This window comes from Hyperolius riggenbachi, chromosome 1 (genome assembly GCF_040937935.1).
Source record: "Hyperolius riggenbachi isolate aHypRig1 chromosome 1, aHypRig1.pri, whole genome shotgun sequence".
Classification (NCBI taxonomy): Eukaryota; Metazoa; Chordata; class Amphibia; order Anura; family Hyperoliidae; genus Hyperolius; species Hyperolius riggenbachi.
In genome coordinates, this window is record NC_090646.1 from 371,887,469 (window position 1) to 371,959,557 (window position 72,089).

At 45.3% G+C, this 72,089-nt stretch overlaps 1 protein-coding gene across 2 annotated transcripts; it reads right to left on the minus strand.

The window, feature by feature from the left end:
• Positions 1–7,986: 7,986 nt before the first annotated feature.
• Positions 7,987–59,318, minus strand: HEMGN (hemogen). Of its 2 annotated transcripts, none has more exons than XM_068271341.1 (4): positions 59,092–59,318; positions 16,765–16,843; positions 13,981–14,333; positions 7,987–8,348 (listed from the first exon to the last, which is right to left on the minus strand). In XM_068271341.1, the coding sequence occupies exons 1-4, from the start codon at positions 59,186–59,188 to the stop codon at positions 8,233–8,235; spliced, it is 645 nt and encodes a 214-aa protein (XP_068127442.1). In that variant the 5' UTR covers positions 59,189–59,318; the 3' UTR covers positions 7,987–8,232. The 2 variants fall into 2 exon arrangements, with proteins under 2 accessions (XP_068127442.1, XP_068127441.1); XM_068271340.1 differs by having other exon boundaries at positions 16,753–16,843.
• Between the last annotated feature and the right edge of the window lie 12,771 nt (positions 59,319–72,089).

Sequence of the window (72,089 nt, forward strand, 5' to 3'; positions counted from 1 at the left end):
GATAGGTACAGGTTCTGAGATAGGTTCTGTGTCAGAGTAGGGTTAGGTACATTTAGGGTTAGCCACCACCATGGGGGGGTTAGGGTTAGGCACCACCAGGGGGGTGGTTAGGGTTAGGCACCACCCAGGGAGGGTTCTGTGTGAGAGTAGGGTTGGGTTAAGCTGTGTTGTTGAATTACATTACGATATTTAACGTTATTATATTTTCGTTTTCATCTCACATCTGTTTTATACCTGTAATAATAATAATCAGAATTATCGATTTTACATTACAAATACCGTTAAATTATCAATATTTCTAAATTACGATATTTTTCTTTTCCCGAAAAATCGCGCCTAAATTTGACCGCGACTTTTTTAAATGTACGCTTCTACCAGCCCCCTGCAGCCCTTGCAGTCACTCGCAGATCCTCCAGTCCCTCTCCGCCAGCTAATTTAGTTTTCTGCGAAAGGCCTGGCCATGTGCCTGCGCAGACGCTATTGTGGACTGGAACGCAAAGAAGCAGACGCGTGGCCGGGCCTGTCGCCAAAACGAAACTAGCTGGCAGCGGGTAAAACTGATTTTTTTTCTTTCAGGCTTAAGCGTCACTTTAAGGCGTCAGAATTCAGCTATCATATAGCCGACATCCTGCTATCACTGGATGTGAGCAAGTGTCAGAGCATGTAGTTCGGCTACTATGTAGCCGAATTCCGGATAGTGTAGTAGATAGCTATGCAAACTCCAAATAGCAGCGAAGGTCTGTAAGCAGCACCAGTGGTTTGGGTACAGAGGGCGTCCGTAAACAGCATGCAAAGTTAGGCTACCATGTAGTCAAACTTCAGATACTGGCAAAGGCAGTAGCAGCAGAGCTGGATCATCCACAAGGTAAACATAGGCAGTTGCCTAGGGCCTGAAGAGAGTCTAGGGCAGACATGGGCAAACTTGGCCCTCCAGCTGTTGAGGAACTACAAGTCCCATAATGCATTGCAGGACTCTGACAGCCACAGGCATGACTCATAAAGGCAAATGCATTGTGGGATTTGTAGTTCCTTAACAGCTGGAGGGCCAAGTTTGATCATGCCTGGTCTAGGGGCTTGGTGGAAACAGGTTCCACAGGGAGCTAACAAAATATATTCTTGTGCATCATGCACTACCAGCAAAAGCTGTTTGCATACTGACAATGGTCACACACAGTTGAAATAAGTTATAAGGGAGGTTCTAAAGGGGGTGTTGCCAACAAAATAAGTCAGTTAACCCTTTGCACACTTACATGCAAATGCTTATATAGAGTGTTGTTCGGGCTAGGTTCACAGTGTGACGTTATAGCCGCGCATTATACACATTTATAACACAGAATAGTGCACTGCAATGAAAAATCTATGTGCCGTTCACAGTGCACATGTTGCGTTGAGGTGTAACTTGCTCCATCAGGCTATTACAGTGCCAGAGGTGCAAGAATGGGGAGCACTTTGTTAATGATTACCACTATTCAAAGTATCTATAGAAGTGATTAGTATGAGCACAGGACCAGTAGAGCGCTAATACTGAAGTTTAGGGAGGGTCCCTCTGGCCCAGGGGCCCTGATGCGGTCACAACCTCTGCACTCCCTATTGCTATGCCCCTGGAAGGCACACTCCTTACATGGAAGCGAGCTCTGCTATGTAAGGCGTGCATAGCGCGCACTACAGAACATTAGCTTGATGAATCATGCCCTTCATCTGCACAGCTCATGCGCTGGTATGGTCGCAACATCTGGTGGTTTAAATGAAATGAAAATTATAAATAAAAATCTGCTGTAGCTAATTATGACCTAAGCATATGCTCCATAACACAATGCAGTTTAACTTGTGTCAGTGTGTGACTTTGTGGTGCATTGTAGTTTTGCGTTGTGCCGTTGAGGTTGCACCACAGCGCAACTTCCCACTGTGAATCTAGCCTAAAAGAAGAGGTTACGCAACACAGAGGTAAACATACCTATTCCACTTTTTTTAAAATGTATTGCTGGCATTAAATGCAAAATGGACATATTAGTAATATTTGCTCATCACTGGACTTTATTGTGTTTCCTTAGTAAATTACCTGGTATTTTATGTGTTTTTAATAGTCTACGCCTTGATGTGTGACACTGTTGCATGTGGAACAGTGATGCTTGTGGCCCAGTATTGTATTAGTAATTTGAATGTGGCATGGAGCTTTACGTTCATGTTATGGCCAATATTTAACCACACCCACAATATGTTGTGGTCACACCCACTTTTTGCTCCACCCTGCATATCTCAGCTACCTCTTGTGTGATGTCAAGAGGTGATCCAGATAATCTGGGAACCTAGCAACACCAATCTTTCAGAGGGTAGCGCTTGTACTTAGCGCTTAGTATTTAACCACTTCCCGACCGCCTAATGCACAGAGGCGATCGGAAAGTGGAGCCCGCAAGGACCAGCTCATGCCCAAAGGCGGCGGTCCTTGTAGGGGCATGGGCGGCGCGATCGCGTCATTCGTGACGCGATCGGCCGCCGGGGACTGGCTCCGCCCACCTCGCGCTGTAACCCGCCAGCCGTTCGGAAGCGCCGGCGGGTTACTAGCACCCGGATCGCCGCATACAAAGTGTATAATACACTTTGTAATGTATACAAAGTGTATTATACAGGCTGCCTCCTGCCCTGGTGGTCCCAGTGTCCGAGGGACCACCAGGGCAGGCTGCAGCCACCCTAGTCTGCACCCAAGCACACTGATTTCCCCCCCCCTGCTCCCTGATCGCCTACAGCACCCCTCAGACCCCCCCCCCCCTGCCCACCCCCCTGCCCACTGTTTGCACCCAATCACCCCCCTAATCACCCACCCATCAATCACTCCCTGTCACTATCTGTCAACGCTATTTTTTTTTATTCCCTAAACTGCCCCCTGCTCCCTGCTGATCACCCCCCCCCCACCCCTCAGATTCTCCCCAGACACCCCCCAGACACCCCCCCCCCCTGTGTACTGTATGCATCTATCCCCCTGATCACCTGTCAATCACCTGTCAATTACCTATCAATCACCGCCTGTCACTGCCACCCATCAATCAGCCCCTAACCTGCCCCTTGCGGGCAATCTGATCACCCACCCACACCAATAGATCGCCCGCAGATCCGACGTCAGATCACCTCCCAAGTGTGGTGTTTACATCTGTTCTCTACCCTAAACACCCACTAATTACCCATCAATCACCCCCTATCACCACCTGTCACTGTTACCCATCAGATCAGACCCTAATCTGCCCCTTGCGGGCACCCAATCACCCGCCTACACGCTCAGATTGCCCTCAGACCCCCCCTTATCAATTCGCCAGTGCAATATTTACATCTGTTCTTCCCTGTAATAACCCACTGATCACCTGTCAATCACCCATCAATCACCCCCTGTCACTGCCACCCATCAATCACCGCCTGTCACTGCCACCCATCAATAAGCCCCTAACCTGCCCCTTGCTGGCAATCTGATCACCCACCCACAGCAATAGATCGCCCGCAGATCCGACGTCAGATTACCTCCCAAGTGTGGTGTTTGCATCTGTTCTCTACCCTAAACACCCACTAATTACCCATCAATCACCCCCTATCACCACCTGTCACTGTTACCCATCAGATCAGACCCTAATCTGCCCCTTGCGGGCACCCAATCACCCGCCTACACGCTCAGACTGCCCTCAGACCCCCCCTTATCAATTCGCCAGTGCAATATTTACACCTGTTCTTCCCTGTAATAACCCACTGATCACCTGTCAATCACCCATCAATCACCCCCTGTCACTGCCACCCATCAATCAGCCCCTAACCTGCCCCTTGCGGGCAATCTGATCACCCATCCACACCAATAGATCGCCCACAGATCCGACGTCCGATCACCTCCCAAGTGCAGTGTTTACATCTGTCGTTTACCCCAAACACCCACTAATTACCCATCAATCACCCCCTGTCACTGCTACCTATCAGATTAGACCCCTATCTGCCCCTAGGGCACTCAATCACCCGCCCACACCCTCAGAATGCCCTCAGACCCCAGCCCTGATCACCTCGCCAGTGCATTGCTTGCATCTATTCCCCCCTCTAATCACACCTTGAGACACCCATCAATCACCTCCTGTCACCCCCTAGCACACCTACCCATCAGATCAGGCCCTAATTTGCCTCGTGTGGGCTCCTGATCACTCGGTCAAACCCTCAGATCCCCCTCAGACCCCCCTCAGACCTCCTTCCGATCACCTCAGTGCATTGATTGCATCTATTTTCCCCTCTAACCACCCCCTGAGACACCCATCAATCACCTCTTGTCACCCCCCTAGCACTCCTATCCATCAGATCAGGCCCAATACAACCTGTCATCTAAAAGGCCACCCTGCTTATGACCGGTTCCACAAAATTCGCCCCCTCATAGACCACCTGTTATCAAAATTTGCAGATGCTTATACCCCTGAACAGTCATTTTGAGACATTTGGTTTCCAGACTACTCACGGTTTTGGGCCCCTAAAATTCCAGGGCGGTATAGGAATCCCACAAGTGACCCCATTTTAGAAAAAAAAGACACCCCAAGGTATTCTGTTAGGTGTATGACAAGTTCATAGAAGATTTTATTTTTCGTCAAAAGTTAACGGAAATTGATTTTAATTGTTTTTTTCACAAAGTGTCATTTTCCGCTAATTTGTGACAAAAAGAGGAGTAGTCTTGAAACAAAAATGACCTGTGAAATCCTAAAGGTACTCATTGGACTTTGGGCCCCTTAGCGCAGTTAGGGTGCAAAAAAGTGCCACACGCATAACTAAACTGCCTATATATCCCTCTCACTTCAGTTGTCCTTTAACCACTTGAGGACCGTGGGCTTTACCCCCCTTAAGGACCGGCCACTTTTTTTCCATTCAGACCACTGCAGCTTTCACGGTTTATTGCTCGCTCATACAACCTACCACCTAAATGAATTTTGGCTCCTTTTCTTGTCACTAATAAAGCATTCTTTTGGTGCTATTTGATTGCTGCTGCGATTTTTACTTTTTATTATATTCATCAAAAAAAGACATGAATTTTGGCAAAAAAATGATTTTTTTTAACTTTCTGTGCTGACATTTTTCAAATAAAGTACAATTTCTGTATACATGCAGCACGAAAAATGTGGACAAACATGTTTTTGATTAAAAAAAAACCCATTCAGCCTATATTTATTGGTTTGGGTAAAAGTTATAGCGTTTACAAACTATGGTGCAAAAAGTGAATTTTCCCATTTTCCAGCATCTCTGCCCATTTTCCAGCCTTTTCTGACCACCTGACATGTTTCATGAGGGGCTAGAATTCCAGGATAGTATAAATACCCCCCCCCCCCCCCCCCCAAATGACCCCATTTTGGAAAGAAGACATCCCAAAGTATTCACTGAGAGGTATAGTGAGTTCATAGAAGATATTATTTTTTGTCACAAGTAAGCGGAAAATGAAACTTTGTGACAAAAAAAAAAAAAAAAGTTTCCATTTCTTCTAACTTGCGACAAAAAAAAAAATGAAATCTGCCACAGACTCACTATGCTCCTCTCTGAATACCTTGAAGTGTCTACTTTCCAAAAGGGGGTCATTTGTGGGGTGTGTTTACTGTCCTGACATTTTGGGGGGTGCTAAATTGTAAGCACCCCTGTAAAGCCTAAAGGTGCTCATTGGACTTTGGGCCCCTTAGCGCAGTTAGGCTGCAAAAAAGTGCCACACATGTGGTATTGCGGTACTCAGGAGAAGTAGTATAATGTGTTTTGGGGTGTATTTTTACACATACCCATGCTGGGTGGGAGAAATATCTCTGTAAATGACAATTGTTTGATTTTTTTTTACACACAATTGTCCATTTACAGCGATATTTCTCCCACTCAGCATGGGTATGTGTAAAAATACACCCCAAAACACATTATACTACTTCTCCTGAGTACGGCGATACCACGTGGGTAGCCTTTCTCCAGAAGGCAGTTCCCCAGTCTATCCGCCTCCAGATCATAATCTTCTATATTGGAGCAGTTGCGGCGTAGCCTGGTGAACTGCCCCCTGGGAATTTCATTAAGCCATCTTGGTAGGTGGCAACTTGTATATAGTATATAGCTGTTCACATCCACAGCTTTTTGAAAAGTCCTTGTATTCAAGGATTCCATATCAATATATATCTCTAAATCCAAAAAATGTATCTTCTCTTTACTAATCTCTGTAGTGAATTTAATATTCCATTCATTATTATTAATCATTGCAATATATTTATCCAGCGAGTCTTGATCTCCCCGCCATATCATCAACACATCATCGATGAAACGGCGCCATAGGACCAGGTCCGCACCATACACCTCATTTCCATACACAAATCCCTCCTCCCAATGGGACATAAAGAGATTTGCATACGAAGGTGCGAACCTGGTCCCCATCGCCGTTCCACCGACCTGCAGGTACCAATTACCCTCATACTCAAAATAATTATGTTCAAGAATAAACTTAATAGAACTTAAAATAAACTTCCTTTGTGCATCAATCATTGTGTCATCTTGATCCAGATAGAATTTAACCGCTTCCAGTCCTTTTTGATGTTCAATAATAGTGTATAGAGATGACACGTCCAAAGTACATAGTGTCCATTCCTTCTCCCACCGCAGATCTCCCAAGGTATTCAACACTTCCTTTGTATCCTTAATATATGCTTTTGTGTCTTTTACATATTTTTGCAAAAATGTGTCGACATACCTGGAGAGATTAGCGGTTAGATTTTATAAAGGAGGATAGACTAGGAGGTTGTAGTAAGTGGAGAGGCCTCTCGAGAGTGTGGATGTGGAATACAAGTGTGTGTGGGTAATGATTGAGGATATAACATTTAATTTTAAATAAAGTGTTAAAATTTGACTAAGCGCGTGTTAGTGATTTATATAATCTTCTAGTATCATTTTGAGGGTTGGGGAATCCCTCCACGCAACACGCAGCTTGTAGAATAGTAACCATTTCCAGCGCCGGAGAGTGTTCTATATAGTTTAGTTATGCATGCTAGGCTGCCACTAGCGCGCATAGTGTGCATGGAAGGAAAATTAGGTTGAGCTGATTTAATAGCGCGAGAAACAGGAGGTTGCTTGTGCTATTTCGCTTAGTGAACCAACCCCTTGGTCTTTGTTCATGTTATCCAGGTTTTGTTAAGCCTTTATCAGCCAGCATTAGACAATTGTACAATTCATGCTTCAGATGCAGCATGCTATGTTTACTTCGATGGCATCAAACATAACTCCAATGTGTCAATGGCACATTGACATTAATAGGGATTTCACACAATAGTGTCTGAAGGGCATTTAAACGTCTTATGCAGGAATACACAATGAGTTTTTTCCGACAGGTCCGGTCTGATTTCAAATGTTTTTCTGAACAATTTTCAGATCACTTCTATACTAATTGTTCAGAAAAAAGATCAAAAATCAGATTGGACCAGTCGGAAATTATTGAGCCATCTATCTGCCGAAAGAACTCATTGTGTATTCCCAGCATTAATAACATCCATGTAAACTACCTGTAGGTCTGACCATATGAAACCCTTCATTCTCATACAATAGAACTTGTGTAAAATAACCCTAACAACAAACCATTAGATGCCAGTTTCCAGTGTATTGGAGACAGAACAGTTGTCAGGTTCCAGCTGTGGAATAGTCTGTTTACAGATTGCAGTTTGCTTTATTGAATAAAAGCCCATAAAAGTCCATTCATCTATATTTATGACTAACATGATTGTGGCTTGTTTAGAAATCACTTTCATAAATTTGCATTATTTTTTCCAGTACCTGTTCTGCGGCAATATCATTTAATAATTATTCCAATCCACAGCAGTAAATGATTTCTTCATTAAAATACGTCATCATTATGCTATTGGTATTTTTTTTTTACTCATTCTCAGCCTTGCGGATGTACTTTTTTGTGTGTGTTGCCTAGTACAGATCTAATTTATAAAATCGTATTATAAAAATAATTCTGCATCAGAGTTTAACTCCATGAAAACTATTTATTGAATATTCCATACATAATCAAAAATGCACATGAAAGAAACTGTCAGCCACTGACAAAAATGTAACTGAAAAAAAACAAAGTCCATTCTACAATATCATGGACTACATTGACCATGACCTTGTCAAGAATAGAAAATGCAGTATTCCATCTCTATCTAAAGTCACAAAAAGAAAGTAGTTTCCATCTTTGTCTAAAGAAAAGTTTGCATAATTGTTAGACGTTAATAGTTAAAGTAGTGGTGTGTAATAGTGATGTTCTTCTTGCTCTTGGTGCATAGAGAAGCTCAGAATTTCAGGCTCTTCAGAAACTGGTTCGGGGTGCACCTCTTCCACCTCTTCTTTTTCTAATTGAAAACCAAATGATAAGGTTAATATTAGCAAATAAACTTTGATATGCCTATGTGTGCGTATTTAAGAAGATCCACGGGCACAGTTGTTTTATTATTGACTAATTATGCACATTAACATATTTGCATAACATCTCCATAAAGTAAGGTTTGCAGAAGTACAGAGTAATTCATGAAAGCATTTTAGCCATAACTCAAGCATTACTTAGAGGCTGAGACCTGCGTTTAGAAGGTGTTTACTGATAACGCACAGTGGAACTGTGCTTTTATTATGTACAGAAAGCTCCCTGCACATGGAAACGGTTTAAATGGGAAAAACAACCCAAATAAACAATAGCGTAGGATCCCCTTTCTTGAGCTATACCAGCTGTGGCTCCTCCACAAGTGGGGACAAGGCCCTTACCACTGATGGCCATGGGAACACTTCAGGCAAGCTTCCTCACCAATTAGAGTTTTCAGGAATAGGAGCATTCCAATCATCACAAAATCAGAACGTTCAGAGAAGAACTATTCCAGCAGATTTGTATACGGGTCTACTAGGACCCTCTACATATCTGCCCAGTGTGTAAAAGTCATTCAGTAAAAGCACAGGTTGTTTTTACTGACATTGTACTATTTGCAGCATGGCAGAAGTCCTGCTTCTTCTCCAAGACACCCATCTTCACCACTATGGCTCTATTCCTATTGATTGCAGCCTTTTCCATGTGTTGAGTACAGTGTGGCTTATAACCTATTGATTGGCATCCTGCCAGCTTGCTTGAATAGTCTCCAGGAGGATGAACATCCTCTTTTGAAACTTCCACTTAATGAACAGACTGCCATTGGTTCCACCTCAGTTTATAGACTCTGTCAGGGCCTTTGGTGTGCTGATACAATTGAGTCTGTAGGGGAGAAACCGCAGTCCCAGGAGCTCAACTGTGTTAATATGTTGAAGTAAGCCAGGGAGTCAACCAGTCCACACCCAGATCCCTCAAGGTGCAGCGATCCACAGCAGCAAACAAAGAAAAGACTGGGTCTCCACCTGGATGAATGCAGTTATAGCATTAATTTATTGCACCATAGTGACAAAACAACATGACGTTTCGGCCAGCAGGCCTTTATCAAGTGTTCTTGTGGAAACCCAGTCTTTTCTTTGTTTGCTACAATTGAGTCTGTAAACAGAGGCGTTGCTGGTGGCAGGATGCCTCTTCCCAGAAACTTCAAGCAATCGCACAAGATGGCAATCTGCAGGAAAGGCACTGCACTGCAAATAACATGCAGAGAATCAATCAAGAATAAGTGAGATATAGCGCAATAAAAACTACTGATCAGGATGGAGAACCTCAAAGACTTCTTCAAATGACCGATAATTACAGTAAGTTTTACAAAATCCAGTGTTTCTATTGACTTACTTTCATACAGTAGGCACACTTTTATGTACTTCTACCTTGTACAGGAGCTCCCATCTTCTATGTGTTGTGCCCATTTGGGACCTCCCTTTTCCATGTACCATATTTTCTGATGTATAAGATGCTCCAGAATATAAGACACACCTAGGTTTAGAGGGCAAAAACCAGGGAAAAAATATACTAAACCTGGTGCGTCCATCTTCCAGGAGAGTCTTGTAGATGTTGTCCCCCTCCATGTGTCCCCATGTCTCCCCGATGTGTCCACCTGTATCCCCATGTGTCCTGCTGTGTCCCCCATGTGACCTTCTGTATCCCCCATTTGTACTCCGGTGTCCCAGCGTGTGTCCCCTTCTGTCTGCAGTGTGCCCACACCATCCGCGTGCCTCCGCTTCCTCCCCCCATCTCCTGCTGTGTAGTGGCAGCTAACTTGCCTAATACATGGCATCCGTGGAGATTGCAGACCTCCTCCTTCGTGCTCGCTCTAGTGATCGGCTTGTGCAGATCACGTTATCAGCGCAAGCCAACACTAGAGGAAGAAGTGCAGAGGAGAAGGAGGTCTGCAATCCCCGCGGGTGCAATGTATTAAATAAGCCACCTGCTGCTACACACATGGGGGGAGCAGGAGACATGGGGGAGGAAGCGGGGCAAAAGGGGGTTGCGGACACACATGCAGGGAATCCCCAATGGGTCGGCAGGTGTTCCTAAGTCGAAGATTCCCTGCATTGCCCATAAAAGACGCAGGGACTTTTTCTCCCCATTTTTTGAAGGAGAAAAAGTGTGTCTTATACGGTATATCTTCCTCCTCCATATGAAGCCACCCCTCTTCAATCTTCAGCCGCCCCTCTTTCATGCTCACTCAGCCACCCCCTTGGGCAGCAGCTACCCAAGGCCCCAGAAATTTTGTGGCCTTTCCAGAAATCCAGCTCAGGAGACACCTATACACTTTAGCTTGAGTGGGTTGCTTGGCTTATTGCTCCAAATTCAGGGTGATCTGATAGCACCATAAGCCCATCAGATAGCACCATAAGCCCTTGCTCTTGTTGAGCACTCCACTAGGCCAAAGGGTTTTCCCAAAGAGCTTTGTGTCGACAACTAGTAAAGTCAGCACCCTGGAAGCGCACATGGAAACTGTGTTGCCCCTTTTTGTGTTGTGGTAATGTAGCTAAGGGCAAATGGTTTTTTTTTCGCTTTGCACAATGAAAGATATATTCAACACTGAGAAGCTTTTTAAATTACAGTGGTTTAACACGTTAGTTCAGCAAGCCATAGCACATAGTGAGCTGTATTTAGTCATTATGCAGCATCTCTCACCTGAGATAATCCTCACACCGCTTTCTGTTTTTTCAGTGTACAGTAAGCAGGTAATAAGCTGTTAAAAAGTGTGTGGGGTAGTAGAGATTACTAAGAGTTTGCATTATCTACCACTTTGTGCTCGCGCTGTAATATAATGACCTTGTGATAAAGTATGCTTGTCAGGGTCCGCAGTCACCATACCCTTTAGTCACCTAATTTTTGTCTAAATTAATATATTTGGCGTCATTGAATTCCAATCATTAATATATTTGGAATCAATAGATTTTCAGGTGAAGACTAATTTATATGATGCTAAATTCTAGAAAATATAAGGGCAATTTCACATCTGGCCTTAGCGTTGCGGTTCGATGCTCCATTCATATGACCCTGTGGCAGAGTGCGCTGCCAGGGTCATATGCATAAATTAATTTCATTGGTATGCAGAAAAAAATCAGAATGCAAAAATCTGCATCAAAAACGGAAACAAAACAAAAAAAACTATTGTGAAAAATCACAAAAAGCAGAATTGAAAATACGAAAAATTATGAAAAAAACGCATCTGAAAATCACAGATAGATGGCAAATCAGGGTTTTACTGCTCTCACTCATTTCCTTCCCTTATGACACCACGGGCACAAATTTGAGTCTTAAAGGAGTAAGTCAGGAGTAGAGGCCCTCTGATGCTGCGTCCTCGGGTACACATGTGGTCATGCGAGTTGCGCAGGTTCGGCGGGTATTGCGGATTTCTGCTTCCAGGTCAAGTCTGCCAAACTAGTGGAGTATGCAATCAAACACAATTGATGCTGCGCTGCCCGCAATGTACAAATCCTACTTCACACAAAATTGTATTAAAATTGAGTCACAATCAAATCCCAGAGAGTGCGTTGCGGTATCTCCTGTTGATGGAATAGTTCTTATGGTGCCATGCACTCCGCTGCGCTCTTATCCACAACCGATTGGCTCAGACCTAAAAAAACACTTCATATAGCGTAATACTGTTTTACCATCAGGACACAAACACTTTGCAATCCACGTGCAGGTGAGGGAAGTGCTCGTACACAGTGCCCACCACCTTAAAATTCACAAAAGGCTCACCAGATGCAGTCCACCGAATCACAGGTGGTAATCTCGCTTATTCTTATGTATATCACTCAGGAGCATCAGTGATTAGTTTTATTAAAGGCCAATTTTAAATGGAAAGTGGATGTGATCACTGATGCTCCTGAGTGATATACATAAGAATAAGCGAGATTACCACCTGTGATTCGGTGGACTGCATCTGGTGAGCCTTTTGTGAATTTTAAGGTGGTGGGCACTGTGTACGAGCACTTCCCTCACCTGCACGTGGATTGCAAAGTGTTTGTGTCCTGATGGTAAAACAGTATTACGCTATGTGAAGTGTTTTTTTAGGTCTGAGCCAAGCGGTTGTGGATAAGAGCGCAGCGGAGTGCATGGCACCATAAGAACTAGTGGAGTATGCAATTGGAGGCAATTGAGGGGAAAAGGAGGACGCAGACCGTGTCCAAGCAAATTTAAGCAGCTAAATAGGTATTTACTATTTTTTAAAACCTATCTCCTCGGATAGCCTTTAAAGCAGGGGTCTCAAACTCGCGGCCCGCGGGCCATTTGCGGCCCTCGATACAATATTTTGTGGCCCTCGCCGCTGGCAAAAGCTTCCTTATAGTTCGCTTCAGTGCTCCCAAGTAATCCGCCGCATCCCCGCCGCTAAACGAGGGCTGCAGAGCCCCCAAATCGCCGGGGGCAATCTGCTGGCATTTCCTGGAAGGGGCAGAGCTTTCAGCTTCAGCTCTGCCCCTCCTGACATCAATCGCCGCACGGATCGCCGCCTCTCCCTGCCCCTCTCTGTGAAGGAAGAGTGAGAGGGGCAGGCAGAGGCGGCGATGCGTCGCGATTGTGAAATTCCTTATGCGGCCCAGCCTCATCCTGACTTTGCCTCCTGCGGCCCCCAAGTAAATTGAGTTTGAGACCCCTGCTTTAAAGAGAACCCGAGGTGTGTTTTAAGAATGTTATCTGCATACAGAGGCTGGATCTGCCTATACAGCCCAGCCTCTGTTGCTATCCCAAACCCCACTAAGGTCCCCCTGCACTCTGCAATCCCTTATAAATCACAGCCATGCTGTGAGGCTGTGTTTACATCTGTAGTGTCAGTCTCAGCTGCTCCCCCGCCTCCTGCATAGCTCCGGGCCCTGCCCCCGTCCCTTCCCTCCAATCAGCAGGGAGGGAAGGGATGCAGGCGGGGACTGGAGTTCTGCAGGATGCGGGGAGAGCAGCAGACTGACAGTATAGAGATAAACACAGCCAGCTCTGACAAGCTGTTTGTCAGCAGCGTGGCTGTGATTTATGAGGGATTGCAGAGTGCAGGGGGACCTTAGGGGGGTTTGGGATAGCAACAGAGGCTGGGCTGTATAGGCAGATCCAGCCTCTGTATGCAGATAATATTCTTCAAACCCACCTCGGGTTCTCTTTAAAGGCCTGTACCCACCATGCAATTTCCCCGATGATTTTTCCGATGACTGCCGATTTTTTTTTTTGGATCTATGGGCGATTTTTTTTTCTGCGATCTTGCAACATGGGTACAGGTGCGTGATCATGCGAACATTGTTTAGCGTTGCGGCGGATCCGATCATTAAGATCCCTGACGACTCAGCGCAAAGTAACACAATGTCTTGACTTCCCATTTGCGGCTGTTGTGTAATCTCACATCGCCCGCAGGAAGATGGATCGGGAAACACTTGTCGTTGAGGGGACGTCACTGGATCCACCTTCCTGGGTCATTGCGGTGAGTATGTAGCTGTTGCCTCCAGGTGTTTAATTCTTCCTATACAGGCAGCTGACTGTGAACGCCTTCTCTGCCTACACCCCCCCCCCTTAATCATATGCCTGCTGAAAGCATATCATAGCTATCATATGGTTATATTGCTAATTACCTGTCATAAAAGAAGTAGTGTACTGTGGAAGGAGCCCATTAGCCTCTTCATGTTCCACCAGTGTTAGATCTTTGGATCCATCATCAGTTACTATAATAAGTGGATCATCATGGTGCTGTAGAGGCTCCTGCTCATGTTGGTGAGCAAGCTGGACGTCATCTTCTATCTCAGCCTTGTGTTCTGGCTCAGCTTCATGCTCAGTATCAGGCTCTGGCTCAGCAGCTTGCTCGTGTACCTCAGGTTGTTCATGCTCTGCTTCTGGTTCCAGTTCTGGCTCAGGTTCTACGATTTTCTTTCTTCTTCCTCTGCCAGTGCCTCTTGGTTGCCGTTGCCGTTTACTTCTAGTCTGCTCACTGGAAGAAAAAGGAAGCATTCTTTCTATATATGGTAATCGTGAAGGGAAAGGAGACATGCAGATGTCAGGAGGAATTAAAATGACACTGATATTTGAAAATGCATAGACTTTTAACTTAGGAGTGAAATATTAATCCATGCCATACACTGATGAGAATCAACCATTCTGTATGCATGTTGTATTAGTTTGGCTCTGTAACATTAACAAGCAGAAACATCATTGCATTCCAGCGGTTCTGGAGGTGTGTGTAACTATTAGGGACAACTGGAGATGGTTTACATATTCAGTTTAGCAGTGATGCATAATAGGAGACCTCAAAGCTCACTCCAACCTGAATAATCGCAAATACTGTACCTTCTGTTTCAAGAAGGCAAACTTTTTTTTTTTGCATAGCATTTTAGTAAGGAGGCTTTTTGGTCTCTTTCAGCCCCTTACACACTCCTAGGAGTTCTGGTTCACCATGAGCTAGCTGTGCAATCTGTAATGATGAACCTGTAATGCATAACAAGGAACTTGATTTTCTCTACATAAGCACCTGATTATGTCACAGACTTGCTTCATCAATTGTTACAAGTTCTGTTCCTGCAGTGGCTGTAATAAATTGGGTCAAAGGATTAGGCATTGTCATGTCAATCCACTATGTATGAATATAAAAATTTTAACTTGAGTACCAGTTTCTGACTGTCACAGAGCATCTCAAATACAAAAAGATTAGTCCTTCAGATGTAGCATATCATACAAGCGGGTTGTGTCTAGAGCAGTTTCTAGGCCATATAGCTCCCAGCGAGGGTGTATGAATTGTGCTCTCATAGACTTGGGCAAACTATTGCGATGCGGTAGCCAGAAATGTCCTCCATTATTATGCAGCAAAAACCCTGTATAGGTGACCAGAGGTGTGGTGTTAATTAGCAAGATGCAGCCCCCCTAGGATAGGTAGCCACAGCAGCCCACAATATTGGGTAGTCAGATGCAGTCTCCCAGTATAGGTAGCCAAAAGAGCCTCCAGTATTAGGTAGTCCCCACTAGGAGATACCCAGCGGTAGCCTCTAGTATTATGTAGCCACAGGTAGGCCCCCAGATGTCCCTTCAGTATAGGAAGCAGGGTGTTTTTTCATAGGTACCCGCATGTAGCCCACCCCATGTGCCCCAAGTATAGGTAACCAAGTAACCCCCCATATGTGCCCCCTCTCCTGCACTACACCCCGAGCAGTCGCCCACTTCACCTGCCCCTAGAAACAGGTCTAGATATCACCAGAAGACGTTCATCTGCACATTCTGTCTGGATGCTTGATGGTTAAGGGAAGTAGCTAAAACTATTTAGTTATTGTACCTGTTTTTCAGGATTCCAGCTAGGAATACCGTAGTGGCTTCTATGGGGCCTGTTGCCAAAGGGGGCCTGGTGTGAATAGCTGCCGGCAGTAAGGGGTCAGAGACACGCAGTGGACACCCTGACGTGCAGAGTATCATTAGTGTAAAGTAGGAGAGAGGTAACTTGCCTTTCCAGGCTCCATCGGTGATCTACCATTTCCATGCATCCCCACCTCCATGACTATGGTGCCCTCACTCATCTTGTGATCCACCATCAGATTATGTGCTAGGAAAAAATGCTCTGATGATAGAAGCCGGGAGGCCTAGAGAAGGTAAATCATGGGTGGAGACAAGAGAGGTGAGTTATTTCTCTCCTATGCACTGCTTGCGCTACTCTGCATGGGGGAAGGAGCCACATCTGGTTTCCTATAGTGGGGGGTCCTGGCTGCCTTTACTGGAAGAACTACTACTGGCTACCTTTAGTGGGGGGCCCGGACGTAACCTACTTCTCTCTGGCTATCTACACTGGGGGTCAAATCTGGCTACCTAAACTGGTGGGGCTACTTTTGGCTACCTATACTGAGGAGTTACCTAAACTGGGGGATGCTACCTAATTCTGGAGGCCCCACCAGCTACCTATCCTGGGGGGCTACCTTTACTGGGGGGCTACTTATGGTTAACTATTCTGGGGGGGGCTCTGGTTTCTGATACCGGGGGTCATGTCTGGTTACCTAAACTGGGTGAACAACTTCTTATTGGGGTGCCTCTCTGGCTACCTATATTGGTGAGGCTACTATATTGGGGAGCACTTCTGGCTACCTACATACTGGGGGGCTACCTGGGGCTATCTAATACTGGGGGTACCTCTAGCTACCAATACTTGCTTGTAGTCTGCATCACACCAGGAAGTGGTGAAGCAGGTTGGAATGGTATTCGCAGAGTGGGACATGGATTTAGGTAAATGATAACAGAAGCTAACGGTCTCACTTTATGGCCACCTTGTTTTTTCTTCTTCTTAATGCAGCCTTGTGTTAATTTACATATGTTTCTTGTGTTTACTGAGCACACTTGATGAACATCTATTCATTTATGATAACCCAATGATTTACCCAAAAACCCACTGGTAAGTATCTTTCTCCTGTGACTCTTCTTTCTTCCTCTTCAGGAGGTTGCGATCTCTCAAACGACGTGGTGAACTCACTGGAAAAACAAAGTGGGTTACATACATGTATTAAATGAAGTGAAGGCCCAGATTTACTACCCCCACCCTCAACTCTTCTCCAATATTGGAGTAATTTTAGTACATTTGTTTCATATAGACTGATTTATTAAGGAAATATACTGCAAATTACAGTACCTCCTCCCTAACCATCACTTAAAACCTTGTAGTGTTTTTTTAAGCAGTAAATAAGAACGTGTCTGCAACAACCCAAAATCAGACAAAATCAACACATTTTAGCCATTTATTTTAGCCATTTCTCCTGTAGTAGTAAACATACCTCCCCCCCCCCTTTCCCATTTAAAAACTGACGCTGATGGACCCTGGAATAATCCATCTCCAATATGGGTGAAGCTTAGTGCATCACCTATACAGCTAATAGTATACTACTTTAGTTTTTTTTTTATTACTCCTATCCTTCAGCTGTCAAATATCTCAGGTGCAGTGCCATACAACGTAACTGTCGCTTCTCCACCACCAGCCCATGCTACACTTTTCCTCTGTCTACAGCCAATTGCAGAGGCAGTATCCCGTGTGGTGCATGGATCCACACATGCACAATAAGACACACGATCTGTATGGCGGCCTACTCACTGCTGTTCTCGTCAATCATAGGGCTTGATTCACTAAACCGTGATAACTCATAGCACAGACGCGCTAGCGTTTTTGCGCGCAATCGCGAATTTTCGCGCACAATCATGGCTGCAAATTTTAGCAAAAATTTGTGATTGCGTGTGAAATTTGGCAATTGCGCGCAAAAACACTAGCGTGGTCGTGCTATGAGTTATCACGGTTTAGTGAATCAAGCCCATATTGTGTACAAATACCGTCAGAGGGCAGAAAAGCCAGGGACCTTTGGAGGTGTAGCATGGGCTGGCTGGGGAGAAGCAGCAGTTACAGCACGTGGCTCAACACCTAAAGGTGGCCACACACCATACAATTAAAAGATCCAATTTTTTCACCAATTCGATATTTACGATTGGTTGTGAGAGCTTTTCTGTGTTTTCGATTGTGAGAAATCCGATCGGATTTCCCGTTTTCTTTTTCGATTTATGGAGAGTGGACATGTTGAAACTTTCAGACCAACGTTATCAAGAATTGTATGGTGTGTGATGGATTGTCAATTACTTGATGTATGGTTCCAAATTTTAGTGTTGGGCGAACAGTGTTCGCCACTGTTCGGGTTCTGCAGAACATCACCCTGTTCGGGTGATGTTCGAGTTCGGCCGAACACCTGACGGTGCTCGGCCAAACCGTTCGGCCATATGGCCGAACTAAGAGCGCATGGCCGAACGTTCCCCGAACGTTCGGCTAGCGCTGTGATTGGCCGAACGGGTCACGTGGTTCGGACCCGAACGCGCTCTGATTGGCCGAACTGTCACGTGGTTCGGGTAAATAAATACCCGAACCACGTCATATCTCCGCCATTTGTCTGTGGGTTTAGCTTTGGGTAGGCAGGCAGGGTAGTTCGCGCTCCAGCCACGCTAGCCAGGGTCCCCCCTGTCATTGTGTCACTGCTGGGAACAGTAGTACACCGCTTGCTCAGCCACACTATATAGCATTCTGTTTACTGCCACTCTGTGTACCTCGCTCAGCCACACTATATAGCATTCTGTTTACTGCCACTCTGTGTCTGCTGGGAATAGTAGTACACCGCTTGCTCAGCCACACTATATAGCATTCTGTTTACTGCCACTCTGTGTACCTCGCTCAGTCACACTATATAGCATTCTGTTTACTGCCACTCTGTGTCTGCTGGGAATAGTGGTACACCGCTCGCTCAGCCACACTATATAGCATTCTGTTCACTGTTCTGTGTCTGCTTGGAATAGTGGTACACCGCTCGCTCAGCCACACTATATAGCATTCTGTTTACTGTTCTGTGTCTGCTGGGAATAGTGGTACACCGCTCGCTCAGCCACACTATATAGCATTCTGTTTACTGTTCTGTGTCTGCTGGGAATAGTGGTACACCGCTCGCTCAGCCACACTATATAGCATTCTGTTTACTGTTCTGTGTCTGCTGGGAATAGTGGTACACCGCTCGCTCATCCACACTATATAGCATTCTGTTCACTGTTCTGTGTCTGCTGGGAATAGTGGTACACCGCTCGCTCAGCCACACTATATAGCATTCTGTTCACTGTTCTGTGTCTGCTGGGAATAGTGGTACACCGCTCGCTCAGCCACACTATATAGCATTCTGTTCACTGTTCTGTGTCTGCTGGGAATAGTGGTACACCGCTCGCTCAGCCACACTATATAGCATTCTGTTTACTGTTCTGTGTCTGCTGGGAATAGTGGTACACCGCTCGCTCAGCCACACTATATAGCATTCTGTTTACTGTTCTGTGTCTGCTGGGAATAGTGGTACACCGCTCGCTCAGCCACACTATATAGCATTCTGTTTACTGTTCTGTGTCTGCTGGGAACAGTAGTACACCGCTCGCTCAGCCAGAGTATATAGCATTGTGTTTACTGCCACTCTGTGTACACCGCTCAGCCAGACTATATACCATTGTTTACTGACACTCTGTGTACACCGCTCAGCCAGACTATATACCATTGTTTACTGACACTCTGTGTACACCGCTCAGCCAGACTATATACCATTGTTTACTGCCACTCTGATTCTGCTGGGAACAGTAGTACACCGCTCGCTCAGCCAGACTATATACCATTGTTTACTGACACTCTGTGTACACCGCTCAGCCAGACTATATACCATTGTTTACTGCCACTCTGATTCTGCTGGGAACAGTAGTACACCGCTCGCTCAGCCAGACTATATACCATTGTTTACTGACACTATATAGCAGACTATATAGCATTGTGTGTACACCGCTCAGCCAGACTATATACCATTGTTTACTGACACTCTGTGTACACCGCTCAGCCAGACTATATACCATTGTTTACTGCCACTCTGATTCTGCTGGGAACAGTAGTACACCGCTCGCTCAGCCAGACTATATACCATTGTTTACTGACACTCTGTGTACACCGCTCAGCCAGACTATATACCATTGTTTACTGCCACTCTGATTCTGCTGGGAACAGTAGTACACCGCTCGCTCAGCCAGACTATATAGCATTGTGTTTACTGCCACTCTGTGTACACCGCTCAGCCACACTATATAGCATTGCGTACTCTGCCAGTCAGTGTGTATATTGCTGGGATCAGTAATACTCCACTCACCGTCAACCACTATATGAGCTCAACATGAGTTCCCCAGAGACCTCCGCTGTGAGCAGCACTCCCAACAACAGCAACAGCCAACGCCCCACGCAAGCTATAACATCCACCCCAGCAGCCAGTGGTCAGCAGCAGCCCTCCCCGGAGGAGAATGTTGTGTCCATCAGTCCGTCGCCAGAGCGATTAATGAGGGCTGCCATTGAGGAGATGATGGGGCCTGATGTGGAGGAGGAGGTCTGGCTCAGGCCAGCATCCCAAGTTAATGTTGAGGACGATGAGGGGTCTGTGTCTGGGGATGTTGGGGTGGCAGAGGTGGTGGGTGGGTCAGACTCAGGAGAAGAGTTGTATGATGAGGATGATGATCGGGACCATCTGTATGTGCCTCAGAGTCCGACCCCGGAAAACATGTTGTATCGTGTGTTTAGGTACTAAAATCTGCGTTCCCTCCCAGTAGTGTTGGGCGAACAGTGTTTGCCACTGTTCGGGTTCTGCAGAACATCACCCTGTTCGGGGTGACTATATAGCAGACTATATAGCATTGTGTTTAATGCCACTCTGTGTACACGGCTCAGCCACACTATATAGCATTGTGTTTACTTCCACTCTGTGTCTGCTGGGAACAGTAGTACACCGCTCACCCGCCACTGTATAGCATTGTGCTCTGTGTCACTGCTGACAATAGTGGTACACCGCTCACCCACCACTGTATAGCATTTCTGTACTGCCACTGTACTGCTGCCAGTCAGCGTGTACTTTAAGGATAAGTGAAATGAGGAAGAAATCCGGTGAAAGAGGGAGGGGCAAGGGAAGAGGTGTTTCCCCTGACGGTTCACGTACAGGCCACAGGGGAGCACCCAAGAAAACCCACTCAATACTGCCCATGTTGTCCAGGACAACAACCCTCACAGATCCAAAAGAACAGGACCAGATAATTACTTGGATGACCTCTCAAGCGTCCAGCAGTGGGTTAAGCAGCACCAGCACATCACGCACGAGGTCCGAGTCCTCAGCCAGTTAAAGTCTGGGCTTTCTTTGAAGACTGCACTGAGGATGTTACCATGGCGATTTGCAAGGTGTGCAAGACCCGCCTGAGCAGGGGGAAAAGTATTAACAACCTCTCCACCACCAGCATGAGCCGCCACATTCTATCCAAACATCCCACTCTGTGGGCAAACGCGGCAGGACAGGGTACCACCAGCAACACTGCCTCCCTTGGGTTCACCAGACTCACCACCAGACCCGCCTCAGCAGCAGCAGTAGCCCAGCCATTGCGTGGTTCACAACATTCACAAACATCAGACGATGCTGACACTGTCACTTTCCGGACTAGTGCTCTTGAGGTCTCCCAGTGTTCATCAAACACAACAACCAACAGCCCTTCGGTGTGCAGCGCTACGGTTGAGTTGTCTGTCTCTGAGATGTTTGAGCACAAGAGGAAATTGCCAGCAAATGACCCCCGGGCCGTGGCAGTAACAGCCAGCCAGCATAGCCAAGCTTCTGGCCTGCAAAATGCTGCCATATCGAGTGGTGGAGACAAACAGCTTCAAGGGCATGATGTCAGTGGCCATCCCACGTTACGTGGTTCCCAGCCGCTACCACTTTGCGCGCTCTGCAGTGCCTGAGTTGCATGAGCACGTGGTCAGCTAAATAACCCGAAGCTTGAAGAATGCCGTTGCCTGCAAGGTTCACCTCACCACTGACACCTGGACGAGTGCGTTCGGCCAGGGTCGATACATCTCCCTTACCGCGCACTGGGTGAACCTTGTGGAGCCTGGCAGCGATTCCTCACCTGCTACGGCGCGGGTGTTGCCCACGCCGCAAACAGCTGGATAACAACAGCAGCACCTACCTCTCTGACTCCTTCTCCTCCAACGCATCTCAAAGCTGTACCTCATCCGGAAATGCTAACCCAGCACCAGCAGCAGTAGGATCGTGGAAGCAGTGCAGCACAGCTGTTGGCATGCGTCAGCAAGCGTTGCTGAAGCTGATCTGCCTTGGGGATAAGCAGCACACAGGGGAGGAAATTTGGAGGGGAATAAAGGAACAGACGGATTTGTGGCTGGCACCGCTGGACCTGAAACCGGGCATGAAGCTAGACACCTGGCACGAACTGGCAATGTACGCAATAGAGGTGCTGGCTTGCCCGGCAGCCAGCGTTATGTCGGAACGCTGTTTCAGTGCTGCCGGAGGCATCATCACAGATCGGCGTATCCGCCTCTCCACAGAAAATGCAGACCGTCTGACTCAAATTAAAATGAATCAATCCTGGATTGGAAACGACTACGCAACACTCCTGGACCCCAACCAAGTAACATGACCGATGAACATCTGGGATGGTTTAGCGTTTCCGGTCCCTGTTTATTGAACCTCTCATCTGTATTACATTTATGACTGCATGGCGGCAAAAAGCATTGCTGCTATATCCGCACGCTTTTTGTCCTCATGCAAGGCCTGGGTTGTTGTGTCTCACAAAGCGTGGCCTTCTCCTCCTGCGCCTCCTCCTGTTCCATCACGTGTGCTGCTGCTGCTGCTGCTGCTGCTGCTGGGTTACCGTTGCCGGTCCCTGTTTATGGAACCTCTTATCTTTATTACATTTATGACTACATGGCGGTACAAAGCATGCTATCCGCACGCTTTTTGTCCTCATGCAAGGCCTGGGTTGTTGTGTCTCACAAAGCGTGGCCTTCTCCTCCTGCGCCTCCTCCTGTTCCATCACGTGTGCTGCTGCTGCTGCTGCTGCTGCTGGGTTACCGTTGCCGGTCCCTGTTTATGGAACCTCTTATCTTTATTACATTTATGACTACATGGCGGTACAAAGCATGCTATCCGCACGCTTTTTGTCCTCATGCAAGGCCTGGGTTGTTGTGTCTCACAAAGCGTGGCCTTCTCCTCCTGCGCCTCCTCCTGTTCCATCACGTGTGCTGCTGCTGGGTTAGCGTTGCCGCGTGGTCCCTGTTTATTGAACCACTTATCTTTATTACATTTATGACTGCATGGTGGTACAAAGCATGCTATCCGCACGCTTCTTGTCCTCATGCAAGGCCTGGGTTGTTGTGTCTCAAAGCGTGGCCTTCTCCTCCTGCGCCACCCTCCTCCTGTTCCATCACGTGTGCTGCTGCTGGGTTAGCATTACCGGTCCCTTTTCCTGGAACCTCTTATATGTATTACATTTATGACTGCATGCCGACAAAAAGCATGTTACCTGTGCAAAGAAAACAGACATTTCCCGCATTTAAAAGACAGTTTTCCCTTTGAAACTTTAAAATCGATTTTCTCAAAAACTATAAGCTCTTTTTGCTAAAAATTTTTTTCCTCTTGTACCCACTCCCAAGGTGCACATACCCTGTAAATTTGGGGTATGTAGCATGTAAGGAGGCTTTACAAACCACAAAAGTTCGGGTCCCCATTGACTTCCATTATGTTCGGAGTTCGGCTCGAACACCCGAACATCGCGGCCATGTTCGGCCTGTTCGGCCCGAACCCGAACATCTAGATGTTCGCCCAACACCAATCAATTTTTTTCTGAACTTTCAATTATTTTATTCATGATTGGGGAAAAATTGAACATATGTGCGTGGTACATTGAATTGAACAAATATTAAAAAAAATTGTATGGTGTGTGGCCATCTTTTGGGTCCCTTTAGGTTGAGTTCACACATTAAAGGTGTCCAGTCCTGTTGATGAATAAAGGTGGCCACACACCATACAATTTTTGAAATATCTGTTCAATTCAAGAATTGCAATACATTTTTTCTGACTGATTGTAACATTTCAAAAATCTGACCAATGCACCACACACCTGTGTTCAATTTTTCCCCAATTATGATAAAAATGATTGGAAACTCTGAAAAAATTGCTAGGGTGTGTATATTAATAAATTCATAATCCAACACACACCATACAATCTTTAGAGAAATTGAAGAAAAATATCTAAGATTCCGGATAGATACAAATCGAAAAAAACGGGAAATCCGATCGGATTTTTCAGTCGAATGAAAAAAAAGCTTTCGATTTGTTCGGGAGATCCGAACGATTTTATCGAATTGCTGTAAAATCGGATCATTTTATTGTATCGTGTGTGGCCACCTTAAAGTGAACCTAAAGCCAAACAAAAAAAATGAGATGAACTCACCTGGGGCTTCCCTCAGCCCCCTGCAGCCGATCGGTGCCCTCGCAGCTCCGCTTCGATGCCTCTGCACCCGCCGGCGAACACTTCCGGTTTGGCCGTCACCGGCCGACAGGCATGGGAACGCGAGTGATTGTTCGCGTTCACAGGCTGGGAACGCGAACAATCACTCGCGTTCCCATGCCTGTCGGCCAGTGACGTCCAAACCGGAAGTGTTCGCCGGCGGGTGCAGAGGCATCGGAGCGGAGCTGCGAGGTCACCGATCGGCTGCAGGGGGCTGAGGGAAGCCCCAGGTGAGTTCATCTCATTTTTTTTGTTTGGCTTTAGGTTCACTTTAAGATGCAAATAACTACAGCTTCCATGTAAATTTAGTGCAAATTGTGTGCAGCTTGGAATTGGGTCTATCACATGTAAACTGCATCTCATAAACCATGTCCTGGGAAGGTTACATTTTGATAGTGAAATCTATGGGGCACAGTTATCAAACCAATAGTAACACTTATTTATTCTAAGGCCCGGTTCACTCTGGCAATTAAAATGGATCTGATTTCCGGATTGAACGGATTGCCCCTTAGCTGCTTCCATTTCAGTTTCAGCAGAACAGCCAGACAACTGGTATTGCTTATAAGGAATTAAATATGGCAGCCTCCATATCCCTCTCACTTCAGTTGTCCTTTCTGTTCTGCATGTAAATTGCAATATTCTAAATACCTACCCAATTAAGATCAAATTGTGGCACTTTTTCACAATTTTCTTAAATTGTCCTGTGCTGTGCACACTCCTCTATCCTCCATGCTCCAGCATCTTGGTTCTCCCCACCATTCTCAGCAGGAATGTACATACACGCTGATAAAACATGCCTGTGGGCAATAGGGACAGTGACGTCGATGCTGCTTAAGAGAACTATGGAGAAAGGGGGATGCCCTGAGGAAGGGAGGAAACGGAGCGCACTGTCCAGAGAAGTGAGATATGATGCTCCATTGTGCAGTCTGCATTATGCCCTGAATGTCACTCCTCTGATGGTGAAACTCAGTGTGTGTTGCATCCAGGGGCGTAGCAATAGGGGTTGCAGAGGTAGCGACCGCATCGGGGCCCTTGGACCAGAGGGGCCCCGAAGGGCCCTCCCACAACTACAGTTTTAGCTCTCTATTGGTCCTGTGCTCATAATAATCACTTCAATAGATACTTTGAATAGTGGTAATCCTTAACAAGCTGTTCCCCATCCTCTTCTTGCACCTCTGACCCTGTAGTTGCCATTGGCAGGTTTTGGTGCGCCATATCAATTGTTATGTATAGAGTGCTTGGGGGGGCCCCATTGTAAAACTTGCATCGGGGCCCCCAGCTCCTTAGCTACGCCACTGGTTGCATCCACCATAATAATGCCCCTATTGCAATTGCTTGCTCAGATTCCACCACAAGGCCCCTAACCTTTCCCCACGTGTGTCGGTAGTTACCCCGAGGGTTACTTCTGGCCTTTTTGGGACCCCAGACAATGCATGTCTATGGCAACACAGCTGACCTAATATCTCCACATTTACAGGCTCTGCTTGTCAAATAAGTGTCAAGTTGAAGTACCTGCACATACTCATGTGTGCAAATGTAAGGTTGCATTTTCTGTACGTCTGAATTGTTACTGAATGCGTTACCTTGCCAATGCAAATGCTTTTTTTTTTGGCCCTTTTTGCATTATATGCATGCTATAAGGCCTAGTCCACACTAGGTCCGGAAACGTATCCCTGCCTTTTTCAACCCTAATGAAAACCGGAGACCCGGATACTAATGTTAAAAATAGCAGCCGTCCTCACCCAAGAAAAAAACGGATCCGTCTGCGTTTGCGGGGACCCGTTTTCAAAACCTGAACGGAAGGTCCGGATCTGCTGCATTTTCACGGACCACGGATACATGGATGGGTAGTGAAAAGCAATGAGAAAACCCATCTCCACAGGCAAAATAGCAACAAAAACTGATGAGAAAACGGATAGCCTGAACTTTATTATTGGCCCAAAAAATCCTCCCACTACCTTTCTAATGATAGAGACGTTTTCTGTCCGTTTTTTGGGGTAAAAAACGGAACGGAAACTGATGCAAAACTGATACACTTTGATCAGTTTTCAGTCTGGTGGTACTTCCCCTGATCTTCCCCTGATCCCGGACTGCAGTGTCCGTCCTGCAACCGTGCCTAGTGTGGACCTAGCCTAACACAACATGCTTATAACACAATGCAGCAAATGTGAATGTAGGCTTTTTCAGTTTTTTTTTTTTAAGGAATGTGTGTGATTTTGCAATTTTTAAATGTGTTTGCATGTGAAAAATCACATGCACATTTTCTATGAATAACAATGAAGTTAATTTACCTAAAATGTGTGTGTGTGTGTGTGTGTGTGTGTGTGTGTGTGTGTGTGTGTGTGTGTGTGTGTGTGTGTGTGTATGTATATATATATATACAGGATCTTCTCAAAAAATTTGCATATTGTGTTAAAGAGACACTGAAGCGAAAAAAAAAATATGATATAATGAATTGGTTGTGTACTATGAATAATTACTAGAAGATTAGCAGCAAAGAAAATATTCTCATACTTTTATTTTCAGGTATATAGTGTTTTTTCTCACATTGCATCATTCTATAATATGTGCAGATTACACAACACTCAGCATTCAAAATGAGTCTTTCAGAGCAGTCTGTGAAGTAATGAACTCTCCTCTGGCAGAGGACAAGTAAACAGTTCAATTACAGTTGAGATAATAAAAGTCAGATAACAGCCCTCTCCACGACTAACTTGGTCGGAGAGCTTAATAGCTTTTTTGCATAGAGATAACAACTGGCGTTTCTCAACTCTTCCTGTACTGGAAACAATGAGACTGATGTATCTGATCTTAATGTTTTATTTCTTAGCTGTACTACACATACAAATCATAATATCATAATTTTTTTTTCGCTTCAGTGTCTCTTTAAAGTTCATTATTTTCTGTAATGTACTGATAAACATTAGACTTTTATATAGTTTAGATTCATTACACACAACTGAAGTAGTTCAAGCCTTTTATTGTTTTTCTTATTGATGATTTTGGCATACAGCTCATGAAAACCCAAATTTCCTATCTCAAAAAATTAGCATATTTCATCCGACCAATAAAAGAAAAGTGTTTTTAGAACAAAAAAAGTCAACCTTCAAATAATTATGTTCAGTTATGCACTCAATACTTGGTTGGGAATCCTTTTGCAGAAATGACTGCTTCAATGTGGCGTGGCATGGAGGCAATCAGCCTGTGGCACTGCTCAGGTGTTATGGAGGCCCAGGATGCTTTGGTAGCGGCCTTAAGCTCATCCAGATTGTTGGGTCTTGCGTCTCTCAACTTTCTCTTCACAGTATCCCACAGATTCTCTATGGGGTTCAGGTCAGGAGAGTTGGCAGGCCAATTGAGCACAGTAATACCATGGTCAGTAAACCATTTACCAGTGGTTTTTGCACTGTGAGCAGGTGCCAGGTCGTGCTGAAAAATGAAATCTTCATCTCCATAAAGCTTTTCAGCAGATCGAAGCATGAATCCACTTTTGAACCAGAAACAGCGGCAGAAGCGCCTGACCTGGGCTACAGAGAAGCAGCACTGGACTGTTGCTCAGTGGTCCAAAGTACTTTTTTTCATATGAAAGCAACTTTTACATGTCATTCGGAAATCAAGGTGCCAGAGTCTGGAGGAAGACTGGGGAGAGGGAAATGCCAAAATGCCTGAAGTCCAGTGTCAAGTACCCACAGTCAGTGATGGTCTGGGGTGCCATGTCAGCTGCTGGTGTTGGTCCACTGTGTTTTAACAAGGGCAGGGTCAATACAGCTAGCTATCAGGAGATTTTGGAGCACTTCATGCTTCCATCTGCTGAAAAGCTTTATGGAGATGAAGAGTTCATTTTTCAGCACGACCTGGCACCTGCTCACAGTGTAAAAACCACTGGTAAATGGTTTACTGACCATGGTATTACTGTGCTCAATTGGCCTGCCAACTCTCCTGACCTGAACCCCATAGAGAATCTGTGGGATATTGTGAAGAGAAAGTTGAGAGCCGCAAGACCCAACAATCTGGATGAGCTTAAGGCTGCTATCAAAGCATCCTGGACCTCCATAACACCTGAGTATTGCCACAGGCTGATTGCCTCCATGCCACGCCGCATTGAAGCAGTCATTTCTGCGAAAGGATTCCCGACCAAGTATTGAGTGCATAACTGAGCATAATTATTTGAAGGTTGACTTTTTTTTTGTTTTAAAAACACTTTTCTTTTATTGGTCGGATGAAATATGCTAATTTTTTGAGATAGGAATTTTGGGTTTTCATGAGCTGTATGCCAAAATCATCATTAAGAAAAACAATAAAAGGCTTGAACTACTTCAGTTGTGTGTAATGAATCTAAAATATATGAAAGTCTAATGTTTATCAGTACATTACAGAAAATAATGAACTTTATTACAATATGCTAATTTTTTTAGAAGATCCTGTATATATATATATATATATATATATATATATATATATATATATATATATATATATATATATATATATATATATATATAATTAACTTCGAAATCTAATGTGATTTTTCATACAAAATGAGATTTTTCCTCGTTGCCATTGACTTATATTGAATCACAAATCGCACACAAAAATGATCAGCGCTTTCATCTGAATTTCAAATGCATAAAAAATAGCAAATGCAGAATTGCAAATGAACACAAAAAAATGCAATGCCACTGAACTACATTACATTGGGGTCTTGGAAAATTGCAAAATGCACACACATTTTGATAGGTGTGAACCCTGCCTCAGGATTCCCAGCACCATGCATATACACACAATATGGAATTCCCCAACAGACTGCACCAATGCTTAGAATCCTACCTATCCCCTCTAGTTTCAGAATCTTTTTATAAGGAAATTGTACCTTCTTTAGAAGTCTGAGATTGTTCTGCGTCATTTCTAGAAACCTCCTATGATTTCCTTTCAGACACTATTGACAAATCTGCTCCTGTGTTCTTAACCTTTCCAATCCAATGTTGGATTATCTCCGACATTGGCCTTTACCAGCACAGCTCCAGTTTCAGACATAGTCTGACATAGGAAAATATGGCTGCCCCTAGGGTCATTGTTGTGGGTTAAAAGCCCCTTTAGATCAAAGTGTCGGACTAAGGCCTCTTGCACACTGCAAGCGATTCAGATTCAGATTCCGCTTTTTTTTTTTTTAATACATATTTTATTGGTTTTTCAAAGTACGAACAGTAACAGCCATATAATAATAGGTAGCTATTAAAGAACATTTGTAACATATGTATGTCTTCCTATATTGATTTTAAATCAAAGATCCTAACCCTTACCCTTAGTTTCCCTCCCTCCTCCCCCCCCCCCCCATCCTCCCCATTCTGATGTTCCCTCTTGCAAAAAAAAAGTCTCAGACATCATCTAAATACCAAGCATATATTCTCATTGGTCTGATAGATTTAGCAACACATTATATCACAGGTTATCCTCATTCGTTGGGTCCGGCCTCCGTGAGGCAAGGATTTCCAGTCTGCCTAATGTCCCTAGCAAATCAGCATTGCAATACCAGGAGGTTAGACGGAATGGGGCCATAAAATCATATAATCTTGTGTCCTTGATAGTATGTTCAATAAACGGCCTCCATTTTTTAAAGAATGTCTTAGTTTTCTTTTCTTTGTGAAGTAGCGCCTCCAATCTGTCCATTGAGAGTAGTTGAGTAAGCTCTTCCTGTAAATCCCAGACTGTTGGGGTGGATGGGTAAATCCATCGGTTATAGATGATTTTACGCGCTGCAATCAATATCACATGAGCTAGGTCAGAAATTTTTGGCTGCGTTATAGTTGTTTCCGTGGGAATGGTCTCATAGTTAAATAAGCACAATAATGGTTCTTTGGTGAGCTGCTTACCACATATTTTTCTAATATAATCTATCACCTTATCCCAGTAGGCGGCTATCTGAGGGCAGGACCAAAGACAGTGGACCATGTCTGCGGCCTGAATACTGCACTTTGGGCATGCTCCCAAATATCCAGCTGGAGGGACCTTATACTTTATGTTAAATGCAAACTTCGCAAAATATAACATTAACAAGTGTGATCCCCTCCAAGTTTCGTTGATTATGAGCTTACGCACCTGGTTGTTGCCCTCCAATATTTTCTCCTCAAGCTGAGGAATTGTAAAGTGCTTCCCCCATGATTTCATGTTGTGAATGGAGAGACTCTGTGATCCAACCCGAAGGAGGCAGATTCCGCTTTTTAATCAGTTTTTACATCCGATTCCGATTTGCAGTTTGCTCCCTGCACACTGCAAATCTGAATCTGAATCGGATGTAAAAACAGATTAAAAAGCGGAATCTGAATCGGAATCGCCTGCAGTGTGCAAGAGGCCTAAGTCTGACACTTTAAACATTGCTGGCCTCACCTTCCGCCATTCCACTATGTCATTTTATTATTATTATTATTTATTGTTTTTATAAAGCGTCAACATATTATGCAGCGCTGGACAATAAATAGGGATACGTACAATGCAAACATAGGATGACAGACAGAGAGGTAGCACACAGTTATACAACATAGCACAAGGTGACACATGCAAACGGTATAAGATGCATGAGCATTTATCAGAGATCCAGCAATTTAAGCCCGAGTTAGGCTCGGTCCACACTAGGCACGGTTGCAGTACAATCCGTGGTCCGAGCTCCGGTTTTCGAAAAAAAAGCATGCAAACGGATTTGTACTGCCCTTTTGCAGCATATGTCTCAGATCCGTTTGCATTTCCCCAGACGGATCCCCGTTCTCTGCCTCATGACATGCCTCTGTGTCCCCCCACCGCCGTTCTCTGCCCCCCGAAATTAGCAACATTATTTGTCGCTATCTTGGAGGTAAACATGGGGAGAAGGACTCCCTGCTCAAAATACCCACTTCCACTTCAAAATGCCCTGTTTCTGCAGGCTTTCCAGAGCTGCCATTGGGAAGTGAAAGTGAAAGTGGGCCAGTGCGTCCCACAGGAGCAGCAGAGAGCGGCGCTTTTGGCAACTACCTGATCCGCTGAGCCCCCGGATCAGGTAGCCAAGTTTTTTTTTTTTAATTTCATGAGCCCACCTTGGGCTCTCTTGAAGCAGAAGATGTAGAATTGCCCAGATTTATGCAAATAAAAGGCATCGGACTACTTCACATGTGATAAATATTAATGACCCAATTTATTAAGCAGCCTTGGCTAAAACTCTGATCACCGTATTCTATAATCTGTTATTAATAGTTGCCATCCAACTTCCTATCATTGCCTCATATGTATAAATGTAAGATGGACATTATTTCAGGCTTATGCTTTGTCCTAGCTGCAAGAATTCTACAACATTTTATTACATGTGGTTTTATGTTCATAAAATGAAAACACTGAGGAAATGTCCTGAAAACTCAGCAGAAAACTGGTCTGTCCAGAGTCAGACATTGTTTAATATTTCCTATCACAAGAAAGCTATGGTTTGTCTATGTGGACCAAGGTTATCATTATGTGCACCCCATCTGGTCTTAGAGCCATCATCCATCAAAAAGACAAAGTATGTCATGTGCTCTCATTTTAGCAAACTATAAAAGCAGACGTTTCTGGCAGCAATGACCTACTTTCAGTTCACATGAGTAACATATTGGAATTGCATGGATTTATCTTAATGCAGGACCAGCAAATATAACATTTTTATTATTATTAGTATTTAACTTTTTTTTAATTTTTTTTACTGGTATTCAAAATGAGAAATTAATACAACAGGTAACTGATTAGCTGTGTTTTCCAGTGAATAATCACTTTAATAGTTCAGGTACATGTATACTGGTTTCACCCCCGGGAATTCTACAAATTTCTTCCTCCAGCCCCATGAGCACCGCTGCATCCCTCGACGTCCTCCCACATGCCTCCGTTCAGCTGCAAGCAGCCCCGGTAACTGACTCAGTCGCGTCACTCGGGTTCTTCTGCACATGTGCGGACAACCTTGCATGAGCAGAAGAGCCCGACTGGCGCGAGCAATCCAGATTACTGGGGCTGATTGCGGCCGAACGGAGCCACCCGGGAGGACGGCGGGAATGCACCAGTGCTCATGGGTCTGGAGGAAGCCCCGGGTAAGTATACAATTTTTCTTATTACTGATCTCAGGTTTCCTTTAAAGTTATTGGGCAAGAAGCCTTTGCTTCAAATAGTCCTAGGCAAAAAAGAAGAAGCAATAACTCTCAGCTGCATCCTGGGAAGTTATGCGGTAACATTTCTAATACTCAGATATAAGAGGTGGCAGTTTTTTAACTGGCCTTCTCAGAATTTAACAATAAAGCACTCCCTTTTCATCTCAAGGAGTTCCTGGCCTACACTTTTCCAGAATTTACTATGAAAATATATATTTTTTAATCATTGCACTTCTTATTTTGTATACACATTAGGATTTGAAGAGGAACATTAACTGGTTCACACTCCATGGTTTTTACCTCTGAGGCCGGCTTCACACTGCAGATTGGTGGCAGCGATGTGGCCTGGGGGCGGCACTGCCAAAAACAGGCCTTCGGGGCTTACAGGTTTGTACACGGTAATCTCCGTCTGGCATCTGGCCACGCAGGAAGTGCCAGTCACTTCCTGTTGGGCAATCGATGACGTGCCCAGAAGCGTATTGCTAAAATACCTGAGTTAAACATCAGGTATGCAAATGACAGTTTCTGTCCGGGTTGGGACTGGGTCAGACTATAGCGTAACCCTCAGTGATAAAGAATTACAGCTATAAAACACATTCCTGTCCGTAAATGGCTTCTGAGAGCAGGGAAGAAATAAAAAGGGTCAATAGTTCATAGATTCTAGCTCTGGCATACTTCAATGCATGTGTCATTGAGCAGAGACAATGAAACTGTAAAAACTAGATCTAAATATAAAATAAAACTGCACGATAGCTAAAAAAGTCATTTTTAGGAGTAGGAGGATAGTTACTATTGTTTATCTCATCAGTTTTTCACCTCGGATTTTCTTTAACACCGCCTGGTGATTCAGCGGTAGCAGGGTGAGCCTTCATACCCAACTGACCTGGCGGTGTACTAATACTTAGGTCGTCTACAGTTCCTCCTTAAACAGTTCATTTTAGGTGTCCTTTAATGAGAACCACCAAAAAGATCTCTCATTATAGCCACATGGCTCAGAAACAGAATGCTGATGAATGTGTGCACATCCTTTTATTTCTGCAGTGAGCACAAAAGACAATTTTCTATCACAAATAGGGTTTTTTTAAGTAGTGGAAAGTCTTTCTTTCTTTTTTTTTTTTTTTTTTGAGCTACAGAAATCAGAAGCTCATATGTCATAAATGATGTTGCAGCAGCTGCATTATTTCCTTTTATTTGGCTTTGCATAGATTGCCTAAGTACTGCTGGGAGAAGGCCCTGACTTTTCTTTAAATTTCCTTCTGCTTTCCCTGTCAATATCTGCAAAAGTAAACTGTACTTATCTATAGGACTGCTTCATACAACCGGTAATGACAGGTAGGCATATTTCTTATCTTCTTAGATACTGCATACAAAGTCTAACTGTAAACATGTTTATAAGTTGTTATGGATCCCATGCTGCCCTGCGCCGTCATTATTAGGTGGAATGCTTTTTTAACAACGTGTGACAGTAATTTAACTATACATATTTTGTATTTTTTTCCATATTCATAATAAATTGTATGCATTTAGCCATGACACACCAACTAAATTTTAAATGTAACTTCCTGCTTCTAATAAACAGGGACATGACAACCTTGTAAACATTATAACAACAAGCTGTCTTATGAAATACAATGGCAATCCACTAGTCTTAAAGGATTACTGTAGCGAGACGTACATGCAGGCTGCCATATTTTTTTCCCTTATAAGCAATATCAGTTGCCTGCCTATCCTGCTGATCCTCTGCCTCTAATACTTTTAGGAAAAACCCTGAACAAAATATGCAGCAGATCAGGTGTTTCTGACAGTATTGTCAGATCTCACAAGATTAGCCGCATGCTTGTTTCTGGTGTTATTCAGACAACACTGCAGGCAAATAGATCAGCAGGGCTGCCTGGCAACTGTTTTTTTTTTAAAAGGAAATAAATATGGCAGCCTCCATATCCTTACAGTTGTCCTTCAAGCCTTGTACAAACACATGCCAGAGCACAGGTGTCAAACTCCAGTCCTGGAGCGCCAGATCCATGCCAGTGTTTAGGATGGACTGATAAAGAGAGGAATGTGTTCTACCTGATGGACCACACCTTTCCTGATTCAGGCCCATCAATGAATTTGAGCTGTATCAAAAATGTGTGAGGACCTCTGCCTTCGAAGGATCCTTTTCACATCGCTGTGCTAGAGTGTTCTTGGCTGAAATGGCTAATTATCATCATAATTAATTTGGACCAGCACCATGCAATTATTCATTATAGTAATAATGGACTAGACTGTGCAAAGCGGGCAAATAGTAGACCATTGGCAAGAAGAAAGAAAGTGCCCTTGCCAGCCTTGTCTCTCCCTCAGGCCTCCTGGTCTCCTTCCACGCTCCCTGGATCTTTCATTCACATGTAAGTTTCCTCTTGTAGGACCTCTTTTGCACCACACTCACTACTGCACTATTGGTCCTGGTGTGCTTATCAGGATCCTATTTCCTATATCGTGGTCCCTTTTTCCCTATTTGCTACTAGGCTTTACCACTCACCTTGTTTATCTGACCTGATTGTATATGTGTGCATATGTGATCACCCATATCCATATCTTTTGCACTTTGTAATTTGAATACCCCCCTGCTTTTTGGCTCACCTTTGGGTTCATATATGCATATATGGACATGTGACTATATATGGTGCTGTGATTAATTACACTTTATACCTCTTGATCCTACTATACAATTAATATGTATATAATTTTCTAGATATTTCCTACATATTTTTTTAATATGTTGTGTGGATTGTTTTCCAGTTTGGCCTAGTATTTATTCTATTAATAATCTCTATATTATTGTTATATAATGTTGAGAGACATAGCTTGTCTCCTATTTTTGGTGACATTTTAATTGTTTTTATTATGATATTTTGTGGTATAGATTGAATAAAATTGTTATATGTCTTACATTATTTGATTAGTCTGGTGCAGTTTTGTCAAAGGCACCTTCTTTCTCTCTTCTTGCCATTGGCTGAGATGGCTAGTCAGCCCCGAGGGCACCCTACCAGTGGAACAGCTAGAGTTTATATTTGACTATCTGAGGCTGAAATAAGGCTATTGTGCTAAACTTGGCAACACATGAGGGAATCTTTAAGATGACATGCATTGGATTCATTTTTGGGTGCTTGTTTTGTTGTTGAAATATTTGTGTGCGGGCACTAATCCTTTATACAGTTTCACCAGGGGTGTCAAATTCAATCACGGAAGGGGCCAATATAGTCAAAGTAATGGGCCACACTGTTTGTTAAGAGTTACCATTTATTGAACAGTCTCAAACTAAGTGGTAACTATAGCTAACACGGCGGGCCAGCTCTTCCCCCTTCTGCAGAGTAGCAGTGGAGCAAATATTTACCTGCCACATTGCTGCTTCGGCAAAAAAAGATCAAGGTGAAATGTGGCCCAAGGCAAGATGCTAGCCTTCACTTCCCCCATAGTATTTGTGGTAAGCTGAGGTGGTGGGGTAGGGAAGGGGTTTGTGTGCATGGGGGGGAGGGGGGGGGTTACCAGGCTCACAAGGGTGTTTGGTTTCCAAGAGGGGGTCCCATGCTAATTTCACTGGGGGGACCCATGGGTTGTTGCTGTACCCTACCTCAAACTGCTAATGTTTCAACCAGAAACACTGTCACTGGTGTGCTCCTCTGGGTAACAGTGTGCTGTTTTTACTGCTTACAATGCAGTGCATTTGAAGCTCTGGGGGCCACATAGAATGGCAAGGAGGGCCATATTCATCCCGTGGGCCTAGTGTTTGACACCTGTGATTTATACTATATGAGTTCCCCATGCTTTATTAAGGTGCCGTTGCTGGTGGAGAACCAGAGTGGGAAACGTGTGACATCATCATTAGTGGCTGCAGCTGTTGGAGGCCAGACATATGGCAGGACATAAGTAATCTGGGAATTTCAGCCTCGACTGTGTTCTACCTAGTTTCACACGAGTTTTAAAGATCCGTACACACGCTAGATTACCGGTTGCCTTGCCACTCTATTACGCCACTTCTACAAACAAATGAGGCCAGTATTACCCTCCCCCAATAGCAAGTGTGCCTAGTATAGGACCTCTCTCCACCCACCCCAAAGCAAGTGTGGGCAGCCAAACCAGCCCCCACACACTCCCCCCCCCCCCCCCCCCCCCAGTCAGTGTGGCCAGTATAACAATCTATTCCCCCACCTTCAATTGCAAGTGTGGCCTGTAGAGAACACCACCTTCTTCTTCTTTCCCCCAGGTCTCCTTCCACCCTCCCTGAATGCAGAGTAGTGCAGCAGAACAGACATATATGTTCCATTGCCTTAAAGAGTAACTCCAGTGAAAATAATGTAATAAAAAAAGTGCTTCATTTTTACAATAATTATGTATAAATGATTTAGTCATTGTTTGCCCATTTTAAAATCTTTTAAATCCCTGATTAATATTCTGACATTTATCACATGGTGACCTTTTTACTGTTGGCAGGTGATGTAGCTGCTGCATGCTGTTTTGGCAGTTGGAAACAGCTGTAAACAGCTATTTCCCACAATGCAACAAGGTTCACAGACAGGAAACTGCCAGAAGTACCTCGGTATTCAGAGCTTCTTGTGAGAGGGGTTTCACCACAATATCAGCCATACAGCGCCCCCTGATTGTCTGTTTGTGAAAAGGAATAGATTTCTCATGTAAAAGGGGGTATCAGCTACTGATTGGGATAAAGTTCAATTCTTGGTCGGAGTTTCTCTTTAAACTGTTCACTGCACTGAAGTATATGTGACATGAAACATGCACCAAAAGCCTTTCTGAGAAATACAACACAGCAGGTGGGTGAGGAGGAGAGACTACCCAACACTACAGCAGGCATGTCCGCTCTGCTGTGCCACTCTGTGCTACTCCTTCTTCCCCCTCACCTATACCAGATGTGCTGCCTCCCCCCCCCCCCCCCCCATTTTTGCAGAGCTGGCAGTAGGGTGGCTATCATAGAAACCTGTCCCCATGAGCTTCATCCTCCTCCAAAAGCCTCCCATGTCTGTTCTGTTCTCCAGCCTTCTCCTCGGCATTATTGAGGATAGAGAGCAGAGAAGACACAGAAGACTTGATACAGAGGTGGCAGGCGCCAGCAAAGATTTGTAACTATATGAGAGCTGCTCTACTGTGGGGCGTGCATAGAGGGAGGACTTACCACCCAAGTCCCAGGCCTTTGTGGCCTGTGTGCAAACCATATTTATTTTTATATTGATATGCTAGGCAAATAATACCTTTTAACTAGATTATTGGTCTTCTTTCTAAAGGCAAAGTGATCAGTGGCAGGACTCTGGAAATGACAGTTTTCTCCTGAGCATAATATGAGCAATGTGACAATACCAGACTGGAGAATGATTACATAAAACAACACTTTGATGAAGAATATAATCAAGCCCCAGCATGCTTCTTTTTGGCTTGAGTGATTGTCCACAGAGTATGTATATTTACACAGATAAGGCAGAGAATCTCAGATAAGGAAGCAAGACATTAATTCATTGCTATCTAAGTATGAACATAATTTATTCTCTGACACAACAGCTGCATACCTGTATGAATTGTGCTAATTGCTTTTATCATTTTCCCTCGCTGTTTTAACTAGTGCAATGCAGCAACATATATGCCATAAAAGAAATTGTATAATTAAGAAATAATTGTGTAAATTATGATAGTACTTGGCCTTGCACCCTCCAAACTATCACAAAAATAAAGCATAGAAAATGAATGCATTCTTTATTTTACATATGCGTTTGCCCATTTAATTCTGTGATACATATTATGACTGTACCAGTTACTGTATGTTTTTTTCTCAAAAATGAGTGCAAAAGTGTGTTTGGATTTTGAAAAGCAAACACAGTGACGGCAAACTAGTAAATAAGTTTCAATGGAGAACATCGTGCACTTGCAGATCCGCAACTACATGGGGCTGTAGAAAGCGAGTATAACATTACCAGGTGAGAACTAGGCCTCCAAGCATAATGGTACTTAACAGTTAGGCTGCTTTACACTGCACCACATCTTGCCCAAGAGGTCACACCGCACATTATAGCCGCAGTGCGACCAAAATAGTGAGGCATACTTTACATTGAATGTATGCCTTACTCTGGGGGTCCATGCGCAAGTTGACCAGTAACGTACTGCATGCAGTGCAGTACCACGCTGGGACCCGCCACACCGCGTTCAATGTGATAGTCCCGCTTGGCTATCACTACTTCTGCGACGGGATGCAGCGTTTTTTGGCGACACAGATGGACCGCCTATAGTGTAAAAGGGGCCTTAACCTTCTTAGTGGTATGAGTCTTTCCAGATTTTCTAAAAGCGGCACAGTGTTTTCTCTGGAAAGAATCAGACCGCTAAGTATAGGCAGCTAGACTGCCCCTACTTTAGGCAGCCAGAGAGTGACCACAATTGTAGGTAGCCAGAGTTATCCCACTACAGGTAGCCATAGCGAGGGTGTGCCCCCCCGGGTAGCTAGAACATGCCCCCCCTGCCCCAGTATTCATAGCTAGAGAGGTCCCCAAAGTATAGGTAGGCAGAGAGTGCCCCTCCCCCTTTTATAGGTAGCCTGACAGTGCACCCCAGTTTAGGTAGCCAGAAAGTGCTCCCCATGTTATAGGTAGCCAAAGACCCCCCCCCTCACACACACACACACACACCAGTGCAGGCAGCCAGAAAGTGCCCCCCACCCTCAGTATACAGTGGCTTGCAAAAGTATTCGGCCCCCTTGAAGTTTTCCACATTTTGGCACATTACTGCCACAAACATGAATCAAATTTTATTGGAATTCTACATGAAAGACAAATACAAAGTGGTGTACACGTGAGAAGTGGAACGAAAATTATACATGATTCCAAACATTTTTTTTTACAAATAAATAACTTCAAAGTGGCGTGTGCGTAATTATTCAGCCCCCTTAGTCAATACTTTGTAGAACCACCTTTTGCTGCAATTACAGCTGCCAGTCTTTTAGGGTATGTCTCTACCAGCTTTGCACATCTAGAGTCTGAAATCCTTGCCCATTCTTCTTTGCAAAACAGCTCCAGGTCAGTCAGATTAGATGGACAGCGTTTGTGAACAGCAGTTTTCAGATCTTGCCACAGATTCTCGATTGGATTTAGATCTGGACTTTGACTGGGCCATTCTAACACTTGGATATGTTTTGTTTTAAACCATTCCATTGTTGCCCTGGCTTTATGTTAAAGAGAATCTGTATTGTTAAAATCGCACAAAAGTAAACATACCAGTGCATTAGGGGACATCTCCTATTACTCTCTGTCACAATTTCGCCGCTCCCCACCGCATTAAAAGTGGTTAAAAACAGTTTTAAAAAGTTTGTTTATAAACAAACAAAATGGCCACCAAAACAGGAAGTAGGTTGATGTACAGCATTGGGCAGCACGGTGGCGTAGTGGTTAGCTCTCTCGCCTTGCAGCGCTGGGTCCCCGGTTCGAATCCCAGCCAGGGCACTATCTGCAAAGAGTTTGTATGTTCTCTCCGTGTCTGCGTGGGTTTCCTCCGGGCACTCTGGTTTCCTCCCACATTCCAAAAACATACGGATAAGTTAATTGGCTCCCTCTAAAAATTGGCCCTAGACTACAGTACTTACACTACATAATATCGACATATGGCAATGGTAGGGATTAGATTGTGAGCTCCTTTGAGGGACAGTTAGTGACAAGATGTATATATATACACTGTACAGCGCTGCGTAATATGTCGGCGCTATATAAATACTAAATAATAATAATAATAATAATGTCCACACATACAAAATACATCCATACACAAGCAGGCTGTATACACCCTTCCTTTTATATCTCAAGAGATCATTGTGTGTTTCTTTCCCCCTTCTGCTCTCATGCACTGAAGTTTCAGGCTGCTCTTTTCTTCTTGCAAACAGCTTTGCCCTTGTCTGTAATCCTCAGTATGTGAAAGCCCAGCCAGCTCAGAGGACGATTTATCCAGCTTGTAAAAGATGAGAGAAGAGAGAATCTGCCATAATCTAAATAACACACAGGCAGTGTGCAGAGAGGGGCTTGGAGGGGGGAGATTCATCACAGAACCACAACACTGAAGAACTTGGCAGCCTTCCAGACACAGGCCGACAAGTCTGACAGGGGAAAGATACATTGATTTATTACAGAGACTGTTATAGTAGAAAGTGCTGCAGTAAGCCAAAACACATTAGAATAGCTTTTGGAACTTGTAGGATGATAAAAAACAGGATGCAATTTTTGTTACGGAGTCTCTTTAAGGGTCGTTGTCCTGCTGGAAGGTCAACCTCCTCCCCAGTCTCAAGTCTTTTGCAGACTCCAAGAGGTTTACTTCCAAGATTGCCCTTTATTTGGCTCCATCCATCTTCCCATCAACTCTGACCAGCTTCCCTGTCCCTGCTGAAGCGAAGCACTCCCACAGCATGATGTTGCCACCACCATATTTGACAGTGGGGATGGTGTGTTCAACTTCAGATTGATGTGCAGTGTTAGTTTTCCGTCACACATAGCATTTTGCATTTTGGCCAAAAAGTTCCATTTTGGTCTCATCTGACCAGAACACCTTCTTCCACATGTTTGCTGTGTCCCCCACATGGCTTGTGGCAAACTGCAAATGGGACTTCTTATGCTTTTCTATGTTAACAATGGCTTTCTTCTTGCCACTGTTCCATAAAGGCCAACTTTGTGCAGTGCACAACTAATAGTTGTCCTATGGACAGATTCCCCCACCTGAGCTGTAGATCTCTGCAGCTCGTCCAGAGTCACCATGGGCCTCTTGACTGCATTTTTGATCAGCGCTCTCCTTGTTCGGCCTGTGAGTTTAGGTGGACGGCCTTGTCTTGGTAGGTTTACAGTTGTGCCATACTCCTTCCATTTCTGAATGATCACTTGAACAGTGCTCCGTGGGATGTTCAAGGCTTTGGAAATCTTTTTGTAGCCCAAGCCTGCTTTAAATTTCTAAATAACTTTATGCCTGACCTGTCTGGTGTGTTCTTTGGACTTCATGGTGTTGTTGCTCCCAATATTCTCTTAGACAACCTCTGAGGCCGTCACAGAGCAGCTGTATTTGTACTGACATTTGATTATACACAGGTGCACTCTATTTAGTCATTAGCACTCATCAGGCAATGTCTATGGGCAACTGAGTGCACTCAGTCCAAAGGAGGTTGAATAATTACGCACCCCCCACTTTGCAGTTATTCATTTGTAAAAAAAAATGTTTGGAAACATGTATGATTTTCGTTCCACTTCTCACGTGTACACCACTTTGTATTGTTCTTTCACATGGAATTCCAATAAAATTGATTTATGTTTGTGGCAGTAATGTGACAAAATGTGGAAAACTTCAAGGGGGCCGAATACTTTTGCAAGCCACTGTAGGTAGTTAGGAAGTGCCCCCCTTTACTATAGGTTGCCAGAGGCCCCGATCCTCTATGCAGAGTGCGCAGCAGAGCCCATAGATAACTTTTCTCCCCAGGATTTGCACTCATGCTTCAAGTCTTTCTCCTGTCCTCTGGAGTCACCCTATCTTTATGTTGCGATCCCCCTCTGTCATCATGTGATTGGCTGCTGCAGCTGGATCATGGGATGTGAGTGATACTACAGCTTTGCTGAGCACTCTGCACACAGCCCTCCCAGAAATATCCATGAGAGTAGCTCAGGGTTACCGCTAATTGCTGCTAAAAGTAACCTGGTAACACTTGTGAATACCACCAAGGAGGTTAAAAGAGCTGCATTTTATTCATTACATTCACTAACAATTTACAAGGTCATAGAAGCCTCATTGTCAGATGCCAATTATTTTTCTACTTTTGACATAGTTTGCAAATTAGTAGATAATACAATTTAACAGTTTTTGGACTAATCCATCTTCTCATGGAGGATTCTAAGCACTGTATTTTCTTCTTTCTATACAAAATCATTACCTCAAAAGGATCTAAACAAAGATGCCACCCAGCCTTCCTACAAATTTGCAGACGATTCTGGCAGTTAGACTGAGAACCTGGAACAGGAGATTTAGGTGCAGCCAGCACCACCATAGGCCGTAATAGGAATTACGGCTATAGCTGTGCTCAGTGAATAATTTGGGCACTGTCAGACGATAGAGTACAAATTACTCTAAAAACACTGTAGTTCATCTGCCAGCAATAACTGTAAGCCGAATTACATCTTTCCCCACTATCCATGGTGACTTGGAGGGGGTAGTAATTAGTGCCGCTGGGAATTGTGCAGCAGCAGGGTGAGCTGTATATCGGCTTTATCCTGCACCCAAGTCTCCCGGTGGCGATTTCATAGGTATGCCTGAGAAACTCCCATTCAGTAAGTGCTTTTGAAATTAAGAAAAGCCTAAGAATCCCCCATGAGGAGATAAACGAGTCTAAAACCTGTCAGATTTTTACAACCTACTGGAAGTGACAATGCCATGGAGAAAAGTAATTTATAGCACATTTTAATGAGACAAATGTACATGTTATACATATGCATACACATATATTTCAAAAATTTACATTTTTGTGATGGTGGTCTTTTAATGCAGTCCAGAAACTTTTATATACCAGTGCAAAGTGCAGTGCAATTATGTTACACAAAAAGACTAGTAGATGCTATATGAATGGAGACAATCCCAGATAATACAAGCAAACAACTTGTGCTACAAGAGATCAGTGGGCAGGATATATCTGCAATGTCAGCTACTAAAATCTCACTGGTCACTTTTAGGCTTGATTTACATTTGATTGATTGACATTGCATAATTGCACAGGTGTGTGAACTGCAATGAACACTGCACACGTTGTAACACACACTCTGAAACAAAGTCTTTGCATGCAGCGAGTTAGGATAACGCAATCCGCTACAACGCAGAGATGTTCACAGTCCCTTAGAATTGTATGGGCAGTGAATTCACATGCAGAATTACTGTATTTAGCAATACAATGGATATAATGTGATTGCACCCTAAAGTGACTGCTCCTTTTTTGCTCCAATATTCATTACATTGGTTACATAACTCAGCCCCACTAGGATTTCTATGGCCTTGACACATCACAGTAAAAAAAATGGAGGCCCAGGCAGGTTTTAGAAGTGCGAACGGCCAGGATTTACATGCACATGACGTCCAGGACTGTTTACTACAGTAACCTTTCTCACCCCTCTAGTTAGTAATTACATGCACTGATCCTGAACATTGACATTATTTTTGACTATGGTCCAATGTAAACAAAACTCTATCGTAAAGGCACTGTACTGACAAGTGCATTGGTTGTACTGAAACTGTAATTTTTCCAGCAGAGCAGTACATCCTGCATTTGGAAAACAACAAAGCAATGCAACTGTGGCTCAACCGCAGCTCAAAAGTAGAAAAACTGCTCATCAGTAGCGTAGCTAAGGAGCTGTGGGCCCCGATGCAAGTTTTACAATGGGGCCTCCCAAGCACTCTATACATAACAATTGATATGGTGCACCAAAACCTGCCAATGGCAACAGTGTCAGAGGTGCAAGAAGGGGATGGGGAACAATTTGTTAATGATTACTACTATTCAAAGTATCTATAGAAGTGATTATTATGAGCACAGGACCAATAGAGAGCTAATACTGTAGTTGAGGGAGGGCCCTTTGGGGCCCTTCTGGCCCAAGGGCCCCGATGCGGTCGCAACCTCTGCAACACCTATTGCTACGCCCCTGCTGCTCATGTACACAAATGCTAAGCAAGATCCTAAACCTCTTTTGTCAAATGACAGTATATCTGGTTGCTTAGGAAGTTAGTGGCGTGAAGGTTTACAAAAGTAAAACGTAACACAAACATTGTGCAAAGGGCAATATAACATTATATGATGTAAAGATTTTTCTACTGAAATATACAGTATATGTAATTGACTCTAAACTTTATTATTGTCTTTTAAAGTCTTTTAAAATTACCCTGAGATAGGGACTTAAGAAAAAAAAATACATACCTGGGGCTTCCCAGCCCCCTCCAGGCTTATTGCTCCCTCGCCGTCCTCTCCTCTGCCTCCTCGTTCTTCTGCAGTTAGCCCCGGAAAGTCCTGGAGGACATATTTTGCTTGTGAATTATTTTGCTATGCCTGACTAGGGGTGTGTCAGGGGCATGTCTTAAAGAGAACCCGAGGCAGCATAATAAAAGAAAAAAAAAATCATACTACCTGCTCCACACCGCCTCCCGGATCAATCTGCGCAGCTCCACACCGCTCTCTGTGGCTCCGTTCATCCTCCACAGCTGTTCAACCTCCAATCAAGAACTTTCTGGGTCACGGCTTAGATGGCAACTGGAGGAAGATAGCGGAGGCGGGGAGCAAGGTGACAGGCAGGGTCGGTTCAAGACTTTTTGCTGCCTGAGGCAAACTTGTGAGAATGCGCCCCCCCCCCCTCCAACAACTTAATAATACACTGGCTGTCTGACACAAACAAACTGCTCACCCTCAGCCAGTCGGCCATCCTCCATTCCTCCCCAGTCTGGACAGCAGTGCTACCTCCTCCCTCCTGCTGTGCAAGTCAAATGAAGCACTGCTGCTCTCATGCCTCCCCCCTCCTCACTCACTGTCAGACTCCTCACACAGCACAACATGCTGCTTTTCCCCAATTATGAACTCTTCCCCTTGCTTGATCTATTCTCGCTTCTCCTCCAACTTTGACAGCATGCTGTTAATGTAAACACACAGTACAAACATGCTGTCCCTGTAATCTCTGTGTTGATGCAAATGTTTCACCTTGCTTCATGAGAGAACCAGCTCTGCAGGCGGGGGAGCGAGGCAATGGAGGAGGCGGGGGAGCAGGTGATTGATGGTTGGAAGGGGGAAAAGGAGACTAGCGACAATCGGATTGTTGCTAGCCTGTTGCTAGTTTTGTGGGACAGAAGAGTCTAGGGGAGACTGGCAGCGGCACCAGAAGGACACAGAGGCATGTCAAAGAGCAGAGAACATGCCTCTGTATCCTATAATCTCTATAAGATCCACCTCAGGTACTTTTTAGAGGTGTCCCTCTTTGTTTTTGCAATATGTTGGGAGGAACTTACACCAAATTCTTAACTCATTAGCTGTCACTATGCAATGGAAATTATACTACAGGGCTTATTTACAAAACATGTCAATAGTTTAGTAGAAAAAATGTGTCCCAGTTAATAGATTGGCTATCAATCTAAAGTGAAGTGTTCTTTGTGAAGGTCAGTTAGGGTTCATTCATACTTAGAGGAACTTCAGCCTAAACAAACATACTGTCATTAAGTTACAATAGTTATGTTAATTAAAATAGATAGGTAATATAATCTTGTACTCACCCTGTTTTAAAAGAACAGGCAAATGTTTGATTTCATGAGGGCAGCCATCTTTTTTGGTTGAAAGGAGGTGACAGGGAGCATGAGACACAGTTCCAACTGTCCTGTGTGCTGATCACCCCTCCCAGTTGCTAGACAACGTGAAAAACAACATAGGAAATCCCATCATGCTTTGCACAGCATCAGGGAAAAAAAGTCCAGGCAGTTTTCTTTGATGGGTGGAGCTTAGCTAAAAATGCAGCTAAAAATGATGCTTTGGTAAGAAAAAAAAAGTTCTGATGCTGTGAAACTGTTAAAGAAACATCAAGCCTTTTCAGTTCTGCTGAGTAGATTTTTAGTCCGGTGGTTCACTTTAATGCTGACTGAGTATATCTTACCAACCTGCAATTCACCTGAAATGCTGCTTGCCAGATCTTGTTAATGTCACCATTCACAGCAAAGTGGTAGGGTGCTTGTTGCTGGGATAAGGTGCAGCTAGCAATATTTTTAAGCAATGAAACATAAGTGCCCATTCAAATAAACTGAATGGAACACAATCGTAATAAGGATAACCACAAACCAGTTTCTCAGAAATGCATGTGGCAAGGATTGCAATGTTTGGCCAGACTATGCATTATGAACCAGTCCTGATGAGAAACACAGTATTTTGTTTTTATCTGTGAATGGATACTTGGAGTGAGCACAAGCTCACAGTATGATCTATCTGCTGAAGTATGGCTATGGCCTTTTTCACATGGGAGACTGAAGGCGGTGCATTGCCAGCACTTGGCATGAGCAGTGGAGAGGTGGCCCCCATTCAGTCACATACAGCACAGCAATGCTCACATGTGACATGTTGTGGTTTTTGCTTCCAGGTAGCACCAGCACATGTCAAACTCTGACAGGAGTGGGATTACAAATTCTGCCATTCAGCTGTATGTTAATTGCACCTAAAAGGCGCTTTTGGCCAGTAGGCGGGATGCTGAACTGCCCGATAAATGTGCTGTTCAGCCATCTGTCTGAAAGATGCCTGAGTAACTTTGCAAGGACGTTGAAGGGAACCCGAGGTAAGAGGGACTGACATGTTCCTTTTAAATAATACACATTGCCTGGCTGTCCTGCTGATCCTCTGCCTCTAATACTTTAAGCCGTAGACTCTGAACAAGAATGCAGATCAGAAGTCTATGACAAATCTGTCAAGATTAGCTGCATGCTTGTTTCAGGTGTGTGATTTAGGCCCTACTGACCAAAAAGATCAGCAGGACAGCCAGACAACTAGTATAGTTTAAAAGGAAATAAATATGGCAGCTTCCATAGGTCTCACACCTCAGGTTCCTTTTAAAACAGGACTCACAAACTCAACATATGCATGAATTTTCGCTGTCACTTAAAGAGGAACTCCAGTGAAAATAATGTAATAAAAAAAGTGCTTCATTTTTACAATAATTATGTATAAATGATTTAGTCAGTGTTTGCTCATTGTAAAATCTTTCCTCTCCCAGATTCACATTCTGACATTTATTACATGGTGACATTGTTACTGTGGGCAGGTTATTTAGCTGTTTCTAGCTGTTAGACAGCTGTAAACAGCCATTTCCTGTCTGTGAACATTGTTACATTGTGGCAGTTTGCCAGGAGTACCGCGGTATTCAGAGCCTCTTGTAGGAGGGGTTTCAGCACAAAATTAGTCACACAGCGCCCCCTGATGGTCTGTTTGTGAAAATCATTCTATTTCTCATGTAAAAGGGGGTATCAGCTACTGATTGTCACGGTCAGTTACCTGTTCAGAGGAGGCGGCCAGTACGCACGAATGCTGGCGGTCGTCCTGGTGGGTCTCAGCGGGGCGACCTGTCGGTGCTCACCAGTGTGCGTTGCATCGCACGGCGTAAACGTTGGCGTCAGGAGGCGCTGGCGTGAGCGTTGTGTGGCGTTGCGTGCACAGGGGCGGCTGCTGTGCATCTTGTTCTGGCGTTTGTGCGCGCGGGCGTTTGTGCGCGTGCGCGCGCGCGCGTTCACGTGCGCGCCTGCGCATGCGCGCGCAGCGCGGGGCATTGTGCGCATGCGCGCGCGGTGCGTCGTGCTGTGCGCGCCAAAGTTGGCCTATTTAAACCTGGAGAGTGCATGGCTTCCTTGCTGTAGTATTGCAGCTAGTGTTGTACTCCCGTGCCGTGACCCAGTGTCTGCCTGTTTGCTGTTTATTCCGGAACCCGACCTTGGCCTGTCTGACTGCCCGCTTGCTGATGACCTCTGCCTGTCTGACTACCCGCTCTGTTGCCGAACCCTGCCTGTATGAGAACCTGCTCCGTTGCCGACCTCCGCCAGTCCTGATTACCCGCTCTGTTGCCGAACCCTGCCTGTATGAGGACCTGTCTTGCTGCCGACTTCTGCTTATCCTGAGAGTATCCCTGCTTCTGTCTACACTGGTTGCTGAGTCCTTGCACTACCCGACTCAGACCAGAGGAGTGCCGTGGTTTCATCCTGCTCAACAGTCCCTCGGATTCCGCGAGCACTCCTGCCTCCTGCACACCTCGGTACCCCTGTTCCCACTCCAGGGGTGTCAGGTGTCAAGCTGCAAGAGTTGCTACCCTCAGCACAACGGTCTCCGCCACTACAAGGTGCGTGACATAATACTACAGCCAACAATGGAGACCGCTGAGGTAGCAACCGTACTAACCACCCTCTGCAATCAGATGGCTACACTAACAGATGCCATTAAGGATCTTCAAGCAGGTCACCAACGGCTGGAAGGTCGCATGGACGTCATCTCAGCAGCTGCACCTAGTCAGCCGTCTGCCCCTGCCGCAGCACCACCCATACAACTTCCGGCAACTAGCAACCTTGCTCCCGCACCTGTTCTAGTAGCCCCCGAACCACGGGTTCCCACGCCGGAACGATTTTCAGGAGACAGATCCAAGTTTCAGGCTTTAAACATGCCTGTCAGCTATATTTCTCGCTTCAACCACGCACATTCTCTCATGAAGAAACCAAGGTGGGTTACGTCATCTCGTTGTTACAAGGAGATCCTCAAACCTGGGCCCACAGGCTGATGGACCAGAAGAATCCCGTTCTGGCATCAACGGAAACCTTTTTTACCCACATGGCTGCCGTGTATGACGACCCGCAGCGACAAGTTACAGCTGAATTGGGACTAAGGAACCTTCGCCAGGGTCGGAGACCGGTAGAGGACTACACATCTGAATTCCGCCGATGGTCAGCTGACACTGACTGGAACGAGGGTGCATTAAAACACCAGTTCCGCCTCGGACTTTCTGAAGCTCTGAAGGACGAACTAGCCCGGGTGGGAGTACCAGCTACCCTTGATGGCCTGATTGACCTGGCAATCCAAATTGACTGACGGTTGCGGGAACGCCAGATGGAAAGAGCGGCAGGCAGTTCCTCCCGTGCATCTTGGGTACCTACCTTTCCTTCTGCCTCAACCACAGTTCCTACTGCAATAGGGGATTAGGAAGAACCAATGCAGTTGGGTGTCATGCGCTCCCCCCTATCAACAGAAGAGAGGAACAGAAGGAGACAGGGGAATCTATGCTTCTATTGTGGAACTGCTGGCCACATGATCAGTACCTGCCCAGTTCGACCCACCGGTAAGGAACTCTCATCTAGAAGTGTACCCTCTAGCTACTCCCAAAAGATGACTAATCACCTGACCATTCCTATCTCGTTTCAGTTTCCAGGAAGAATCATTAGAACCACTGCTATCATCGACTCCGGAGCCTGCAGTTGTTTCATGGACATTGCATTTGCCACCTATCATCAGTTTCCAATACAACCTCGCAAGGAACCACTCCACATCCATTTAGCGGATGGATCAACTGTCTGCTCAGGGCCGGTCACCATGGAAACTATTCCTACCAATGCCCTGATCCTTGAAACCCACCAAGAACTGCTTAAGTTCGATCTTCTGGCTTCTCCAATGTTTCCAGTAATCCTAGGACTGCCCTGGCTGCAAGCACACAACCCACTTATCAATTGGACCACAGGTGCTGTCTCTTTCAACTCAATTTACTGTGGGAGTTGCTGTTCATCCGTCAGTCCGGTTACTTCCGGCCCATTACTATGCACATCAAAAGCACTTCTAGAAATTGTTCCATCACAGTACCATGAATATCTTGATGTCTTCGATAAAAAAGGGGCGGATTGTTTACCACCTCACCGGCCGTATGACTGCCCGATTGATCTAGTCCCGGGAGCCAAGATTCCGTTTGGGCGTATGTTTCCTCTCTCTGACCCTGAAGAAAATCTCAGGAAAGGGTTTATCCGTCCATCCATCTCTCCAGCTGGAGCAGGAATTTTTTTTGTACAGAAGAAAGACAAAACTCTAAGACCCTGCATAGATTACCGAGAACTTAATAAAGTAACCATCAAGAATCGCTATCCGCTGCCTCTAGTCCCGGAACTCTTCCAGAAACTCCGTGAAGCCAGGATTTTTTCTAAACTAGACTTAAGGGGGGCCTATAACTTGGTCAGAATAAGAGCTGGAGATGAATGGAAGACTGCTTTCAGATCTCGGTACGGACACTTCGAATACCGGGTAATGCCATTTGGGCTCTGCAACGCCCCGGCGACATTCCAGTACTTCATCAATGACGTCCTGAAAGACTTTATTGATCAATTTATCATAGTCCAGGGGTGCCCACACTTTTTCGGCTCGCGAGCTACTTTAAAATTTGCCGAGGCCAGGAGATCTACCAATGTCCCAAATGCTAAGCACGCCCCCCCCCCCCCCCGACGTAGGTTAGCCAGGTGTATGTGCCTGCAGCATAGGTTACGTGCCCTCAGTATAGGTTAGCCAGGTATATGGGCCCTCAGTATAGGTTAGCCAGGTATATGGGCCCCCAGTCAAGGTTAGCCAGGTATATGGGCCCCCAGTGTAGGTTAGCCAGGCATATGGGCCCCCAGTGTAGGTTAGCCAGGCATATGGGCCCCAGTGTAGGTTAGCCAGGCATATGGGCCCCAGTGTAGGTTAGCCAGGCATATGTGCCCCAGTGTAGGTTAGCCAGGCATATGGGCCCCCAGTGTAGGTTAGCCAGGTATAGGGGCCCCCAGTGTAGCTTATCCAGGTATAGGGGCCCTCAGTGTAGCTTAGCCAGGTATAGGAGCCCTCAGTGTAGCTTAGCCAGGTATATGGGCCCTCAGTGTAGCTTAGCCAAGTATAGGAGCCCTCAGTGTAGCTTAGCCAGGTATAGGGGCCCTCAGTGTAGCTTAGCCAGGTATAGGGGCCCTCAGTGTAGCTTAGCCAGGTATAGGAGCCCTCAGTGTAGCTTAGCCAGGTATATGGGCCCTCATTGTAGCTTAGCCAAGTATAGGAGCCCTCAGTGTAGGTTAGCCAGGCATATGGGCCCCCAGTGTAGGTTAGCCAGGCATATGGGCCCCAGTGTAGGTTAGCCAGGCATATGGGCCCCAGTGTAGGTTAGCCAGGCATATGGGCCCCAGTGTAGGTTAGCCAGGCATATGGGCCCCCAGTGTAGGTTAGCCAGGTATAGGGGCCCCCAGTGTAGCTTATCCAGGTATAGGGGCCCTCAGTGTAGCTTAGCCAGGTATATGGGCCCTCAGTGTAGCTTAGCCAGGTATAGGGGCCCTCAGTGTAGCTTAGCCAAGTATAGGGGCCCTCAGTGTAGCTTAGCCAAGTATAGGGGCCCTCAGTGTAGCTTAGCCAGGTATAGGAGCCCTCAGTGTAGCTTAGCCAGGTATATGGGCCCTCAGTGTAGCTTAGCCAGGTATAGGGGCCCTCAGTGTAGCTTAGCCAAGTATAGGGGCCCTCAGTGTAGCTTAGCCAAGTATAGGGGCCCTCAGTGTAGCTTAGCCAGGTATAGGAGCCCTCAGTGTAGCTTAGCCAGGTATATGGGCCCTCAGTGTAGCTTAGCCAGGTATATGGGCTCTCAGTGTAGCTTAGCCAAGTATAGGAGCCCTCAGTGTAGCTTAGCCAAGTATAGGAGCCCTCAGTGTAGCTTAGCCAAGTAAAGGGGCCTATATTTGGCAGCAGATGCACACAGTATCCCCCCCCCCCCCACACACACACAGTGTGACATGAAAGCCCCCCTCCCAACCCCCGTATATTTGGCAGCAGATGCACACAGTATCTCCCCCCCCACACACACACACACAGATACACAGGTACCCACATTTATAAACTTAACCCCACTAGCACTTAACCCCACTAACCCCCCCCCCCCCCCCAACGATCGTTCTCCCCCCCACACAGCACATGGCTTCTAATATTAAAACACTAAATCCCCTTCCCCCTGCACATACCACTACCCCGCAGTAAGAATCCACTTGACCTCAACAGCGACCGACCCGACCTCAACAGCGACCGACCCGACCCACCACGTAATGTGCCCACCTCAAAGCCTCTCCGGCGCGTCTCACAAGACAAGATGGCGGTCAGGTGTCGGCCTCGGCGCGTGATTGTAAGACCCGCGGGACCTGGGGGGCGTGGCCACAACTCCTGCCCATCAGAGAGGAGGGAGAGGAGAAGCTCGCAATTGGCTCCTCTCCCCTTCAGCCACACCTCTGTGCTGTCAGCCGCGCCTCTCCCCTCCGTGTGCTGGGAGCCTGGGAAGCATTTTCTGACAGCCGCGGCCATTTTCTGACAGCCGCGGCTGATTAGTTCCAATGCGCGGCTGGTGTATCAAACAACACGCGGCCAAAAGGCCGCGATATTTGTCAAGACGCGGCCAAGAGGCCGCGATCTACCAAATAGGCGGTCGCGATCTACCGGTAGATCGCGATCGACCTATTGAGCACCCCCATCATAGTCTATTTAGACGACATATTAGTCTTCTCAGTATCATTGGAGGATCATCGCAATCAGGTTTGTCAGGTACTGGCTCGTCTCAGACAAAATAACCTATTCGTCAAGGCAGAGAAGTGTGAGTTCGAGAAGACGGTCATACAGTTCCTGGGGCTTATTATTTCTGATGAAGGATTTACTATGGACCCACAGAAAATTCGGGCAATTCTGGACTGGCCAGCTCCTTCTAACAGGAAGGCAGTGCAAAGGTTTGTGGGGTTTGCCAACTTCTACCGCAGATTTATTAAAAACTTTTCCGCAATAATTTTGTCCATCACTTAACTCACACGTCAGAACAGTCATTTCATGTGGAATAAGGAGGCCCAGGCAGCATTTGATAAACTAAAACGACACTTCACATCCGCTCCCGTTCTTAGACATCCGGATCCGGCATTGGCCTTTGTATTAGAAGTGGATGCATCTGATTCTGCGGTAGGGGCTGTGCTATCACAAAGACAAGGAATCAAGGCTTTACTTCACCCAGTGGCGTTCTATTCAAGGAAGCTTTCGGAGGCAGAGAAAAACTACGATGTAGGGGATAGAGAATTGCTGGCTATCAAGGTGGCATTGGAAGAGTGGAGATACCTCCTGGAAGGCGCAGCTCAGCCTATACTCATCTTCACGGACCACCGTAACCTTGAATATCTGAAGACCGCAAAAAGGCTGAATCCAAGGCAGGCCAGGTGGGCTCTTTTCTTTTCGAGATTTTCATTTCACATTACCTACAGACCCGGATCAAAGAACATAAAACCGGACGCCCTATCTCGGATGTTTCCAGAGGATGAGAACCCAAGCACACCTGACACAATTCTGTCTGATCACAATTTCCTGATTATTCAGCCAGTCCTGATCGGTCAAATCCGTCAGGCATCAATCAATCCACCAGAATCCATCAGGGATTCTCTGGAAGAAAAGGGGGGCCTGTGGTGGTATGGCAACAAGATGTTTGTACCAGAAGATTTGCGCCCCGTAGTACTCGAATCTTGTCACGACCACAAGTTAGCAGGTCACTTTGGTGTAACGAAGACTCTAGATCTGTTACAACGCTCGTTCTGGTGGCCCAAACTCAGAAGAGACTGTAAGTCATATGTGACTTCCTGCCCCATTTGCTGCTGATTTAAAGGGTCGAAGTTTAAGCCTTGGGGATTACTCAACCCACTGCCGGTGCCACCCAGGCCTTGGTACTCCATATCTATGGACTTTATTGTAGAGTTACCGGGATCGGAAGGGCACAACACCATCTCCTTTGTGGTAGACCGACTGTCTAAAATGGCACACTTCTTACCCATGAAGGGTATTCCCTCAGCACAAGTAACGGCCAAGACCTTTATAAAGGAGATTGTACGCCTTCATGGGGTTCCAGCTGACATTGACTCAGACAGAGGGACACAGTTTACATCCCGATTCTGGAAGGCTTTGTGCGAATCCTTGGACATTCAATTACAATTTTCATCTGCTTATCATCCACAGTCAAACGGTCAGACAGAACGCACCAATCAAACATTAGAACAGTATTTGAGATGTTTCCTATCATCAGCACAAGATAACTGGGTCCAGCTTCTGCCATTAGCTGAATTCGCCTATAATAACTCTGTTCACTCAAGCACACAACAATCTCCGTTCTTTGCTAATTATGGGTTCCATCCATCATTCCTGCCAAATACTCTTCCAGAAACATCAGTACCTGCTTCCGACAACCTGATCAAAACATTACATGACAATAATCTGATTTTGCAACAAACCATGTCCCAAGCACAGGAAAGCTACAAGAGGAAGGCTAATCGTCACAGGAGGGACAATCCGGATATCAAAGTGGGGGACTCGGTCTGGCTATCTACCATGAATCTCAAACTGACCTGCCCTTCCAAGAAATTGGGTCCTAAGTTTGTTGGCCCATTTCTCATCAAAAGAAGAATTGGACAGGTGGCGTATGAATTGGATCTCCCTGATAGTTTGAAGATACACCCGGTATTCCATTCCGCGCTGCTAAAACCTACTACACTGGACCCTTTTTCTGATAGAAGAACAAATCCACCACCACCGATTTTGGTAGAAGGGGAGGAAGAGTTTGAAGTAGAGGCAATCTTGGACTCCAGGAAAAGATATAACCAGATCCAGTACCTTATCAAATGGAGAGGATATGGCATAGAGGAAAACACCTGGGAACCAGCAGGTAACATCCATGCCACCCGTCTGGTTCACCATATACATGCTGCCACTTGGAGAAATCATACAAAAACATGGCCTGACATATCATTGCTATGCTGATGACACCCAGCTATATTTGTCATTCAAACCTGATGTCACAGACCCTACTCCACAAATAAACGCATGCTTAGCTGAGCTTCAGGAGTGGATGAATAATAATTGGCTAAAACTTAATGCTGACAAAACTGAGGTTCTTGTTATCGAGGGCCAGGGCTCAACAGCAAAGCAGCTCCAGTCTCAACCAACACCGCTAAGGATAGGGAGCTCAGACCTGAACAACTCAGACTGTGTGCGCAGCCTGGGAGTACTGATTGATGGGAAATTAAGCTTCAGGAATCAAATCTCAGCTGTTGTGAAACATTCCTTCTTTCACCTAAGGAATATTGCAAGGATTAAACACCTAATTCCTTCAGAGGATCTTCCAACCCTAGTTCATGCCTTCGTCACATCAAGGTTAGACTACTGCAACGTCCTCTACACAGGCCTGCATAAGAAAGACTTACGCCGCCTGCAATTAGTACAGAATACCGCCGCAAGGCTGTTAACGAGCCAACCCCGCCATTGCCACATAACACCAACCCTGAGCTCACTCCACTGGCTACCGATAAAATGGAGAATTCTGTTTAAGATTGGCTTACTGACATTCAAATCCTTGCACAATCTGGGCCCTGGATACCTGAAGGACTTGTTGCAACTACATCACACCCCCCACAATCTTAGATCAAAAGGACGTAACACCTTGGTCACCCCCAGAGTCCACCTCAAAACCTTTGGAGACAGAGCCTTTTGTCATGCTGCCCCTACACTTTGGAACTCCCTGCCACACCCAATCAGCACAGCCCCATCCCTGGAAGCATTTAAGTCTAAACTGAAAACCTACCTTTTCAGTCTGGCATTCATGAACATCTGACTATCTCCTCTGTAACACAACCCAGCCTGAAACCCTGTATTAATCTGAGACACAGCTATGCGCTTTGAGTCCTATGGGAGAAAAGCGCTTTACAAATGTTATTGTATTGTATTGTATTGTATAATCAGTTCCACAGGGAATTCCCGGAGAAGCCAGCCCCTGAGGACATCCGGAGGCTGCCCCTTAGGGGAGGGCATTGTCACGGTCAGTTACCTGTTCAGAGGAGGCGGCCAGTACGCACGAATGCTGGCGCTCGTCCTGGTGGGTCTCGGCGGGGCGACCTGTCGGTGCTCACCAGTGTGCGTTGCATCGCACGGCGTAAACGTTGGCGTCAGGAGGCGCTGGCGTGAGCGTTGTGTGGCGTTGCGTGCACAGGGGCGGCTGCTGTGCATCTTGTTCTGGCGTTTGTGCGCGCGGGCGTTTGTGCGCGTGCGCGCGCGTTCACGTGCGCGTCTGCGCATGCGCGCGCAGCGCGGGGCATTGTGCGCATGCGCGCGCGGTGCGTCGTGCTGTGCGCGCCAAAGTTGGCCTATTTAAACCTGGAGAGTGCATGGCTTCCTTGCTGTAGTATTGCAGCTAGTGTTGTACTCCCGTGCCGTGACCCAGTGTCTGCCTGTTTGCTGTTTATTCCGGAACCCGACCTTGGCCTGTCTGACTGCGCGCTTGCTGATGACCTCTGCCTGTCTGACTACCCGCTCTGTTGCCGAACCCTGCCTGTATGAGAACCTGCTCCGTTGCCGACCTCCGCCAGTCCTGATTACCCGCTCTGTTGCCGAACCCTGCCTGTATGAGGACCTGTCTTGCTGCCGACTTCTGCTTATCCTGAGAGTATCCCTGCTTCTGTCTACACTGGTTGCTGAGTCCTTGCACTACCCGACTCAGACCAGAGGAGTGCCGTGGTTTCATCCTGCTCAACAGTCCCTCGGATTCCGCGAGCACTCCTGCCTCCTGCACACCTCGGTACCCCTGTTCCCACTCCAGGGGTGTCAGGTGTCAAGCTGCAAGAGTTGCTACCCTCAGCACAACGGTCTCCGCCACTACAAGGTGCGTGACACTGATTGGGATAAAGTTCAATTCTTGGTTGGAGTTTCTCTTTAAAGGAAAACTGGGACATCAGATTAAAAAGATTTGTTACTTACCCGGGGCTTCCTCCAGCCCCATGAGCACGGATATGTCCCACGCCGTCCTCCTGAGTGCCTCCGGTCAGCTGCAATCACTCCCGTTAATCTGGCTCAGTCGTGCCAGTCAGCTCTTCTACGCATGCGCAGAAGAGCTGCTTGATGTGACTGAGCCAGATTACCAGGAGTGATTACGGCTGAACTGAGGAACCCGGAAGGACGGCGAGGGATGCGTCCGTGCTCATGGGGCTGGAGGAAGCCTCGGTTAAGTAACAAATCTTTTTAATCTGATGCCTCAGTTTTTCTTTAAAAATCTATTAACCCTTCGCACACTCACATGCATTTGCATGTGAGTGTGCGAAGGGTTAATAGATTTTTGCTGTTTTCTAGCCACACCCCCTTCAGCACCTCCCTTTCCCTAATAATTTATTTAATGTCCTAACTAGAGGCGATGTGCCTGGATATATGTATGTTTATTCTTATCATTGACCCCTGTGGCTAGGGTCCAATTCGGTGCACTCCCCCTTCCCCTGTATGTTTGTCAGCATGCAGACAGCTTATGCTGGTGTATGCGCATTGTGCACATGGACACATAACATTAGCTCCCTTGTGCGATTGGTAAGATGCACTGTCTTTCCCAGGAGAGGAAGTTAGGATGTGTGCTCCTAATCCATTGATAGGTTTGATGCAATGAATGTGTTTGCATGTCTGCACTATGCATGTTACAGGGCCAGAGTTAGGACACCTATGTTTACCTGGGTACTTCTACGCAGTATAGGTGACTAAGCATAAGAATGCATTCTTCTGTGAACTAAAACCCTGGGTTTTAATTTAGCTGTAGGGATAACAGTTGTGCCTGGATGAGTGAATCTGTGAATGCAATTGTGTGAACATTTGCATGTGAGTGTGCGAAGGGTTAATAGATTTTTGCTGTTTTCTAGCCACACCCCCTTCAGCACCTCCCTTTCCCTAATAATTTATTTAATGTCCTAACTAGAGGCGATGTGCCTGGATATATGTATGTTTATTCTTATCATTGACCCCTGTGGCTAGGGTCCAATTCGGTGCACTCCCCCTTCCCCTGTATGTTTGTCAGCATGCAGACAGCTTATGCTGGTGTATGCGCATTGTGCACATGGACACATAACATTAGCTCCCTTGTGCGATTGGTAAGATGCACTGTCTTTCCCAGGAGAGGAAGTTAGGATGTGTGCTCCTAATCCATTGATAGGTTTGATGCAATGAATGTGTTTGCATGTCTGCACTATGCATGTTACAGGGCCAGAGTTAGGACACCTATGTTTACCTGGGTACTTCTACGCAGTATAGGTGACTAAGCATAAGAATGCATTCTTCTGTGAACTAAAACCCTGGGTTTTAATTTAGCTGTAGGGATAACAGTTGTGCCTGGATGAGTGAATCTGTGAATGCAATTGTGTGAACATTTGCATGTGAGTGTGCGAAGGGTTAATAGATTTTTGCTGTTTTCTAGCCACACCCCCTTCAGCACCTCCCTTTCCCTAATAATTTATTTAATGTCCTAACTAGAGGCGATGTGCCTGGATATATGTATGTTTATTCAGTTTTTCTTTAAGCAGTTTGTCATAATTTGAACCTTGTTTAAATAAACAAAGTCCCTCATAAATATTAGAGAAGTCATTCAGTCCACATGTTATCAGCCAAACTGGGTAATAAAGTATACAATAATAATAATATTGTGATGTCTATGAGGTCTATGAACATGCAGTGTTGAAGGATGAAGAATCATTCAAACATGTTTGACAAGTTTGCCTGATTGCTATTGTTCCACTGGCATTTACATGGCGTGCTGCCTACTTACTGGATGAATCCTGTGTCCATAGACAGTACCAGAGCATTCGGCCAAGCTGGACAATCATGCAAATATGCCCTTGTCCAGCAGTGTTCCACTGAGGTCACTCTGATTATCCTCGAAATGTCTGACTGCCCTTGCATGCGTGCATATGGGGCACAATAATGATTTGGTATATGAGCTAGCATATGTAACAAAGCCACATAATTGTGAATGCATCCAAAAGAAAAAAATAACATTAATTACAATAACGTGTTATAAAAATTCAAATCAGTTTATTAAAGTGGGGATACTTGGAAATATTCAATCCTGATCAATATTTCTTCTAATTTGTTATATTGGTGCTATAAGAAAATGGCAGGCAATAGTGTCTTGCAAGTGAGAAAAAAAAAAAAAAGCAAATCCTTATTCAGAACCTTTTTCTGTCTCACATTAGATGTACTTAACAATATTGCATACATGCTTGAAGTACAAATGATTCTCAAAGCACCATCTTTCTATAGGAATACCCTGAGTCTATCTGCACTCATCTGTCATACAAGTAAGTAAGTAGCCTCTGTCATCTTACCTGGAGTCTCCTCTTTCACCTCATGGTGCTCACTTGCTGGGGTAGGGTTCTCTGGTGGTACTTCTGAATAATGATGATCTTTGACAGAGCCATCCATTTTTATTAATGACACTCGTTCGTTCCTTCTATTGCTTCAGCTACCAAGCACAGTCATTTCAAAATAAGCTTAATTTCTAATAGGAGTGTCTTGCAAAACTTCCCTTCCCGCCCAAACAGTCTTATCAACCCTGACCATAACAGAATGCTAATAATGATTTCTTATCACAGGCTAAATAGGTGTGTGTGTGTCTCACAGCTTGGATAGGTTATTGGGTAGTAGAGCAAAAAATAAGCTTACTGCCACATTCCATCAGCAGTGTATTCTTTTATAACATATTTGCATCTCTGCTTATGTTCATTTATTGTACCAGAAACTACAGAGAAAAGTGAACACTAAATGGTTTAGGATTTCTTACAAGTTTACAGTTTCGATATATATATATACTATGTACATATATATATTTGTATTTGTATCCTGACATTTCTACATTGCTTCAAAGAAAAACGTGTTTAAAGGAACACTATTAAAAATTCAGTGTTTTTCAGATAATGAAATAAATGATATGTGCAAAAAGGAGTTAATGTTAAAGAGAAATCATAACCAAGAATTGAACTTCATCCCAATCAGTAGCTGATACCCCTTTTTCCATGAGAAATCTTTTCCTTTTCTCAAACGTATCATCAGAGGCCTGTATGGCTAATATTGTGGTGACATCCCTCCCACAGTGTGATGTCAGGACCATGGTCCTGATAGTTTCCTGTCTTTGAACCTCATTGCATTGTGGGAAATAGCTGTTTATAGCGGTTTCCAACTGCCAAAAAAGCAAGCAGCATCTCGTTCCACTGACATCACCTGTCAGCAGTAAAAATGTCACCATGTGATTAATGTCAGAATGTAAATCAGGTTGAGGAAATATTTTACAAAGGACAAACACTGACTAAATCATTTATACATAATTATTGTAAAAATGAAGCACTTTTTTGTGTTTTATTATTTTAACTGTAGTTCCTTTTAATGCAGCTAAAATGGCTGGTAAAAAAGTAATGTGGAAACTGACATGACTTACAAGCAAGAGGGGGCAGGACATCGTCAGACAAGTTACAAATGGGACTGATGCACAGCCCATTCAGATTCAACTGATGCAACTGCATTTGTGGCCGGTATTTTTCATCTCCACGTGAGGCTGAGTAGGAGCCTTATCTTCCTACCTTGTACAGCTTACTTGCGCTGCTAGCAAAAGCTCTGTGACCAGCTATGAGCTGCTAAATATGCGCAGTACCGTCACTGGAGTAAAGGACTACATGTGGTGTACACAGCTGTGTCTGCATTACTGCAGGGGGCCTCTGAGATCAGTGTAGCTGGTAAAAGAGCCTTCACCATCTATACTGATCTGCCATCTTGCAGGCACAGCTGTGGACATCACATGTAGTCAGTACTGCGCATATTTAGCAGCTCATAGCTGGTCAAAGAGCCTTCGCCAGCAGCGTGAGTAAGCTGCATGAAGTTGAAAGATACTAATGGCCCATACTCACGGGCTACAATTGTCGCCGCAACACGCGGCGCGCGCGTGTTGCGGCAACAGGTCGCCCGTGAGTATGAGGCGTTGCACGGACTTGCACCCCGAACCGTCGCTCGTTGCTGCTGTCGCCAGGCGATTGGCGCGGTCAATCGCCTGGCGACAGTTGCCGCCGCAACTGTCGCTAGTCCGCATGGGTATGCGGACTAGCGACAGCAGCAACCAAGGAATACCTTGAAATTCCGGCGGGGGGAGGAACAACAGCGACAGCTTCCCGCGCATTAGTTGCCAGGTCCCTCCGCCGTGTGTATGCGGAGGGACCTGGCGACGAGCTGTCGCCGGCCTGTCGCGCACGCGCTCCTGTGTGCTAGCGTCAGGCCAGAAATGTTGCCCGTGAGTAAGGCTCACAGGGGCTTGAAAAATACTGGCAACAGATTTAGTTGCTACAGTTGCCCCCCGCATCAGACTGGGCTATGCTTCAGCCTCGTCAGTAACTTGTCTGCTGATGTCCTACCCTCTCTTTCTAGTCATGTCAGTTTCCACATTACTTTTGACCATCCATTTTAGCTATATTAACACTTACTCCATTTGCAGATATTATTTACTTTATTATTTGAAAATCACTGTAGTCACAATAGTGCCCCTTTAAAGGGACTCCGAGCAGTGCGGAAACTATGGAAAGATGCATATCATTTTAAAGCTCTCTTTCTCCTCTTTCCAATGATATATAAACCACTGCCCTACGCCTTTTAGTTTTCGCGATTTTCGCGATTGAAATTGCCACGGCCGCGATTTCAATCGTGAAAATAAAGAAAACTAAAAGGCGTAGAGAGACGATTTAGGGGTCGTCAGAAAGAGGAAAAAGAGAGCTTTAAAATGATATCCATCTTTCCATAGTTACATTGTATTACATAGGGCGACTTTTTGTGCTGAATGGAGCTGCTGACTTTGAGAAAAAGTCGCCCTGTGTAATACAATGTAACTATGGAAAGATGGATATCATTTTAAAGCTCTCTTTCTCCTCTTTCTGACGACACCTAAATCGTCGCTCTACGCCTTTTAGTTTTCTTTATTTTCGTGATTGAAATCGCGGCCGCGGCAATTTCAATCGCGAAAATCGCGAAAACTAAAAGGCGTAGGGCGGCGGTTTATATATCATTGGAAAGAGGAGAAAGAGAGCTTTAAAATGATATGCATCTTTCCATAGTTTCCGCACTGCTCGGAGTCTCTTTAAAGTATATATCCAAGTTTTACCAAGTGAGTGAGTTTTACTCACCTGGGGCTTCAACCAGCCCTTAGAAGTGTGTAAGGTCCCACGTCGCAGTTCTGCTGTCAGCATGGGTTTGCGGTCTCCCCTCTGGAAGTTCACGACCTGCAGCCAAGTCGGGATCTTCTACGTATGCACGGTTGCACCGATCGGCTCTCGGGATCACACTCCCAGCGCGGAGAGCTCACTGCGCTTGCACAGCACAGTGAGAATTGAACTGCACAAGCGCAGAGTGCTCACGGCGTAGAGAGCACAATGAGGAGAGGCATGCACAGAAGAACCCGACTCGGCAGCAGACAGATACGGAGGGGATACCGAAGGTCTGGCTCATGGTGGAACCGGGACGTGTGATCTAACAGACTTCTAGGAGCTGGAAGAAGCCCCAGGTGAGTAAGACTTTTTTTTTTAAAGGTCTTAGATGTGTGAGGGTGCACAAGGATTGCACCGTGCACAAGATTGCTATACTAATCACTGAGGGAGTGCAAGTTGCCAAAACATTTGCAGCAATTCCAATGAACAGAAAAAGGGGCCTTGCACATCCCTTGTAAAACTTCACTTTTAATTTATATCAAGTAAAAAAGGTATACATTACATGTCCAATAAAAATGTAAAGAGAGGTACAGGCAGGTAGGGAGGTCTTAGATGTGTCCTTTAAGTAACTGTGAAAGCTCAATTCATTGAGTAATGTTTGAGTTATAGGTGGAGTCTGATGCTGAGTTATCAATAAGTTTCTTATATCTTCTGGAAACTCAAGTGCTGAGATCTCCTTGCCAAAATTATTTGCTCTTTAGATTTTCAGATGTTTCTGCCCACTTTTGAATGCTTGTATAATATCAAATAAATTAATTTATATGACCATTTCACATTAACTGTGGAAGGTGAACATACCTGAGAAGCTATGGTCAGAGATCTTGCACTGGCTTCTAAAGTACTTCAGATTCTGGCCAAGGGAATGCTAGATCATTTTAGCAATGGGCTATGGTGGGGTTGAATGGCACAGAGTCAGCTACACACATGATTATACAGAAAAAGAACACTAGAAGACAAAACAATAGAATAATTTAAAGAATTGAAGAACAGAAGGTCAAAGAAGATGAGAGGTTTCAAAATGAAAATGTTGGAAGTATACAGAGGAAGGCAACATCACTATACGGTATAGAGTTCAAGAATACAGATGAAAAGACAACTTATTACTTTTCATAAAATATTTTATTGAGTTTTATTTTAATTAAAGTGCATGTTTATAATTTATTATAAATAGGAGGAGGGTGAAAAGGCCCATTTACTTTGGAAAGGATGTCTGGGGGGTAAAGGGGGATTTCAGATCTCAGATTCAACCATAAGATCCCACCAGGTACCTATCATCAGATGTGTAGTTAGTTGTATTGCCTCCTCTAGCATGAGATAGGAATGATCTCCTTATCTTTGACACTGAGCAATGACAATTTCCTAAAGGGGGAGGCTTTGTCACCTTCGTTCGCAATTGTATGGATCGCATGGATTGGTATTGCACATGTGGTGGAGTGCACCATCAGTGGGCACTAAAATCCCTGGAAACTTTTGTGGAGCATGTTTTATGAAGATTGTTTATTCCTCTTGCACCTCTCAAGCAGTATGCTCATAGTATATTTGCATGAAGAGTTTTTAGGTTGCGCCAACAAATTGTATGTGTGGGTGAGTGGCAGAAGTATTGAGGGAGGGAGTTCCAGAGGAGAGGAGGGGTTTGAGAGAACTCTTGTGAGTGGGAGTGAGAAGAGGTGACCAGAGAGGAAGAAAGGTGAATATTTCATTTCATTACAAAGAAATTAAAAGCTATACGTAGCAAGTCAGTAACTCCTGTAAGAATGATTTCAGCTACAAAACATGTATATGTAATTTATATTTTTTTTTACCCTCTATCCTAAAGAAGCATCAACTACCTTCTGTTAAAGAATTATGGAAACTGCAGTGTTTATCCTCCTCTAGAAAAGTAGGAACCCTTCTGTAAGTTTAATCATCTGGCTTAATACTTTCTAAGGCTTCTTTTACACTGCAAATTGCAATTCTGATTTCCGATTATGATTTGTGACTCCTATTTTCACTGGATGCTAGTAACGCAAGAAGAAAAACTCCGAAAAAAAGGCAGCATGCAGGACTTTATTTAATCGGAAATTGGAAATCAGAATTGCATGTAGTGTATGAGAGCTTTACTGTAATTATTTGCACCAGGTGCATGGTCAGCTATAAGTCCCCCAAGGTTCAGTCCTTGGCCCTCTACTGTTCACCCTATACACATCCTTCATTGGCAAGGTTGTCTCCTCCATGGGTTTAATCTATCATCTGTATGCAGATGATACCCAGATCTACCTCCACACCCCTGAAATATCCACCACTACCATGGACAAGGTCTCCTCCTGCCTATCAGCCATCTCCTCCTGGATGTTCGCTAGGTTCCTGAAACTAAATCTAGACAAAACGGAATTTATGATCTTCCCACCCCGGACATCCATAAACCTCCCAGATGTGCATGTCACTGTTAACCACACTACCATTCGCCCTACCTCTCAAGCCCGCTGTCTGGGTATCACCCTGGACTCCGCACTCTCCTTCACTCCCCACATCCAAAACCTCACAAAGTCCTGCAACTTCCACCTTCGTAACATCTGTAAGATTCGCCCTTTCCTGACCTCTGCCACCACCAAACTCCTCATCCATGCCCTCATAATTTCCCACCTTGACTACTGCAATGCCCTGCAACTGGTCTCCCTATGACCCGAACAGTCCCACTGCAGTCCATCATGAATGCGGCAGCCAGAATTATCCACTGCTCCCATCGCTCCACCATGGCGGATCCCCTCCTTGAATCCCTCCACTGGCTTCCTATCCAGTCCAGAATCAGATTCAAGATACTGTGTCTGACCTACAAATCTGTCCACAAAACCTGTCCAACCTACATTTCTGATCTTACTCAGAGGTACACACCTAGCTGCTCACTTCGTTCTTCCAATGAACTTCGCCTAACCGCCCCCCCGCATCACCCAGTCCCATGCACGCCTCCAGGACTTCTCAAGAGCTGCTCCAACACTATGGAACTCCCTACCTCCACCCATTAGGGCAGCCCCCTCCTTCAACATATTCAAGAAAGCCCTCAAAACTCACCTTTTCACTCTGGCCTACTACCCCTCACAAGTGCTCTAAACCCACAGCTGAACTCTGGTCCCCTACCTTTCGTGTCCTTACCTCTCCCTCTAGATTGTAAGCCTTTGCGCAGGGTCCTCCTCCCAGGGCCGGGCCAAGGCAGAGGCTGGAGAGGCCCCAGCCTCAGGGTGCAGTGTAGGAGGGGGCGCACAATTCATTCAGCTGTCATTCCCAATTGTGTTTGAAGCAGAAAGAAATAAGAAAAGGGGATACATGACAGTGACTGCAAGCCAGATAACTAGAGATTAAGGTGTTGGGGAGGTTGGGGGCCTTGGGGCACCTATTAGTCTAATAGCAATCAGTGTGTGACGGCTGGGGTGGGAGGGATGGGGGGGCGCACTTTGGTGTCTCAGCCTTGGGTGCTGAAGGACCTTGTCCCGCTTCTGCCTCCTACTTTTGTGTCCAGGGGCGTAGGGCCTGTGATCGCAACGGTCGCCTCGGCGACCGGGCCCGGCTCCTGAAGAGGCGGGGGAGGGGCCCGGGGGGCCCATGTCCGTTTGGACTCGGAGATGGGATCCCTGCGTGCGTTATTGGGAGGGGGGAGCTGCAACCGTGGGGAGGGCAGTCCGACCTCTCCCCGGGCCCCCCCCTCCCCCTCAGATGCAGAGTGCGCAGCGCACGGAAGCGCTGTAGGCAGAACTCACCTGCCTGCGTTCCAAGCGCCGCTGGTCTCCTCCCGCTCTGCATAGATCTGCTGTTACACACTGCTTCCGGCTAAACAGGAAGCAGTGTGTAACAACATCTTTACAGAGCGGGAGGAGACCAGCGGCGCAGGGACGGAGGTGAGTTCCGCCTACAGCGCTTCCGTGCCTATCCGGGGGGGCAGCTACCTACTCTAACCTATCCTGGGGGGCCAGCTACCTACCTAACCTATCCTGGGGGGCCAGCTACCTACCTAACCTATCCTGGGGGGCCAGCTACCTACCTAACCCATCCTGGGGGGCCAGCTACCTACCTAATCTATCCTGGGGGGCAGCTACCTACCTAAGCTATCCTGGGGGGGCAGCTACCTAACCTATCCTGGGGGGCAGCTACCTAACCTATCCTGGGGGGGCAGCTACCTACTTAACCTACCCTGGGGGGCCAGCTACCTACCTAACCTATCCTGGGGGGGGCCAGCTACCTACCTAACCTATCCTGGGGGGCCAGCTACCTACCTAACCTATCCTGGGGGAAAGCTACCTAATCTATCCTGGGGGGCAGCTACCTAACCTATCCTGGGGGGCACCTACCTCATCTAACCTATACTGGGGGGCAGCTACCTAATCTAACCTATACTGGGGGGCACCTACCTATCTAACCTGGGGGCACTTAATTGTCTAACCTGTATTCGGGGCACCTAGCTAGCCTATACAGGTGGCAACTATACTGGCTACCTATATTGGAGGCACCTACCTAACTAACCTATACTGGGGGCACATACCTATCTAACCTATGCTGGGGGCAACTATTCTGGCTACCTATATTAGAGGCACCCACCTAGCTAACCTGTACTGGCGGCGCCTGCCTATCTAACCTATACTGGGGGCAACTATACTGGCTACCTATGCTGGAGGCACCTACCTGGCTAACCTATACCGGGGGCAACTATACTGGCGTACCTATGCCTGGCTACCTATACTGGGGGGACCTATAGCTGGCTATAGGGATTCGGATATGTGTGTGCGTCGGGTGTTGCCGGGGGAGGGGGGCTGTTGTTGCCGTGGGGGGGGGGGGCCCACATCCAGATTCCGCATCGGGGCCCAGAGGTTTGTAGCTACGCCACTGTTTGTGTCCTACCCAGGGCCGGATTATCAACCAGGCAACAAAAGCAGTTGCTTGGGGCCCCATTCAGGGTAAAAGGGGCCCCATCAGCACATAAACCAGCCCTCGCCATCCAGTCAGCGGTGGCTGGAAGGTATAATGGTTAAAGGGACTCTAAACAGTGCAGTAACTATGGAAAGATGCATATCATTTTAAAGCTCTCTTTCTCCTCTTTCCAATGATATATAAACGGCTGCCCTATGCCTTTTTTTTCGAAATCGCAGCCACAGGACGACTTTTCTCCAAAGTCGCCAGCTCGATTCAGCACAATGCAATGAAATATAAGGAACCCAGGGGGATATAATTACAAACATCATGCTGGTAGGTGTGAAGATGTAATTAATTAGTTGTGGGTATGCTTAAAGGCATACCCACAGGCACTGCTCGGAGTCCATTTAAGGGCTCTGCCTCTGACACAGCAGACCAGGGTTCAAATCTCGGCTCTGCCTGTTCAGTAAGCCAGCACCTATTCAGTAGGAGACCTTAGGCGAGTCTCTCTAACACTGCTACTGCCTATAGGTCGCGTCCCAGTGGCTGCAGCTCTGGCGCTTTGAGTCCGCCAGGAGAAAAGCGAGATATAAATGTTCTTTGTCTTGTCTTTTCAAATGATGCCGTGATTGTCTTCAGAGCCTGGCTCTCCTCCTAGGTCCCCCTCCTGCTACTGTGCGCTCTGCCGCTGCCCACTCCACCCTCCCTTCCCACAGAGAACCACAGCTGCAGCAAGAATGATTAGCAGCAGTTGGCAAACGCTCACTCACCTATCCATGATCCAAGCGATAGAGATCCCGTCATCTGAAACCCATCTGTCTCTTCTACAGTGCAGCCGCTCGCTCTGAACTTCCTGATTCTCAGATCAGACAGGAAGTAGGAAGTAGTAATATTAGTAGTAACAGAGCGGCAGCACTCTAGAGGAGACAGATGGGCTCCGGATGATGGGATCTCTATTGCTTGGATCGCAATCGGTGAATGTGAGTCATCTGGTGCTGTCATTCTGCCCTCGCTGCGGCTGCCTTCTCTGCTGGACTATCGTATTCACTGGGATGGAGGCTGCATGGTGGCTGTCTAGTTTGGGAGGAAATCGGTTGTTCGGTGGTGGGGGTGGTTATGTAATTCTATCTGGGGAACGGCTTCCGGTTTGGCGGTCTCCAGAGCTTTCTGCTATTGCCAGGCTGGAGATGCAGGGGGAAAGTGCTGCTGCTGTGATATCTGGCGCCCTCTTCACAGGGGTGCCCCAGCCCCTCAGTGCAAATGTCCCAGCCATTCATCTCTCACTCTGCATTTTGCCGCTGCTATTCCCTGCATTGTGCACCCACAGAGGAAAGCGGGCTGTTGCCCATAGCAACCAGTATCTCGGCTGCCCCGGTGTGTGCGGCTTGTTGCTGTGCAGCTGCATCTTCTGATTCTATTACAACATGATGGGGGGGCCCCAAATCAGTTACTTTGCTTAGGGCCCCATTTAGCCTTAATCCGGCTCTGGTCCTACCTGATCATGCACCTCCATTACTGTGAACCCATGCTATGCATCTGAGTGAACCTAACTTGCCTAATCTCCATGCTCCCATCTAGTGACTGACTAAGCATTACCTTGTACTCATACTGTGCTGCATGATCTGGTCTTTCTTGTATTCATGTATTGTCATTTTGCTGTATGTCACCCCTAAATATTGTCTGTAACCTAAACTATTGTCCAGCGCTGCGTAATATGTTGGCGTTTTATAAATAAAATAAATAATAAATAAATAACCAGAAAGTCATCATCACTGCATTAGATGGTAGTCAAGATGGCAGTGCATAGATCTATACAGCACTGTTCTGCACACAGCATGCTGTGCTTTGCTGCCTTGCAAATGATATCAATTGACACTATATACTGTGTGTGTATATATATATATATATATATATATATATATATATATATATATATATATATACTGTATATATACACACACAACACGCACACTATTGGAACATTGTTGCACAGAGCAGATAGGGTTAATTTGTAGATAATGTTCCAAAGCTGCAGCTCTAGATGTTTCTTATGCAGTTTGTTAATCTTTATTTGGCAGCATGCTTTCAGCCAACTCCCTTGACTTTTGTCATGCTGAGTACAGCAGAGCATCAGGAGAGTTCAAATACTGCGCCCTTTTGGTATCACGTGACAACAGCACACCAAGCTGAAGGGTACATTGTTAAGAAGCACACGATACACGCAATACATAATTAATACATTCATAAAAATGTGGTAGACTCTTCTTACCACAGAGAATATCATTAGCAAACATATTTACACAAAATTTGTTTAGTGTAATTTTTAGTGTTTTTAATGTTTTTTAGGCTATTTCATTATGAATCTCACAGAAGTAATCATATTATGGCTCTTAATAACAGAAGTTGAACTGAATTGTTAAAATTATAAATATTAATTAATACCAACTTTTTTATCTAATACTTGAAATACAGTACATACAGTGGTGTGAAAAACTACTTGCCCCCTTCCTGATTTCTTATTCTTTTGCATGTTTGTCACACTTAAATGTTTATGCTCATCAAAAACCGTTAACAATTAGTCAAAGATAACCTAATTGAACACAAAATACAGTTTTAAATGATGGTTTTTATTATTTAGTGAGAAAAAAAAACTCCAAATCTACATGGCCCTGTGTGAAAAAGTGATTGCCCCCCCTTGTTAAAAAATAACTTAAAGGTGGTTTATTACACCTGAGTTCAATTTCTGTAGTCACCCCCAGGCCTGATTACTGCCACACCTGTTTCAATCAAGAAATCACTTAAATAGGAGCTATCTGACACAGAGAAGTAGACCAAAAGCACCTCAAAAGCTAGACATCATGCCAAGATCCAAAGAAATTCAGGAACAAATGAGAACAAAAGTACTGTAATTGAAATCTATCAGTCTGGTAAAAGTTATGAAGCCATTTCTAAAGCTTTGGGACTCTAGCAAACCACAGTGAGAGCCATTATCCACAAATGGCAAACACATGGAACAGTGATGAACCTTCCCAGGAGTGGCCGGCCGACCAAAATTACCCCAAGAGCGCAGAGAAAACTCATCCGAGAGGCCACAAAAGACCCCAGGACAACATCTAAAGAACTGCAGGCCTCACTTGCCTCAATTAGAGTCAGTGTTCACGACTCCATCATAAGAAAGAGACTGGGCAAAAACGGCCTGCATGGAAGATATCCAAGGCGCAAACCACTTTTAAGCAAAAAGAACATTAAGGCTCGTCTCAATTTTTCTAAAAAAACATCTCAATGATTGCCAAGACTTTTGGGAAAATACCTTGTGGACCGACGAGACAAAAGTCGAACTTTTTGGAAGGTGCGTGTCTCGTTACATCTGGCGTAGAAGTAACACAGCATTTCAGCAGAAAAACATCATACCAACAGTAAAATATGGTGGTGGTAGTGTGATGGTCTGGGGTTGTTTTGCTGCTTCAGGACCTGGAAGGCATGCTGTGATAGATGGAACCATGAATTCTACTGTCTGCCAAAAAATCCTGAAGGAGAATGTCCGGCCATCTGTTCGTCAACTCAAGCTGAAGCGATGTTGGGTGCTGCAGCAGGACAATGACCCAAAACACAGCAGCAAATTCACCTCTGAATGGCTGAAGAAAAACAAAATGAAGACTTTGGAGAGGCCTAGTCAAAGTCCTGACCTGAATCCTATTGAGATGTTGTGACATGACCTTAAAAAGGCGGTTCATGCTAGAAAACCCTCAAATAAAGCTGAATTACAACAATTCTGCAAAGATGAGAGGGCCAAAATTCCTCCAGAGCACTGTAAAAGACTCGTTGCAAGTTATCGTAAATGCTTGATTGCAGTTATTGCTGCTAAGGGTGGCCCAACCAGTTATTAGGTTCAGGGGGCAATTTCTTTTTCACACAGGGCCATGTAGGTTTTGAGGTTTTTTTTCTCACTAAATAATAAAAAACATCATTTAAAACTGCATTTTGTGTTCAATTATGTTCTCTTTGACTAATAGTTAACGGTTTTTGATGAGCAGAAACATTTAAGTGTGACAAACATGCAAAAGAATAAGAAATCAGGAAGGGGGCAAATAGTTTTTCACACCACTGTATGTCACTTGCAGTTCTAAACGGTGTATGCACTAAACTGCATTAAAGGGAATGTCCAAGCAAAATAAAAAAATGAGTTTCACTTACCTGGGGCTTCTACCAGCCACATGCAGCCATCCTGTGCCCTCGTAGTCACTCACTGCTGCTCCAGTCCCCAGCTGGCATCGGCGGGCCGCATTGCGTACATTTTTACACATATCCGCTAGTGCAGGAACATTAACACATACATTTTTACGCATTACTGGTTCAATGCCAGTAATGCGTAAAAATGTATGTGTTAATGTTCCTGCACTAGCGGGTATGCATAAAAATGGGCGACTGGAGCAGCAGTGAGTGACTACGAGGGCACAGGATGGCTGCATGGGGCTGGTAGAAGCCCCAGGTAAGTGAAACTCATTTTTTTATTTTGCTTGAACCTTCCCTTTAAAGGACGGCTGAAGTGAGAAAAATATGGAGGCTGCCATATTTATTTCCTTTTAACCACTTAAGGGCAGCAGCTTTAAAATCCCCTAAGGACCAGACACTTTTTTTCCATTCAGACCACTGCAGCTTTAACGGTTTATTGTTCGGTCATACAACCTACTATCTAAATGAATTTTACCTACTTTTCTTGTCACTAATACAGCTTTCTTTTGGTGCTATTTGATTGCTGCTGTACTTTTTAGTTTTTATTATATTCATCAAAAATGACATGAATTTTGTCAAAAACATTATTTTTTTATCTTTCTGTGCTGACATTTTTCAAATAAAGTAAAATTTCTATATACATTTTTGTCTAAATGTATTGTGCTACATGTCTTTGATCAATAAATAGACACTTATTGGATTTTCTTTTGTTTTGGTAAAAGTTATAGAATTTACAAACTATGGTGCAAAAAGTGAATTTCCCCAGTTTGAAGCATCTCTGACTTTTCTGAGCACCTCTCTTGTTTCATGAGGTGCTAGAATAGTATAAATACCCCCCAAATGACCCTATTTTGGAAAGAAGACATCCCAAAGTATTCACTAAGAGGCATGGTGAGTTCATAAAAGATTTTATTTTTGTCACAAGTTAGCGGAAAATGAAACTTTGTGGCAAAAAAAGGTTTCCATTTCTACTA

What these genes read in the sequence shown, in the direction of transcription:
- HEMGN (XM_068271340.1), bottom strand. Translation starts at nt 59,188, where the DNA reads ATGGATGGCTCTGTCAAAGATCATCATTATTCAGAAGTACCACCAGAG. An exon ending in ACTTACCAGTGGGTTTTTGG is followed by an intron (nt 14,334 to 16,752) that starts GTAAATCATTGG and finishes TTTTTCTTCCAG; the next exon opens with TGAGCAGACTAGAAGTAAAC. An exon ending in CACTACTTCTTTTATGACAG is followed by an intron (nt 8,349 to 13,980) that starts GTAATTAGCAAT and finishes GTTTTCAATTAG; the next exon opens with AAAAAGAAGAGGTGGAAGAG.